The 72,089-nt window shown below is 35.6% G+C and overlaps 2 protein-coding genes and 2 pseudogenes across 2 annotated transcripts; 1 reads left to right on the forward strand and 3 right to left on the reverse strand.

Annotated features, from left to right (window-relative positions):
• Window positions 1–3,662: 3,662 nt before the first annotated feature.
• Window positions 3,663–8,848, reverse strand: LOC139895768 (NF-X1-type zinc finger protein NFXL2). The gene is made up of 13 exons (XM_071878305.1): window positions 7,714–8,848; window positions 7,504–7,617; window positions 7,357–7,412; window positions 7,124–7,190; window positions 6,795–6,887; window positions 6,596–6,681; window positions 6,348–6,513; window positions 6,123–6,260; window positions 5,852–6,042; window positions 5,416–5,497; window positions 5,086–5,292; window positions 4,909–4,998; window positions 3,663–3,898 (listed from the first exon to the last, which is right to left on the reverse strand). Exons 1-13 carry the CDS (start codon window positions 8,824–8,826, stop codon window positions 3,740–3,742), a joined length of 2,562 nt encoding a protein of 853 aa, XP_071734406.1. The 5' UTR covers window positions 8,827–8,848; the 3' UTR covers window positions 3,663–3,739.
• Window positions 8,849–10,050: 1,202 nt separating this feature from the next.
• LOC139895769 (phosphoinositide phospholipase C 6-like) lies at window positions 10,051–15,627 on the reverse strand. Its single transcript, XM_071878306.1, has 9 exons — window positions 15,210–15,627; window positions 11,979–12,172; window positions 11,764–11,899; window positions 11,499–11,684; window positions 11,091–11,371; window positions 10,886–11,003; window positions 10,649–10,801; window positions 10,496–10,582; window positions 10,051–10,404 (listed from the first exon to the last, which is right to left on the reverse strand). Exons 1-9 carry the CDS (start codon window positions 15,528–15,530, stop codon window positions 10,111–10,113), a joined length of 1,770 nt encoding a protein of 589 aa, XP_071734407.1. The 5' UTR covers window positions 15,531–15,627; the 3' UTR covers window positions 10,051–10,110.
• A 12,819-nt stretch (window positions 15,628–28,446) lies between these two features.
• LOC139896395 (small ribosomal subunit protein uS7m-like) lies at window positions 28,447–29,023 on the forward strand (annotated as a pseudogene).
• A 1,163-nt stretch (window positions 29,024–30,186) lies between these two features.
• LOC139899693 (receptor-like protein 41) lies at window positions 30,187–33,423 on the reverse strand (annotated as a pseudogene).
• Window positions 33,424–72,089: the final 38,666 nt, after the last annotated feature.

Here is a 72,089-nt window from a genome sequence, read left to right on the forward strand (position 1 = left end):
CATGGAGTAGTAACTCAATAGACAGGTAATGTCAAATACTCATTTTAATGTTTGACAAAGTTTGGACTGCTTTTTTAATTTTTAATTAACACTTATAAAATGTCAAAGTTTATGCATTTAATTAATACTTATAAAATGTCTATCTTTTTGTGGAAGACAACTCTCTAATATCGAATTAGTGCAAAGTAACATCTTTCTATAGGAACTATATCCACATATACTACTTTGTTTCCTAAACCATTTCAGAATTCAAACCTTGGTTAACTTTTAGTAGCATTCAATCATTTTGGTATGTTGAGGTGATTGGTGTATGTTTTGTATTGATTGTTAGTATTTGGGTCTGTTGTTTTTGATTTTGGGTTAGAATATACACTGCCCATGTATTGTAATTGGTGATGTTTTAATATATTCTTACCTTTGAAAAAAATAGATCATTTTAGTCCCATTTAGTTGTTACCTGATGTTGCGTAGAAAGCACATTAGTTGATGTGTACTGCATGAAGAACTTGGACTGTGCCATATTGAGCTGAAAAGTTTTAGCATATAAGCATGTTGCTTTATGCAATAAACTCACTCTTTCTAATGAGACAATATATGCATTAATGTTAATGTTAATGCTACTACAAACATTTCTAATAATGTATCAAGGAGGGTTATGGTTACTCATATGAATTTAATTTGTTTTCATTATATATAATTTATTTTCAGTATCGATTTCTTATATTTTAAAATGCATTATATTCAATTTGTTTAAATTGTCACCTACATACATATCTACTCTATATGTTATCAAATTTAAATTAAGGAAGTTGATCCGTACACCACTTGTTTTTTGCCATACACCACCAAACTACAATATTTGACTATTTTACCCTTTCTAACTCAAGGCCCTTTTCCCTAAATTAATTACGAGAAAGGGTAAAATGGTCCAAAATTAAATTTTGGTGGTGTATGGCAAAAAGTAAGTGGTGTACGTATCAGCTCCCTTAAATTAACCAAGTTTCATATGATATTGCATTTAGTGGATGTAATAATGTTATTTTATAAAACTTTCATATATTTAATTTAAACAAACCCGTGAATTCACAGATTTTATTAAAAGATAGTCACAAGCAAATAATTTTTCTTTTATGAGTGGATGAGTATATTGCATTACTAGGATCTATATACATTTGTGCTTGAAGGTTTGATGTACACATTTTTTAATTAAAATGAAAGATTGTTGTTAAAAGGAAGTGTTACATTAATTATGAGAATTGATATCATTCATCGAAACAAACGCAATCATATTATGTTATGATGTTATTCATAAAGTTTTAGTAACAATTACTTTATGAATTTTACTAACGACAGTACTTAGGGTTAACGTGTATAAAATAACTGTGCAATTTAAGAAGTGTCACTTTCAAATCAGTAAGTAAATGTTCAGCATAACCCTTTAAAGCACACTAACGATAACCATATGGGTTGTTGTTAGCAAGATGCTTATTTTATTAGTTTTTTTCTATGTTTTATTTTAACAAACCCGTGAAATATGGGTTCTCTTTAGAGAGATTAATTACGTTATATATGTATTTGAAATACATGTTTAAATAAAAGGTTGTAATGTAAGCTTTTATGACAAGTAAAATAGTAATTGTGATAAAAATTGAAAGAAAGTGGTGGGAGAATAAATGCAGTTCATTTATTCCGACTTTCATTTATTCCGACTAAGGTAAGTACATCAATATGTTTGTAAAAACAACGAAAAGTTTTTTAGTCAGAATCCGTGGTTCCACGATTCATTAAACTAAATGAATTTAACATTTACATTCACGTAATACCTAAAACATATCAATAAACTGTTTCGTTTAAACAAACCCGTGATTTCACGGGTCATTTCACTAGTATAAATATAAATATGAAATTAAGTAAGAAAAGACAAGATGAAAGTGACATATCAATGAGTAAAACAACTTTTACGTCTTTTATTTTTCAATTAAAAAAAGAAATATAAAAAGAAAGCTACACAATTCTCTTTCTTTCATCTTTCCATCTCCTACAATTCTTCTTCCCCTCATTTTCCCTGTACATCTTATTCAAAAATCAAAAAACGCATCTCAAACTATAAAATTCCTAAAAATCAGTATAAACAAACACTAGTTGATCAGGGGCGGGCACTCATCCCAGTCTCCACTAAGATCTGCCCCTCTGGCCAGTCATAAAAAGATGAAAGTAATTACAATTTAATTAATTAAATAAAAAATACTCCTATGATAATTAAAAAGAGGTGAGACCTACTTCATATCACACTGTATCACCCTCTATCATATTTACCTTTTCCCCGGGAGTACTTAGTATTATTTATCACACTAATGTAAAGCATTTGTAAAACATATGTTTTCGTATACATAGACTAGGTGAGGATACCTTTAAGCCAGTACTCAAACATTAGTATGATAAATAATAGAATTAAGTACTCCCCTAGTCCTCTAGTCGTGTTGACATAGTTCAGTGATTAATCAACTTTCATATTTATGATCGTGTGAAGATGTATTTTGTTGCAAATATAGTAGACATCATGTGGCCATGTGATCAACCTAGTTACAATATTAGTTAAGAGAAATATGTTCGCTAATTTGGGCTTATTACCGTGAAGTTTCATATCGATATAGTGCGATTAACAATTTTCAGACGCCATCTACTCCGAAATTACTGCCTATAAGACCAATCATTATCATAATTGTTACAGGATTAACTCGGAGTGCTCTAATGTCAAAATCCAGTGTCCTGACGCCTTAATGGCCATTATCATTTTCTATTTTTATATCAGATCAAAGCTCATATACAAAGGGTTTATATAACACGTGTTTATGATTAACTAGCCCGGACCGGCCCGCGCGTTGCGGCGGGGGCTTTCTGGCTGCGTATTCATATTTAACGTAGCGTTGTGTATTTACAGAGGGGAACACGGTCCATGTGTTAAGCGCCGTTTTATATGTCGTTGTGTTAAGCGTTTTTTAAAAAGTATCCGTTTCGAACGTAGTTAGTTTTGTTTTGTTCAATATATTTTTTCGAGTGTAACGGTGCTGTCGGAAAAATTTAACTCGCGGCGAGCAGAAAGATACGGGCTGTCGTTGTGTTAAGCGTTTTTTAAAAAGTGTCCGTTTCAAAATTGTTAGTTTCGTTTTGTTCATAAAATTATTTCGAGTCTGACGCTTACGTCGAAAAAATTTAACTCGTGGCGAGCAGGAAGATACCGGTTGTAGTTGTGTTTAGCGTTTTTTAAAAAATTTGTTCGTTTCGCGTATAGTTAGTCCCGTTGGGTTCGTAAGATTTTTTGTAATTGAACGGTAGTCTCGAAAAAATTTAACTCGCACCGAGCGAGAAGATAGGGCCCGTTATAAATTCGGGTGGAGGTAGTGTCTTTTATTTTAATAAAATTATATATTTACACTTTTAACCCCTGAGAAAGTGTAAACTCAAGGGGTCGTTGTGTAAATGTAGCCGAAATTGAGAGGCCGTTTGTAATGTAAACGCAAACTCAAAACTACACTCCGATATAACTAAAACTACAGACATGACCACCACCACATTTAGTATATAAATAATATAAGGGTTAATTAATATTTAAACAAATGAAACAAATTTCAGACATCCTTCAAGTAATGATTTCTATTTCTATTTCTATTTTAATTCTATAATAATAAAAAGTGAATAAACATACAGTAAAGTCTCGGAATAAATCAAGATTATAAGCTTAGATTCTTGTATATCTCCTCCTCTGTTTTTGTTTTTCCATTTCGTTCATCCAATCATTGAGCCACAACAGTCCCTTGTAACCAAAATATGCCATTGCTACCAAAGTCATCACAATGATCACAAACAGTACTATCTTCCGAAAAATGACCATGATTTTCTGTTGAATATCAGAAAAGATGATGGTGAGCGGAGTCCATGAATTGCCACATGCTGACATAGTTGGTAGGTCGTAACGGGTCAAAATGTCTCAGGTCAAAACATATACCAATTGTATGGGTCAAAACAGGTCTGATCGGCGGTGATTCTAAGATCAAAACTTATAGGGGTCCTGAGGTAGAATAATTATATTTAGTGGCTATTTACCTCAAAAAAAACCTAAAATCCTAATAATATATGGGGTCCAATAGTTAAATTTAGTGATGTCCTATACATACAAATACAATTTAAATGATACTTTGTAAAAAAAAATTGCGAAGTAGTGGTGTCACAAGAGAAAAAAAAAAAAAAAAAAGACACAACCACAATACACATAAAGTCGTCATTGGGTCTGATTCAAAACATTTTAAGTACAAAACTTGTACTTTTTTGAGGACTTATATGATAAAAAATATAATATAATCTAATATTAATATAAGAAAGCCTTTACTATCGAAATTTAGTGAAAAACTAAAGCTATTAACCAACCAAATCTTTTAATTTTATTAAACATTATATTAACCAAATAGTTGTGGAACTTGAACCCAGTATGAGAAGGGGCGAAACTAATGAACACTAAAAAAAAAACTTAGTGGTAGTGGTAGAAAGGTTTTCCCTATCCGGGTTACCCGGGAGGGCGAGTAATCCGACCCCATACTCTAATGACTTCACATGGGACAATGAGAAACGAACAAATGCAATTTTTGAGACACATAATCAACCTCTATAAGTAATTTGAGCTTTAAGCTTCTTATTTCTTATTTATCTGTTCTTATAACTTTATGTATGTACCATATTCAACAATAATCTTAACCTAATAACTTTTATATTATAATTTTAAATGTATCAAATATACACGGTGACCCATTTCCATATTAGTTAGGTACTTATCTTACACATTTGACTCGTTAGAGATGATAAAACAAATTGACCCATTTTCAACGTCTAGGTAGTTGAAAACTAGAAACTAACCTGGAATGCTGAAACTTCAAGATCTTGATGTACTTTATCTTTCCTTCTTTTACGCTTTCGTACATGATTTTCCACATCTGGCTCCTTTTTCTAAAACAAAATCACAAAGATTACAAAATTTAGTCTTAAATCGTCTCTTTACATTCTCATTTCAAATAAATCATAATAATGTCTGACCTCAGGAGCCTTAGGCTTGCGAAGGTGCAAGTCTGAATCATCAATTTTGATTTTACTCTTGCAATCTGAATTGCACTGAAGAAGTCCAACACCAAAATGATTTTTAGTTATATCTTTTGGATCACGACCACTATCATGATATGCAGCTTGTAGTTGTTGACACAACCATTCTTTTTTTAAGGTTTGGCACCCACATCTTACTACAACCTGTTGTATGGGAAATATAACATAATTCAATACAAGCAGGCAAAACTAAAAACTTGTGATGACAAAATAAAAAATGTATGGTGATGCAACCTATTGAAACATAATATACTGGATTGGTATTACCTTTTTGGAGCATTTTTCAGGCGATGGGCATGAACCAATATGACATGTTTCTGGACACAAATGTGTGCAGTTTGGCAGTTTTCTGCAAACAAATAATAAGTCAGACCAAAAAAATCAATACACAATTTATATTGAATGCATAGAAAAAACAAGATTGTAGGAGTCTCGAGTCACGAGTCGGGGTTGATCAATATTGACATTCAAACATAGATATACAGGGTACAAAACCTAATTTTTAAAAATATTAAAAATATTGACTAACTTTGACCGACTCAACCTGACTCGGTCAGACTTTGAACCGACTTTTTAGCCGTTTTTAGGCGGAACGGGACAGGCTAGTCCCCAAACCAACGCATCAGCCGACTCAACCGACTTTACAACAGTGGAAAAAAATGACACAAAAATATTCTAAGGAAGAGAAGAATTGGTTGATTACTTGTGGCAGGGTCCGCCACACGAACGTGCAGCTATCTGCTCCTTTTCAGATAAGGTGTTGAAATATAAGCACTCAAAAACGTGAACCATAGCACCACAATGGCATGCACGTTTTATTAGCACCTTGCAAGGTGGACATTCTTCAGTATGACATTTCAGTGGACATGAATGTGGACATAAAGGTTCCCTCTCCTGAAAACAATTCACAATTTTCAAAAAAGGAGGTCCTTTTTAAGACGAAAACATAAATTAAAAATAAAACAAGGTCTAACCCGTTGACAAGGTAGATTGCATTCTTCACATTGAGTCTTAAGGGTGTGGCAGGTTTTAGTACAAAAATGATTGCCACATGGCAAAAGGTTTCCACAGTAATTATCACAAGAAAATTTTGCCTTATTTGAGCAAACCATCTGCATAACATTATAAAGTTATCGTTTTTTTTTTTTTTCTTTCTTCTAAAACGCTTATATCGACGGTATTAAGTTGAAAAGTTATACCATTCTTTCGGCTCCAATATGTTCACCAACACATGATCTCCAAACAAGTTCTGGGCATGGTGGGCATGCAGAACCAGGTGTACTTTCGGGTGAATAATTATTATGTTTCTTTTTCTTTGGTTTTAAAGTAAACTCGGGATTAGGAGGAGGTATAGGCCCATGACACCTGTGTTTAACATATTAAATCATGATAAAGTAACCAACATTATACTAGATGATCGAACTGAAAACACAAGTAAAAGTCAAACCTTAGTTTGCAATTATGTCCACATGGGTATTCATCATTACAAACCAGACGACATGGTGGGCAGGCTCCATAATGGCATTTATGTGGCTGTATAAAGATTAAAAAAACATGCTTCGTAAAGTTGGCTGAATTGATAGAACTTTCTAATCAAATTCAAATATTTTAAACAATCAAACGAAATTTGGTACGCAGTTATTTACCTTTGTAATTGTTTTGTGTCTGCATAAAGGGGTTATATGACAGCGTTTAGAACATTTAGTTGGTTTTTGCTCCTTTTCAGTACCACAGGGAACCTGACAGATGTTCCCAAAAATATTATTTACATCGTGAACATAAAAGGTATATTAGAAAAGTCACGCAATAGCAATGCATACTAAATTTCTGTGTAAAACATAACTACTAACTAGCATAAAGTGATTGCTCTTTAAAAAAAAACGTAGCTTTTTTGTCTTTGAGTCATCAAAACTGAAAGCTATAACGATATTAAATACTTAATTACTTATTACAATTAATATACCTAATGACTCACCTCAAAGTGCGTCTCACCACAAAAACATGAAATGGTCACCATTATCGGACATGGAGCACAAGCACCTCTATAAGAACAAAACAAAGTCATTACCCTTTTAGAACCTAAATTTTCTGAGAATCATAATAGAAAACACATCTAGCCAAAAAATACTAAGCTAATTACTACGAAAGCTGAAATTTAGACATAAATTCTCATTAGCAAAAGTAAACTGTTATGTTAAAACAAGCTACCTGTGGCAAGGAGAAGGGCATTTGTGATTCTTGCATCTTAACTTCTTATCACATATCTAACAATATTGCCAAATTATTAAAAATTATACTTGATATAGAATATTATCAAGAAAACCACATATATGTAAATACTACCATAAGGTATACCTCTGAACAAGGAGGACAATCACCATCACAACATCGGCGTTTACAAGCATGGCGCCCACAATCTCTCACTCGTTGGCATTTTCGTTCACATACTACATCTTGATAACAAGGAACCTATTCTAATTCAATTCATATTCATATTCTCCACTAAATAAGCATATATCCAAATAAATATATAGCAAAACATCGAAAAAGCAATCAACTTCATACCTGTTTCTTCAAGCTCCCACATTTACAAGACTTTGTAACAACAATTCTACAACTTTCAACACACAAACCACGATGACATCGCTCAGGACACCTATGAATCCCACATTGCAATTTCTTATCACAGGTCCCACCACATGAAGGCAACACGACATCACACGCCATTCCTTCGTAAACCCGTTTGCCACATGGGCACGTTCGTTTCCCTTGCAACGGGCACTCACCGCATTCACCCACATGGCACCCTTTTTCACACACATGTTTCTTACAATCAAGCAACTTTTTACAAGGAACATCACATCTAAAATCCCTCTCACAGCACTCTTTTTCCTCTTTCGATTTCCCACAACGACATTTGTAAACTGATTTAGCCTTACATGGTGGACACTCGCCATCATGACAGATCTCAACACAACAATGCACTTTACAATCTAACAATTTTGAACAAATTTTATTACAAGAGTAGTCCTTAAACCCACATCTTTTAACATCTTCAACACCACCACAAAAGCACCGGGCTTTAACGAGTTTCGGGCAAGCCGGGCAAGGACCCGGGTGACATAACAGCAAACATTTATGCCCACAATCATATTTCAAATTCCTATCACAAATTTCACCGCAAGAATGAGGTAAAACCCATGGATCATGAGATGGGTTTTCAACTTTACCACAGAAACAAGTATAAGTTTTTGGGATTAGGGTTTTGGGGAACTCAATACGACATTTAGGGCAGTTCCAGGTGGACGTGTGATCCTCTGCACCGCGCGTGGCGGCACGTAGAGATGATAGATCGGAAGATTGGCGGGCCCATGATTGGATGCATAAAAGATGGAAGACGGCGAAGCAACGGGAAGAACAAGACCAAGTCGGGTCAGTTGGTCGAATGCGTTCGAGACATATGAGACAAGAAAGTGCACCGGAACGTGATGAGGTTAAGAAAGATTGGATCTTGGTGAGATCAGGGGATTCAAGACCGGAGATTTGGATGTATGATTGGAAGATTGTGTTGGAGAAATCGGTGTGGTGAAGGGGTTTGGGTGAGTCTGACTCGGATGTGTCGGAATCGGAAGGGTGAGTGGGTGGTGGATGGCGGTGGTTTACGGTGGCTGATTTCATTTTTGGGATTGCTGGGAAGTGACAGTGAGTTTTGTATTCTGTGATCGTGATGGGCTTATTATCAAAGTTTGGTTGATCCACGCAGGGTAATCAAGATGCAGTTTTTAATTACAATACAAAAAGCTAAATTAAAACAGAATTACTATTGCAAAACACGCCGTCTCGAGCCGTTGCGACGCCCGTGGCGACGGTTTGTTGATTAGACAGCACCGTCTTAAAGAAAATCGTTTATTATGACAGTTAACAGTCAAAATTCGGGTCAAAGTTGAAAAAAAAATAGGTCAAATCTCTCAAAATTCGAAAAATCTAGAAAGTCGGTAAAATCGGTCAAATTTGTAGTATTTTAGTTTGAATTTTATGTATTATATCATGGGTGACCGTCTCAACCCCGTCTCACGTGTTTTGCAACCTTGCTAACAACCATACAATCACGTCTACAATTTTGAACTTTCCATAAGCTCAAGAGTAACTTACTACTCTAAAATTGATATATGGAGGTTACCAAGTGTTTATATGCATACATAATTTTCATTCAACTTCCTATGTGGAACGCTAAACTGATTATCTCTAACCACGGTTGTCTGGTTAATTTCGGAGCCCTGTTCAAAACTTAAAAAGAGCCCCTATAAATATTAATTTTTTCAATACTTATAATATATAATATTATGATAGCGTAATCAATAGAATTAAAAATTTTCAAAACAACCGTTGCAAAGTGTTATTCTCAAATAATTGTCAACTCGTTATGGTTACACTATTGTTTATATATTTGCTGACGATCCTAACATATTTTGTAACGGAGTAATTGGTCAACTCTTTATAGTCAATACTCTCATTATATTGTTTTAATACCTATAAACGTCAATCTATTAAGAGGTGATTGTTGGAGATAGTTTAGTAATCCGTGTCCTACATTGGATATGAGGAGAAACATATGTATATTTTTCTAACGTTTTATAGTCGTTGAAAAAAAATCTTTGATCCAATCTTGATCTTATGATTTATGATTGAAAAGATTAAAGATCTCATGGATGATCTACATGGTGTTAGTTGATTACTGTAATATTGTATGACTGGGATCAAAGTTATAACAACTTTGATTTTAAGCACTCATACAAATAAATTCGGGAATCATAAGATTAAATATGCGTGTTTCATACATTGATCAAATTCACTATAGAAGTCCTAACACTAAGCGTTCTCATTTGACAGTCTATGTCTAGCTGCAATGAGAACCAAAAGGCTCAAATGACAACAACAAACAAGTTAGCTACTAGAGTTGGTTTATTCAAAGGTGAACCGCATAAGAAGCTTAACATGCTCAAATTTTTCTCCTTTTTTGTTATGTAGAGGAACAGTTCGAATCCCAGTTCTCAACTCGGACACAGGCAAACATGTCTGACCACCAAAATCATCCTTATCTGAAACATCATGTTCTCTTACAACAATCTTTAGTAACGCCAATTCTGGGACTGTCAACTTAAATGTAAACTCTTCATTCCATACAGGTATCCATTTATCATCAATTACTCTTGTTTTCTTCTTCTTAACATCTGCAGGTACTCCAACCATATACAGCTGTCGAAAAAATGTCATCATTGTAAATTTGAAGGTGATACATTTGACTTCAAAGTCAAAAAAAAATTTCTTCTGAAGTTGCTTAACTAACCTTTGTGTAGAAATCTGGAGGTGAAAATAGATCAAAATGAGTCTTGCTAAAATCTGTACGCCAACCATCACCCATATATACTTTCACCTAAAATCATACAATATGTGTCATAAAATCGAACTCCATATCATAAAAGGGACAAGCTTTACTGACCTTTAAAGTTTTCTTAACATCTAATGCGGTTTTTGGATCAAACACCTCGTTATTAGGACCTCTGCTCATAAGAAACTCGGGCTTCTTAACATAACCACACCCTCCGTTAGATCGAAACATTCCATGTGTCATCCATAATGATCTTCCATACCCCTATTCATAAAAAAGAACTTATGCTTTAAGATCATTTTACAACTACTAACAGTTATAATAAACGATTTCCACTTCAAAACTGACCTGCATGTTGGACGCAACCATCTGAGCACCATGCATCCACGCAGCGATTGGTTTAAAATTCGTGGACCTAACCCGCGTTCCCTTTGGGAAAACTCTAAGAATATTCTTTTGAGTAAACCTATTACAGGCATATACTTTGTTACTTAGACACTTTAAGATTATGTTTTTGTTAAACAAGAATATAGAAGGGGAGTTTAGCGATTACCTGACTAAATCGGTTCCATGAAGAGATACAGCCTTTTCAAGAGTTTGTTCACTCAAACTAAGACGTTTACCTTTCCCTGATGCAACCGTTAATGCCTTACTTAACCCTTTCTTCGCTTTAGCTGCATGAATTCCAATGAGTTCAATGTATTCAGGTGGTAATTTTTGTCCTGATTTCTCATCCTCAAAATCTTCATATTCATCTTCAAACTCATCCATGCGAAGCATCGATGACAAATCTTGATTTATGGTGGACACTTTGTTGCTGTGGTCATTATTGATCTGTTTTAAAGAACCAAAGTTAACACACACAAACACACACACACACACACACACACACACACACACAAAAGATTTTTAGAAATATCAAGCAGTATGGTTAGCTCACCTTTGCATTAGTTGGCTTTACATTTTTACCGTTGGGCGTTGTCGCATCTCCATTGAAAAATTCTTCTTCGAGTTTAGATTCAAGACATTCTTTTGGCGGTTTTGTTGAAAGAATGATCCGTTTCTTTAACGAATCAGGTGAAGGGAATTCATCTTGGTCTCCTGTTTTTGGGATGTACAGCATATCTCCAAATATTTCCGTTACCATCTAAAATCCATAGAAATCTGTAAATATTATATTATTTACTTTTACTGTTTTAAAAGAAGAAAGATGCTAAAAGACTAACCACTGCAACTTTAGCTTGAAGATTTGGTGTAAGATGATCCTCTAAAGTGATGATTACTGGATACGGGGATTTCGTAAAAGCATGTTCTTTAATGGACTTCAAACATTTGTCAAGCATTACTGGTGTTGTCATAGTCCTATTTGCATGAACATTATACAAAAAATAATAATACTTGTAAAAGGAACCAAAAGGGAAAAAAAAGTACATGAACATACCAGCCATGAAGAACATGTACGCCGTGTTTTCCACTTGGCCATAAATCTAGCTCGATTACTCTCACACCACTGTGAAGAGCTTTTATGATTGGTACTTCGCTACATTCACTATTTAGCTGATTTCCAGTAAGGTACGAGTTATGACCCGTATATATGAAATAATGTTGCAAAGGGGCAGTCATATCATGGTGCACCTGAAACAACACATGTTATAGGAGGTACTTGAGCGTACGTACATTCATTTTGAAAGTGATTAATTGATACCGGACAATCACAACCATATAATCTGTTAATCTGTTAATCTGTTATACTAAATCAGCTCTAGCAAAATGTGTTTGTTTCAATGCGGTGAGAATAGAATGTCAAGAGTGTTTGACATATATGTGGAGAAAATGTAGACTTGGTTTGTGCAATATAAATGAAAAACTCTCAAATTATGTTAAACTAACTATTTACTATTGATCAAGTATTCAGATAATTTAAAGCATAATCTATGATTATGTTCATTCAAACATTAAGCAAAGGTATCACTAGAGCATGGTCACGGAAAGAGTCAGAAACAGTCATAGAGTACCGGTTGCGTACAACTAAAGAAAAGTACTCCCCTCCTCGGATTAATTAAAACAAGAAAAACCATATCCGCTAACCCGTTTATCGATTATAACATAATTATCACAACAACAACAACAAAAAAAAAAAGAAAAAAAAATTGTTGGTTACCATCACAAGAGGTAAACCTAGCTAGTATCATATCTTGGGTAAAGGAGCGAACTCAATCACGGATAATCCGATCAGACCGCGTACATGTAAATAAAAATACTTATCCTCACTAGCAGGGGCGGACCTATGAAGGGTCAGGGTGGGTCGCCCGCCCCCAGTGGATTTGCAATTTTTAGTGTAAATTTTTTCGGTTTTTCGATTTTGACCCCGGTGGAAATTTTTTTTTTTGCTCCAAACCCTTCATATTGTGTCCCCAAACCTTCATATTTTGCCGCAAAATCTTAGTATTTTGCCCAAAAATCTCTAAATTTTGCTCAAAAACCACTATATTTTGCCCCAAACCTCCATATTTTGCCCCAAAAAAATCTCTACGTTTAGAAAAAAATTTCGCCCCCGGTGAAAAAAATTCCTGGATCCGCCACTACTCACTAGTAATCTGAACACGTAAAATCATCCATTTAGGCCACATACATCTGACTAATTACTTACTCCTCACGAGTAATCTAAACAGGTAAAATCTTATCCGTTTACATTTGCCAATAATCATAGAACAAAGGGCAATGGTTCATGTTGCAGGGGACATGAAATTGACCATTTTAGTAACCATCATATATGAACTATTTTCCTTTTTGACTTAACTACGTCAAAGGTCCCTAAAGTTTACCATTTTTTTCATCCTAGACCCTAAACTTTTTTATTGCCATGCCAACCCTTAAAGTTTTAACTTGGTTTCATTTTGGCCCCCACCTCTAACATCTGTAAACTCAGCTCCATTAGTTTGTAACATAGGAGGATAGTTTGGTCATTTTGACATTAAACAATTATATGCCCTATTACTGCCACAAACTGCGCAAACACGTATGGTAGTTCCCAGTGAAGTATTAACAGTCACAACGGCAACAAAGGTCAAGAATGTACAAACGATGGCGGGTATTCAATGCAACAACTCAGTATTGTGTTGGGTATTTAATACTAGCAGCCTAGGTCTTCATATTGACTTCTTATCGATTTTAACCGTACTTCAAGCTATCATACAATAAAGTATGCCTCCAAGATGATGAGAACCGTATGTAACCAATTGATTCTTGAAATATACCTCCAACAAAGTATTATTAAACCAAAACAAACCTAATCGACGAAAGTATTATTGAATTATCCTCCAAGAAGATGAGAGCCGAAAATAATTATCATCCAGTTAGTGGGTCGCCCCAAACCACTCATTTTGAACCGTTTTCAAATCTAACCAAATTGCCACCACTGGTTAGGACTCCGTATTTATTTTGCATAAGCTAATCATGGATGATATCTATTTTTTTATAAACTGGATAGCTTAAATAGCAATTAACCATATAAAAAATTATGCAAATAATCATATAGTGTCATTAATAAACAGAAAGAAAGATACTCCAAGCTTGATCCGCATTAATTCTTTTCCAAACATCCTTTATAGAATAACCTTTAAGTAAAATCTTTTGACTCGGGGGCTAATGTATGCCAAGGTACTTCATCAAACCTTAGATGATCTTTTGAAACAGCTTGGAAAAAAATCTAGAATCAGTTCGGACCTGAAAATTGCCATAAAAGAATACATGCTATAACACCAATACTCTATACTCTATAAATCAGTGTCATACAAATTTATACATATATGCAGTTTTTGATCTAAAAAATTAAATAGTTTAGGGTTTAACAACATTTTATGCAATTATAAATTATCATTAATGATTAATACGTCAATATTGGGCTCGTTCAGGCGCAAAAGGGACGTCTGCCACGTAAATGAATATATGCAATAACACCAATACCTTATTCGTCCGTCTCATACAGATTTAGATATATATTCAGTTTTGAAACTAACAATTTTACACTGTATAGGGTTTAACAACAATTTGGATACAAATTATCATAAATGATAAATACTTCAATATTTCTTTCCATAAAATCTTCTTCCAGGGTTTTTCGAAGTCTTTGATACGCGAAGAACGGATTCTCTACCACACCAACAATTAACCATTTTTGTAATTTTGGAACTAGGGTTTTAGAATTGACGATTGAAATTTGGGAACTAGGGTTTAGAAAGGGGACGAATGAAGTTACAGGTTTTTACGATTGAAACTAGGTGTATATAATTATAATATATATACGTATATAAATAAATAGACTATATAATTAATATAATTAAATATACACGCAAAAGTACTGAATTACCCTCAACTTGTTTAGCACGTGACAGGCCCTAAACGGCAGGAGTAAACGGCAGTTAATCTTGGGGTCGAAAATGAAACTATATTGTAACATTAAGGGTTAGGATAAGAAAATAAAACATTAGGGACAAGGATGAAATCTTCGTATGACCAAAACATCATTAGTAGAAATACCTAAATAGGTAAAAAGCAACCTCAAATGTTGACAAATTGTAGGTCAAACATAAATTTAACTAAGAATTATAAGTGTTAAAAATAAATATCTGAAATGATCGTATCAAAATCGTAAGTTAAATGATTGACAAACCTGAGTATTAATAGGGCCATTAAGATCATCAAGAAATATGTATTCAAAAAAATCATCAAGACTAAAACAACAAGAAGTAAACTTGGGTCTGATATGATGCAGCACTTGCTCCATTATTCGTTTAGCATCATCAATTGTAATCCCTTCTTCTCCCTGAAACTGAATCAAGAACCGGAGAAAATGATCCGGCGACATTTCCGATCCTCCGTCGGTGCACAAACTGAAGACATCAATAACGTCCGGAGGTGGTTTTCGTTCGGAACTTTTGAACTTCCTGTTGATCATAAAAGCTATCTTGTAGTTATGATAGTTCTTCTTCATTTTCTTCTCTTTTTTGTTGATGTTCTTGTTGTTGGTTTATGTACATGGTCAATGACGATGATGATATATGAGAGTTGACTTGTATTTGTCAAGAATGTGAAAGTGATTACTCGTAGTAAATTAATAAAATCAAAAAATAAATTAGAAAAGAAATGAGTTTGTTGTTCACGTTTAGAAGACGACAAGAAAGATAAATAAGTGAGAACGTGAGGTGGGTGACATAGTTAAGGTTTTTGAAGATCTAGAGAGCATATAAGGTGTGCGACTACATTTTTTATGAGATTCTGTTTGTTTTTTTTTTTTTTTTTTTTTTTTTTTTTTGTCTTGCTTAAATTTTTTATTATATATATTGAAAAGGATCCAGAGGGAACTCACGGAACCAAATGAAATACATTGTAGCATTCTAAATTACGAACTCAAAAATTCAATTCATCAATTCAAGGCGTTTTAGATGATGATTCTAACATGAAAGTTGTTTAAAATGTTGCATCTAATGCTCATCAATCGCCAATTTAAGCTGAAACATTATATAGATTATGAATTTGAATCATGAAGAAATTGTTGACTTTTTTCTCCAAATATTTGACTCACAAATTCGAGCTCGAATCTGATAGTTAGAATCTTAAACTTTGCAGATAGATTCATGAGATGAATACTAACATATCTGCGTTTTTAATTTTGGTCATGACTTAACTTTTGTGAGATGCATCTACTAAATGCACCTAATTTTGTACGTTGTTCTGCAACTTCAATCTGCAACAGATTGGGTTCAATCTGTACACAGATTGAGCTCAATATGTACACAGATTGAGCTCAATCTGTGTACAAATTGAGTTCAATCTGGTTGGGTTCAGTCTGCAGATCGAAGTTTAATATGTGTTGGTTCACTGGGTTCTCTCTCACCCTTGGTTCCCTCGTATATATATATATATATATATATATATATATATATATATATATATATATATATATATATATATATATATATATATATATATATATATATATATATATATAATCAAGAAGGAAGCACTTTTTGGGACTTTTTTGCTCAGTTGGTCCCTCTATTATACCCCAAATCGCTAGTTTGGTCCCTCGGTTTTTAATTTGGCAATCAGTGTCCCTGAATTATTTTAATTTTGCAATTGGAGTCCCTCCGTCAACTTTTTGTTAAAAATGTCCGTTAACCCTGTCATGTGCAATGCATGTGAGGGTAAAATCGTCTTTTTACTAAAAACAAGGGACCACCGGCGCAAAAATATCTTAACTAAAAATGAGGGACCACTGGCGCAAAAAAACTTATAATGTTTATATTTTTATTTTATAAATTTATATAAACAGGAATCTATAAATTATTATTATTATTATTATTATTATTATTATTATTATTATTATTATTATTATTATTATTATTATTATTATTATCGATTGAACTTTGACTTTAGAAAAAATAGTCGCTATCTTTATGATTTTAAATATGCGTAATTAGTTTATAACTTACTTTTTTTTTTTCTTTTAAAAAGCAAATTTATTAATTAAAACATAAAGGTACAAGATCAGGATAGCATACCATTTCCAAACAACTGGATCTAAAAAACAAACAGATGCCTATCACATTTAAACAATGTGCTACATCATTTGGAAACAAACTGGGAGCAGGACAAAAATTTTCCAGCCTTTGCAATCAGTCTCAATCAACAAACGATTTTGGGTTTACAAGCCATTGATTTCAATCTAGGTTGATTTTTCTTGAACGTTTCGAGATCCATTCAAATGATTTAATAACCAAATTTCCACCTTTTTAATACAACTATGTATAAATAATTTTCTTAAACATACTCCGTAAAACTATGATTAAAAACACTCAACGTTAGAATTTTTCTTTACACCACAAATCAATACCAAGACAAGATTTTGAAAAGGTTATATGCCTTTTATATTTAATTTTTTTACAGCATAGTAATATTTCATTAGTTTTAAATTAAGTATCAACCTTAAAATTTATGTATGTTTCAAAGTAAATGACTAATTGCTTAACTAAAAAAATACCAACAAGCTCCATAATCTACTCTTATTTATAATACTCACAATTATTTAATCAATAATAATAATAATAATAATAATAATAATAATAATAATAATAATAATAATAATAATAATAATAATAATAATAATAATATAATACACGCATAATAATAATAATAATAATAATAATAATAATAATAATAATAATAATAATAATAATAATAATAATAATAATAATTTATAGATTCCTGTTTATATAAATTTATAAAATAAAAATATAAACATTATAAGTTATTTTGCGCCAGTGGTTCCTCATTTTTAGTTAAGATATTTTTGCGCCGGTGGTCCCTTATTTTTAGTAAAAAGACGATTTTACCCTCACATGCATTGCACATGACATGGTTAACGAACATTTTTAACAGAAAGTTGACGGAGGGACTCCAATTGCAAAATTAAAATAATTCAGGGACACTGATTGCCAAATTAAAAACCGAGGAACCAAACTAGCGATTTGGGGTATAATAGAGGGACCAACTGAGCAAAAAAATCCTTTTTGGGGGGGAAGTAATTTTTTTTCGTTTATTTCGAATTTTTTTCAGTCATCAAGATCACATGAAAATATGAACATTTAAAAAAGACACTTTGTGGTGAATGTTATTATTTTGGCGGTAAAACGCTCGAAGAAAAAAATGAAAACATTCAATGCATTTGAATGTTTTGATTCTAAGTTTTTTAAGGGGTTAGAAACTAGGGTTTAAAAATTAGAGGGTTAAAAATTAGGGTTTAGCTATTAGGGTTTAGAAATTAGGGTTTTGGATTTAAAAATTAGGGTTTAGATTGAATATTTTAACACGAACGGTTTAGAGTTTAGAGTTTAGAGTTTAGGGTTTTGGGTTTAGGGACTAAACCCAAAACACTAAACCCTAAACTCTAAACTCTAAATCGGTCTAAATTTCGAAAAAAACACTTCACACAAGATGAAAACAAAACGACGCAAATAAACTCATAATCAAAACATTCAATGCGTTGAATGTTTTCATTTTTTTTCGAGCGTTTTACCGCCAAAATAATAATATTTGTCTTAAAGTGTCTTTTTTAAATGTTCATATTTTTACCTAGTTTTGATGTCTAAAAAAATCGAAAAAACCAAAATTAAAAAACAAAATTAATTCCTCCACTTCTCCCAAAAAAGTGTTTCCCTCTTGATTATGACTATATGTATATGTATATATATATATATATATATATATATATATATATATATATATATATATATATAGTAGAGGGATCAAATGAGAACTTTTTTGGTGTGAGAACCCTGAGAACTCAAAAATACACTGAAATTCGAGCAAAAAAGGGAAATTCGAGCAAAAATGAGACACGGCCGAACAAAAAAGGGAGAATTCGAGCAAAAAATGGGGTAGTCGAACAAAAAATGGGAAAGTCGAAAAAAAACACGGCCGAACAAAAAAAAAGAAATTCGAACAAAAATTTTTGAATTAGAACAAAAAATGTGTTCTACATTTTTGTATTCGATGTAGTGACCCGAAAATTTTTGACTAATTTTAAACCAAACTCACGATACGATTTCACAATTTTGACACGATAAACAAAGTCTATTAAACTGAGTCTCAAAAATTTGAACTGTTTCATATATTCAATTGACCTTCGACTAATTCTGATGATTCACGAATAAATAATTGTAAATAGATTTGTGTGTAATTAAATATATATGTATATATAAATATAATAATTTGAAAATATAACTTTAAATATTATATGTCATTGTTATTAAAATTAAATATGTAAATTAAAATAACATAATATATGATATTATTATTAAAACATATCTATATATATAAATAAGATATATTAATATATATATATATATATATATATATATATATATATATATATATATATACATATACATATATATATATATATATTAAATGATTGTAATAATCGTTTGACATCTCGATTAATAATAAACACGTTTAAATTTGAATTTACGTGAAGTTGAAAATAAACATTCGTCCATAATTAGATTATATCAATTTTAAGTATTTTATTTGTCTAAATGTTATTTGCTACAAAATACTTGTCAATCTAGCAAAATTTACAAGAATAAAATAGCCAATTAAGATGCACGTCCGTAATTAACTTCAAATAGCACATGTTACATCAAACACTGTATTACATCGACTTTCATGTACTACTAACATTAATATTAATAATTACTCTGTACTATATACTCCGTGACTTTTACCCATTGCTCGTTTGTTAGTGAATAGTGATGCTATGCACATCAATCCCAAATAACCAATTTGCTATACACAAATTCGATGGCTCCATTAATTAATTAAATATTTATTTAGCTACACGTTTCCTTTATTACTTTATAATAATCCAAGTGGTGAGTGATATCTATATGATATCTAATTCTGCTAGAATACCCGTGACACCAAACCCTACCCATGTTTGCCACTAAAAATGTGATTAATAATACAACATAGATAGATGATATGCAAGAGAGATATATCTGAATTTATATATATCTACACTATCTTGCATCTTAAAGAACAATAACCATCTTTCTCTTTCTTTCATTACTTCGCTAGTAAACACCACCTTCACCATCTCACCACCCATCGTGAGCAACCAAACTACCATCGTTTCGTCTGTTTTCCTGTTCATCATGGAGCAACAACGAGACCACTTTATATTATCTTTGATTCTCATCATAAACCCACAAATAAACCAACATCCATATTACCACCATATTGTTCTTCAAACCACCTTCCATCATTTTTGTGTTCGACCTATTTCACCACCGGACTCCGGACCACCATCAACCGCAGACCACCATGTGACCACCTTGAATCTTTCTATATCTCTCTTTCTCTCACTAACAACCCTAACCACCACCTACTACGTAGTTGTTGCTAAGGTTCCTTCACGATAACCAAAAACAAACTCATCACGACAACCCATCATCACTCATTTAACCATTGATAAAGTGCTCATCTATGTTGCTCACTGCTACAGCTTTCTGTTTTCTTCAAACACGACCCACAGAACTACCACTCTCTCTCTCATCTCTCTCCCTCTCCAATTACTGTTGAAACCCGTTGCTAATCCTCAACCACCGAACTGTTTTTGCTGCTATTCACTTCCTGTTTTCAGCTGCTACTGCATCAGCTTGTTGTTTCCTGTTATGTTCAAATCAAACACCACAAGACCACCAATACCGTTATCTCTTACTCAATGAACAAAGACCACCAAATCTTTATTGTATACTGGTATGCTCGAACCACTACTATCATTCTTTACTACTACAAGGTTGTTGCTATTTATTTCAAAAAACTATCAAACAAACCCATACATATATAAACACCACCACTCGCGACATAATTTTAATATGTTTCCTGTCCAACAACGATAACAACAACCCACTTCTACATATAAATATATATACATATGAGCATCATCAACCCATAATCATAATTACAACTGCCACTATTCGATCCATTTATATTTCTAATACAAACCTACCTCCGAAACATGATGTTGCTGCAAGCCACCTCCTGTTGCTCATCCTTATTTGTTTCAAATTTGTTAGTAATTAATCTCCTCACTAAACTGCCACTATTGAGCCGCAATTCCACCACACTAAACCAGCATCAAACGTTGTGCAGTCTAGGTTCAATAACTCGTGATCACTACCATCGTTTTCTGCTGCAACTTGATAAACCCTGTACGTTCCTTTAATTAAATGAAACTTATTGTTTGTGCTGCAATTTCCTGTCTAAATTATAGAAAAGTGAATGATTGATTTGTTGCCTTTCACGATTAAAAGAAGAATGGAGGATGGGTCAAGATGGTGACGTAATCTTGGATTCCCAATTCCACTCACTTAGTTTATCTATCCTAAATCTAGCGGTGCAAAACTTGAATTGGGACTGCCTAACTGAACTACTTTTGGACTTCCATGATCATATTTTAAAGTGGGCCTTAAATCACTTTGTGTCATTGGGCCGTAAACCACCATGTGACTTTGGGCTGAGAGCCTGTTTAGGCTTTACTGATTGGGCTGCTGCAATATTGCGTTCCTAGCTAATTCACAAAACAACCTATGATGATGACGGGTTATTGATAATGGTAATCATGATATGTAGATTATGATACGATTATGATTAGGGTGATCATATGTTAGTTTATGATGATGATGACATAAGAATATTGATGCCTTGATGATGATAAAGGATGACATGAGATGATACGGTATAAACATAAACTTTAAGAGTTAAAATATGCTAGTTATACTATAAATAAATGAAGTAAATTGTGGTTATAATAAATTTACAAACATAAACTCTTACATGATAATAACACTCTAAAAGATTGTGATTTTGATTATGATCTAAATATCGAGATTTTAAGATATGGATACTGATAAAATGAAAGTAAAATATGCTCATGAATATGTCATTAAAATCGTGATTATAATAATATAATAATATGGTTATAATTATGATTATGATATAGATATAATACAATTAGGAAAAGGGTGATCATAATCTCATTACTTTCATTATTATTTTTATTATTAATATTACCATTATTATTATGACTATATGCATCTTGTGAATGTCGGTTATCAGGTGTTCAATCCATATGAATGATTTTTGTCTCTATGTATGGGACGTATATTTATGAGCAACGAAAATGAAAATCTCGTGGTCTGTTAAAATTATGGAAATGATCGATTATGATAAACTAATGAACTCACCAACCTTTTGGTTGACACTTGAAAGCATGTTTATTCTCAGGTATGAAAGAAATCTTACGCTGTGCATTTGCTCATTTTAGAGATATTACTTGGAGTCATTCATGACATATTTTAAAAGACGGTGCATTCGAGTCGTTGAGTTCATCAAGAATATTATTAAGTCATTTATAGTTTGAATATATTATGAAATGGTATGCATGCCGTCAACTTTCGATGAAATGAAAGTTTGTCTTTTAAAAAACGAATGCAATGTTTGTAAAATGTATCATATAGAGGTCAAGTACCTCGCGATGTAATCAACTGTAATGTAATCGTCCATATGGATTTGGACGGGGCGTCACATTCGAACAAAAAAATGTAGAACATATAGGTAGTCGGGCAAAAAATTTGATATTCGAACAAAAAATGGTTCTACCAAAAAAAAAATAATTTTTTTTTTGCTCGACTATGAATTTTTTGTTCGTCCGCGTTTTGTATTTTTGCTCGAATTCCTCTTTTTTCTCGAATTTAAGTGTATTTAGGTGTTTTTTGGAGTTCCTAGAGATCTCACACTAAAAAAGTTCTCACTGGATCCTCTCCCTATATATATATATATATATATATATATATATATATATATATATATATATATATATACACATACACTAGGTTTTTGAGCCCGTGCGTTGCACAAGTGTGTAAAAATCGTGCAAGAAAATTAAAGTTGCAGTTCATATTGGTATGTAAATAGCGATACTAAAATAAATAGAAAAATTATAAGAATTACCAAATGAAATCACTCATAAATCACAAGACCGCATAGAGTTGGAAACTTACGAAAAAACTAAAGTATGCAACTCAAATAGTATGTCTGAAATTGAATATACATCTGCAAGAACTTCAAAAAGCACTTTAAAATTTGAGAGATGGTAAAAGGTGTTTAGGAGATTTGTAATACCCGTAATTTTAAGAGAAATATTCAAATGAAATCAACTTTTAAGTTGAGATCTAAGGGATCAATCAGGGTGCGACACGTGACTCGGTAATCATATGTGATTGAAAAAAATTAATTTGAAAAAAAATTTAATTATTTTTTGAAAAAAAAATTTCCGGAAAAAAAAATTTCGAATTTTTTTCCAATCATATGTGATTGGATTTGACATGCAGTAAATCACATGTACATTCCAATCACATGTGATTGTAAAACCCAATTACATGTAATTCTGCATGTCAAATCTAATCACATGTGATTGCAATTTTTTTTTTTTAGTAAAATGACGAATTTTAGTAAATTTGTGCTAAAACCTTTAAACACCAAGTTTTTGATCAAAACTTGATCAAAACACCGAATTAAAATCTAAAATTTTGAAGATATGATCACGAAACGCTAACAAATTTGATCAAATCAACCTAATTAAAGTCTGTTTTCGGTTGAAATATTTTTTTGAAAAAAAAAAAACTTGAATTTTTTTTCAATCTTATGTGATTGGATTTGACATGCATAATCACATGTGATTGTGTTTTACAATCACATATGATTGAGTTTTATAATCAAATGTGATTAGATGTGAAATGCTAAATTTTAAAAAAAAAAAAAATTTAAAAAAAGCAATTTTTTTTAAAAAAATTTAAAAAAAAAATTAAAAAATATTTTTTTTTGAATTTTTTTTTTCAATCACATGTGATTGTCGCGCCACATGTCACGCTCTGATTGGTCCGTTGGATTTCAAGCAAATTATTAGATTCAAGGGATTACAACTCGTAATTTTAAATATAAGATTTATATTTTATATATCAATAGTAATAATTAATTATACAATGATAAAGTTGATTACGCCGTCTTTCAAAATATAAGTAAAAAAGGTTTAAGGAATAAGCACTTTTTGATGATAAGAAAATAAGTAATTTGTTATTTTTATAATATTAAATTAGAGTTTAAAATTTAGATTATTATTTTTTTATTTATTTATGGGGTTAATATTTTACTTGAAAGTAAAAGTTATCTAGTTATACCTAACAACGGGTTCAGAGAGTGTAGAGTGCACACCGTAAGAGTTAACTGAACACTGTCGTGAAAATAGCGGGAGTCAAAGGGGCCGCGGCCCCTTGCGGGGTTCAAGGGGCAGCGCCCCTGATTGGGGCCCCAAAAATTTTAGGCAATGTATGTTTTATCAAAAATTTATCCGCCAAATGATGTTCCCACAAAAAGTCATACGGAGTATCTATTAAGGTTAGAAGGTTTTCTCGCCAAAACAAAGGGTTGTAACATTTGATTCCACCATTTCGTGTTTAATTGTTTTAACAGTTTTCATATTCAGAAAACAGTAATTACCAAAACACTCTTATATGGATTCGATTTTTTCTTGTTTGGAAATGAATTAAATTATTGTCTTATGTCATTTAGAATTTCATGTAACCCGAAGCTAGGGTGAAAATACTAGCAAACGTGTTTCACACTTTTAAAGTATTCTTATTAGAGCATTATCAACAATCATGTTAATGTAATGTCAATGTCTAGGCAATATTATGTCAATGTTATGCAACTGATGGGAACATTTTGTTAATATCTAGCCAAAATCATATTATCTATCATATTGTGAATCTTTAGCATTTTCATTCACGAGATTTATACAGTTAAAGGTATTTAATATTAATATCAATAGAAAAATTAAAACTATTAATGTTTACCAATAAAATTAATAAGGTGAATTCATGTGATCGATTGGTATGTTATAGTTCGGAGTGAAATTGTAATGAGTTAGTGATAGGAAGAAAATGATGATGTGACGGTGATGTAACAATATGTTAACATGAAGAACAATGTCATGAATGACTCTTATGCCCATTCACAATTTCACCTATTCACCAATACACGACTAGCTTGGCTTCTTCACCCGATTTCAACATTCATTTCATTCGCAGGTGTGATGACCCGGAAATTTCTGACCAAATTTAAACTTTATCTTTAAATGATTTAATGTTTTCGACATGATAAGCAAAGTCTGTAATGTTGAGTCACGAAAGTTTTGGAACTATATTCATGTAATCAATTATTCTTTGACTGTTCTCGAATATTCACGAACAATATATATATAATTTAATGTGCATATATATATATATATATATATATATATATATATATATATATATATATATATATATATATATATATATATGATTTCAAGTTATTTAGTAAACGATAGTAACATTCGATTATTGATTCGATTGATATTTAGATAAGTTAACTAAAACGTTTAAGATGAACTAGTAAAACACTAATTTGCTACAATATTTTCGAATTTCTACAGTACCCGAAAAGCTACAGTGTTTTCGAAAATCACTATTTGCTACAGTAAAAAAACTTTGCTACAGTAACTTTGCTACAGTAAACGCTATTTTAAAATGAATATATATATATATATATATATATATATATATATATATATATATATATATATATATATATATATATATATATATATATATATATATACATACTACGAGACGATGATTTATAGAAGCAAATGGAAACAATTAATTGATTAAAGCTACACTTCGAGTGACATAGTTTATCAATGATTAAGTTTAATTTTTAATAAAGGTACACGTCGCGTAACGAAAAGTACTAGTTTTCTAAGCGTACGAAAATGCATTCGAGAAACCAGAACAGGGACATAAGTCGAGTGACAACGTACGAGTCAAAGGACCAAAAATTACAAGCCCACTATACACGTGAATTTAATATAATATATAATTAATTATATAAATTAATTATATTATAATTATATTTAATTATGTCGACAAGCGTTAGGACAAAATCAGATGTGAGCTGGAAATGGGAGCCATGCGATCGCATGGCATCCCCTCACACAAACCATGCGATCACATGGCTGTGGTGGACAGGTCAGGTCTATAAAGCTCGAACGTTTTTCAGTTTGTGTATCACTCTATCTCTCGCACACATACACTTACATAATATTATTATTATTATTATTATTATTATTATTATTATTATTATTATTATTATTATTATTATTATTATTATTATTATTATTATTATTATTATTATTATTATTATTATTATTATTAATCTTATAATTAGGAGTATTATTATTAGTATATTACATAAAATACTACGACGAGGTTATAAGCGTGTCACTTTCAAAATGGGTTTTCAAGCGGAATAGAGCTAAGAAAATTATGGGTTATAACTATGGAGGTTATGGGTAATGTTCATGGGTATTATTGGCAAGTCAAACCTAGTGTTTATCATCTCTGTTACGTCTACGTACTTTCCTGCAATATTGAATCACAATATTGATACGTAAGCATTCATATCTTATCTTTTATATATTAATAAGTGTATACATGTCTAGTGCTCGAGTATATATCTATGCATGCTTATATGCTAATTCTTGTTGTTAAACAGTTTATGATAAATCACGAATTAAATACATATATTACTGATAAAAGGTATATGATATGCATGTTTTTGGAAAGCTGGCGAAAAATCAATGACTTTTCATTTAGAGACCGCGTAATTTCAATGAACGAATTAAAAGATATGGACAACTGAATTATGATTAATGATAATTGGAATTGCTTTTGAATCTGCAATTAAGATTTAAACAACCTGTTTATGAGATTGATAAATTGGATTTTTGAACACTACTAGCCGAGTAAATAAATTCTTATATAAGGCACGTCTCGTTTTGTTGAACAATTGTCAAAACTGATTGTTTTATCATATTTTAAAGCCTTATAAAAACTATAGTTTAATTTTACAAAAATTGGGAAACTATGTGAAATATTAAAATGGTTTGATTGCCATGATCATTCAAACTATTGTATGTCGATCTCGAGCATTAGGATTGTGATACACTATGACCAGACCTAGCTTGATAGACATTTATTGACCAACGTATGTTCTCTAGGTCGAGATCTACAGTTATTTGGTAATCCGAGTTTCAGTCACATTATGGTGAACGACTTTATATGCTGCTAAGGTGAGTTTCATTTGCTCCCTTTTTAATTGCTTTTGCAATATATATTTTTGGGCTGAGAATACATGCACTTTATTTTAAACGCAATGGATACAAGTACATACTAAATTCTACACCGAGTTTGAACCGAAAATCCCTTAGCTTTGGTAACTAGTAACTGCCGGTTATAAGAATTGGTGGGCGCGAGTAGCTATATATGGATCCATAGGGCTTGATATCCCCGTCCGAGCTAGAGCACTAGCCTTTTAACGGACGTATGCTATTTGAGAAGCGTACACGTTGGTTTGCGTGTATTATTAAGATGATTATACAAAGGGTATAAATTATATATACGTTAAGTTTAGTTATCAGGGTGCTCAATTTCGTAGAATATTTTGATAAACATTTCTGGATGAAACAACTGAAATCTTGTGATCCACCTTTATGTACAGATTATGCAAAACATTAAAACTATGAACTCACCAACCTTTGTGTTGACACTTGTTAGCATGTTTATTCTCAGGTTCCCTAGAAGTCTTCCGCTGTTTGCTTATATGTTAGACAAGCTATGTGCATGGAGTCTTACATGGCATATTTTTCAAGAAAACGTTGCATTCACCAAATCATCACCATGTATCTTATTTTGACTGCATTGTCAACGGAAGTACTATTGTAAACTATTATTTACGGTGATTGTCTATATGTAGAAATCATCAACTGTCGAAAACCTTTGATTTAAATATTCATTTATGGTGTGCCTTTTCAAAAGAATGCAATGTTTACAAAACGTATCATATAGAGGTCAAATACCTCGCAATGAAATCGATGAATGACGTGTTCGTCCATATGGATTTGGAGCGATCGTCTATCAATTTGTTAGGGTTTCATTTCATCGACTTATCTATCAATTTGTTAGGGTTTCGTCAATGTATGATGTATCTATGGATTTACTTAGCGGTATAATCTGTACATCTGTTATCTAATAACAAAGTAATAACTTATTACATACTAAATAGTAACAAAGTTTCAAGAATAATATGTACGGATCAGTTTTTTGAACTTTTGATGCTATAGTGTATTCTCAAATTGCCAATCAATAATGTAAATCTCCTTTTTTTTCTACAGAAGTGCAGGAAAGATGATTCGTGTTCTTGGTAATCAGTGAGACAGTGTTGTAAAACAACTCAATTTCGTGTTCTTGAGTGTTGCCACTTTCCCTACAGCATTATTCAAGTACTAGCAGCAGCTCGAATAAAGCTTACACTGGCTCTGAAATCCTTAACTATATGGAGGGATTAGATAGTGATAAAAAAACAATTGGTCCACAAATTTGTGAAGTAGCAGCAGCTCGGGCAATTTTTCATGAAACTCTTCATCGTCTAGCTCGTACTGATCGTGATGGGGTCCAGCTAATATCTGATGCTTTGGAGAATATGTGAAACCCATTTGTGAAGTAGCAAAAATTAAAAAAGTCTGGTAATACATATGATGTTCCTGGGGTTGTTGCTAAAGATCGTCAACAAACGTTAGTTGTTGGTTGGATTCTTGATGCAGCATTCAAGCGAAGGACTAATCACAGTTCAAGGTTGGAGGAATGTTTGTTTTCTGAGATAATGGATGCTTACAGAAAGAGGGGAACTGGTCGTAAGAAAAGGGAGGTTCTTCATGGACTTGCTTCCGCCAATCGGAGTTACGCCCATTTCAGATGGTGGTAGAAGAATTACATGCACCACAAAAGAGCTACTACTACTTTTCAGTCAGTAAGACATTGCTCTTTTTAGTTTTTGCTCATTACATTTGAAATTCGTAACTTAAACTTACAAATAGTGTTTTATCTTATTGTTAAATGTTTCCTTGTTTTGGAGCATTCGAATGTCTAATTAAAATGAGTTCTCGTCCTTCACGGATGCTTGTAGCTTGTGCTGTAAAATTAGCAAAGTGCATTTATATCTAGTTATATGATATTCGCCACCAATTGGTCGTTTAAATGCCCGTCATTATGTTTTCGGTATGTTATATGATATTCCTTTGTTTGTCAAAGAACTTATCGAAATCTGAAAGTTATCAGTGAAAAATTACACAAGTGCGTGCACGCACAAGTGTGGTTAATATATAAAACTACACGAACACTTATGTGATTAAACCCGGGTTAATTTGTATGATAAGCTTAATATAAAATAAAAAAATATGTTTATTGAAAAATGTAGGTGGTGGTGATGAAAGATGGAGAACATTACCCAAATGTGCATCATTTGCCAAGTATGTGATGGGAATTAACACCAAATCCAAACAAAAATTGATAGAAATAACAAACTGGGCCCTGCTTGTGTACATAAACTATTTTAAAGATATAGCGCAACTTGAAACAACAATTTAAGATGATGGAGTTAAAGTGTAACATCCAATGGAAGTGATCCAGTAACTATTTGAGTGTAGCATGTTAAGGCTAATTGAGAGTGTAAGTGTAACCCTAAAGTAATGTTGACCAAGCATGTTATATATATATCTATGTGACACTCTACAATAAGAGTATTGCAGTGTGCATGAGTGACTAATTCGTCGACAGAGCTTGTGGCAAAAATTTTGCTTGTGTATAGTAGTGACAAGTGGGGAATTGTGGGTACAGAAGTGTATCACTTTGACCCGTTTGCGCTTGAAGATGTGGGAATAAACTCTGAAGCTGTACGTGATAATAATTAGAAATTTGATTACTAGATTCGATCTGTAATGTAAATGAAATTCGGGAATTAAGTCATAGTATGTCCAAATTATGGTACTAGTCCAAAACTATTGTATTACTTCAGCAGTAATATGCAAACAGTAAGGATCTTTTCATTTGTTCCTTTGCCAACACCATGAACAGGGCGCTCGCTGCTTGACAAAAAAAGACATCAGATTGTGGTTCATGTTCTGAACAATACATGTACACGTGCAGAATGCTGAATCAATAAAACATTAAGAATGAACGTAATACACAAACAATTACAATAGTGAGGAATCAACTAGTGAATTGGAAGCACAAGAAACCACAACACGGGAACTCAGATCATATATCGTGTATCTTCCGATTTCGAAATGTTGAGAGTTTTGCATTCACAATGAATGCGTGTGTTGTCACCAACACGTCGTAATCCACCATGCATCTTTTCAGGTAAAATTACATATGTATATACTTTGTAAGGTCCAACTTCACTGCATTAAAAATGTTTGAGGAAACAACACAGTTGGATCACATGTTACCCTGCACATATTAGGAAATAATAATAAAAAAAATTTGAAAAACGTACCATTCATAATATAATACTCCGTATCATCTTCCTATTTATACGATGCGTCTTCTCCTTTTTTGACGTGTCAAAATCATACGCTCCCCTGCATCCGCAATTGCATTGAACCACTTTGGTATTCCAGACGATAACATCAAATATCCTATCACGAATCCAAATACGGTCCCACAACCATATCCCAACATCACCACTTTCCATGTAAACCCGTTCTCTTCCTCATCTTCTACTTCTTCCCACTCGGTATTTGTTCCATTTGGGTTCACATTGCACTTCTTGGGCAACGGAAGCCCACACAGGTTCGGGTTCCCTCTAAATGCTCCTTCAAATGTGTTAAACTGTGTACTTGATGGAATGCGCCCCTCGAGTTGGTTTTGTGAGAGATTTAAGAACTCAAGAAATGTCAACTCTTAAAGGCTTTGAGGGATCTCCCCAGTGAGTCGGTTACAATATAAGTCCAACGATTCAATTGATTTGAGCTTGCCAAGAGCACGTGGAATTCGACCAGTAAGATTATTGTGTGATAAGTCGAGCACTATCAACGAAGTAAGATTACCAATGATATTTGGAATCTCCCCTTCAAATCGGTTATCGGAAAGATCGATAATCATATAGTCAACTGAAAATTTTGGAAATGAGAGATCGTGACCTTTTACATCCATAACAACCGAGTAATAATACACATCCCCAAAATAATAATATTCAAAATTTGTGCTTCTTAGACCACTCATCATGGCCTTGAAGTTTTCAAAATACTTTTGAGGGAGTTGGCCTACAAACCCATTATGCGATAAGTCAAGTACTCGCAGACTTGCAAATGGTGATCCAACAACAATGGGACCATGAAAATGGTTTGATCTCAGAATAAGAGCCTCCAGGTTTTGAAGATTACCCAACCAGTGAGGTAATGTACCATTGAAGCTATTGTTTCCAAGATCAAGTATTTTTAAGGATTGACATTTGGTCAAGGAACTTGGCAACTCACCATGTAAGCGATTTCCCTTCAGAATAAGCCCTTTTAACGATTCACAACCTTCATACGTGTTTGGAATTGTACCGTGGAAATCATTATTTCCTAGATCCATCAATTCAAGATTGGTGATATTTCCAGAGCATCGTGGAATCTCTCCACCAAATCTATTGTCGGATAAATCCAGAAAACTTAATTTGCTCACGTTGCAAATTGATGAAGGGAATGGTCCCTCAATCTGATTATGTGAGAGATCCAGGAACAGCAACTTATTACCATCTCCGATCTCTCTTGCCTCGAAAGAAAAGTCTCCATGAATTTCATTGTTAGTTAGCTCTAAATGTGTAAGATTTGTCATGGATCGTAAGGACACCGGAAACTCCTTTAACTTGCATGAATTCAAATACAAGTACCGCATATTAGGGTTGAAAATATTTTCAGCATTACTAGTTGTAACTGATAAACCACTGTACGAGAGATCAAGACTCTCAATGTATGTAAGGCGTGATAGCAGTGTACTTAACTCCCAATCACCAGTAAAATTATTAGATGAAAGGTCCAAGTAAGAAAGGTTGGTGGACTTTATAATGAGGGATTGATCAATTTGGCCACTGAATTGGTTGCCAGCGAGGGATATTTCTTCTAACTGCGGAAGATCAAACGATACATCTCCACTGAACATATTATCAAACAGATAGAGATATTTCAAAGAGGGAAGAGTAAACAACCAAGATGGCTGTGCTCCGTTAAGTCTGTTACCTGATAAGGAAAGATGAGCGAGGTTTGACAGGTTAAGTGGAGATTTGGGAAGGGATCCCATCAAATTACAATAACCGAGATTTAAGTAATTCAAATAAGAAAGGCTATTATTAAGATGAGGTGCTAAAACCCCAGAGACATTAACATGACGTAGATTAAGGTATCTCAAGAGTGTAGAACTATTTAGGAGGTTGTTTAAAATATGAGATTCAAATCTCAAACCACCATTGTAAGAGAGATCAAGCGAAACCAAATTTGGAACAAGCGAGGTTTCTGAAGGGATTTGGCTTGTGAGTGTGAGACTGTTACTTGATAAGTCAAGGTATTCCAAAGATTGAATATTGAATATGTCACCTGGTAATTTTCCGTACAATCCAGTCACCGGAAGATTTAGCAATTCCAAAGAGGAATAAGAGATATTAAGATAACTAGGTAAAGATGAACTGATATTAACACGATCAAGCGATAGTTCTTTTAAAGAAGTAAAATTTTGTAGCAGGTCTACAAGAACATAAGGTTCAAGAATCATATCATTCGCAGAAAGATCAAGAGACACCAGATTATGAAAAAGTGTGACGTTTGTTGGAACTTTTCCAACAAAATCACAATAAGAGACGTTGAGATGTGTGAGAGTTTTTGATAACCTTCCAATTTCAGGTGGAATAATGGAACCACTAAAATCATTAAAAGCGAGGTTGAGTCTTTGGAGGTGAGGAAGGTTAAAAAGGGAGGAGTTAGGATGGATGGTACCTTGTAGCATACCACAACTTAGATCGAGACCAATAACGTCACCGGTGGAGTGATCACAAGTGACGCCATTCCAGTCACAACAATCTGTATTTGTCTTCCAGTTCATCATAATTGGATGGTAACCTGCATCACCAAGCCAATCCGAACATGGAGAATAATATGGAGGCAAATCAAATGACTCATTGATGGAAAGGAGGCTGTGTTTAAAGTGATGCAGAGCCCGGGATTGTTGAGGAGGACATTTATATTTAAGAGTAGTTGTTGAGCTACTATTCAAATAACATGACACTGTTGAACAAGCGAAACAGAAGAAAACAACCAATAGGTAGTAAACCAATTTTAAATTACTCATTTTCTCTTTTTTTAATAAGAATTTTTTTTTTTCTTTTTGTAATTGCAAGATCTATAACATTACATGATCCATCACTCTATATGCTACTCCACATTATATAAGCTAACAGTATTTGCTTTGTAGTTGCTTTCAAAAACCAGCCCATTGTGTACTCTAATAAGTCTATTGTTTGTGGTCTAGGTCTCTTTGTAAAAGTATGCTTTGGGTTAATTGGTAGGCCGCAATAAACTTTAACATTTTTGTCTGATTATGCAAATTTCCAACCTTGAATCGACGTAACTATAAAAGTTTTGGTCATACATGTCTTTCTCAAAATTTCCACATTCATATTATACCTAGTAATCAAGACCCATTCTCCAGAGATTGGGTCCATTGGGTCTCAAGAGAACAAAGAAAATTGGGTCTCGACCCACCCAACCCAACCTGTTTGGACCCATCTCGTTCGACCCATGACACGTTTGGTTCCCGACCCGACCCGACCCGTTTTCCAGGCATATGTCATCCTATATGTCAACATCCGAATAACCTAAAAAAAAAAAAAAAGACAAAGTGTATTCACCCGTTTTTAATGTAAAAGTATTCAAGTTATTTCATTGATTCCTTCCAAGTATATTAAAGCATATTCAATCTACTTACAGTTAAACATAAACCTTTGGACACTTATTTAATCATCCTAATCTAACCATTCAGTTCAATTAATTTTAAATGTTAGCTAACATTAACCTCTCTTTTATCTAAAACGCCAGGGGATGACATTCCAAATGTCGTTGTACTTTAATGCTAAACCTTATCAGTCTGCATCTTATTAAGTGTATTGTTTTGTGGTCCAGTGCCAGGTTCAATTATCTTGTTTAATTATGCAAGTGTTGACTGACCCGTATATAAGAATTTTGAGTCTTCTCAATCAGTTCCAACTCCAATCACGTAGGGTCAAGACCAAAATCATGGTGTCTACTTGTGTAGACTTTTCAAGTAAACTTCTCTTCGTCTTCAATACATTCGTTCATCTTTTGTGGCCCCTCTATAGTTTTGGACAGCCCATAGAGGGAATTGATGTGTGGTAATTTCTCTTTAATCAGTTTCTGCTGATGGTCTTTGTACATGAAGACTTTCTGTAATAAACATGGGTTTATTGGTATGATAAGCATAATGTAAATGACATGTTAATCAAGAAGAAATGTAGAAGATGGTGAATAAAGATGGAGAACCTTACCCAAATGTCCATCATGTGATATGACCTTAACACCAAATCCAAACAAAGATTGTTAAAGCATGACAAACTGCCCCTGCTAGTGTATGTAAACTATTTGGGAACACTATTGTGAAACTTGAACAATCATTTGTCTTCATCATTGAAAGGATGACACGAGGCAATTTATGCAAAAACTCCGTAAATTGGGGAAATTATAGGGAAACTCTGTACATTTGAACTTTCACTTCTTGTGATAGACAAATTAAACTTCCTAATTCTTTTTAAATTATGAACTTTAATTACCTTCTTTTTATTTCTAGAAATTGAATTTAATTTTGATTCATATGCGACTAGTGGTCGAAGTTCAATTGAAAATAAAAGAGATAATTATATTGAAATCACAAAAAATAACTTTTTAAAATACTAACTAAAAGGTAAATATGCAAGACATCTGAAAGTTAGCGAAAGCAATTGGGATAGCTGTGAGGGAAAAAGGGAAGTGACGAATGAAGAAGGTGGTTCAAATTTTGTGTGACGTGTCGGGATCGTCGTTATTAGCAATGGCACCGGCACCGGTGGCGGTAAATTGAAGGTTGTTATATATCTGTTGATGCATAATCCCGAGTTCTATCATGTAATAAGTTCTATTCGTATTGTGTTTGCTATTTTAGTCGTGTAAGGATATCGTCATTAATACATTGTGTTTGGATTGTTTAATATAATGACGTGAAATGGTTCGAGCTGTTTGGTTGGCAGCTCAGACCATCGACCGATGGTAGAGACCATCGGTCGAGGGACTATCACCATCGGCCATAGGTCAGAGACCATCGGCCGATGGTCGCTGTAACTTTATATAAATACGGGTGTTGGGTTACATTATTAGTTTACACACCCTACACCCTCTAGCCGTCGTATTTTGCTGTTACTATTGTCCCAGACCAAATCCCAACCGAATACAATCATCTAGGCGTCGATTATATCAACATATAGTTGGTTAGATTGATCCCAAAGTGAAACTCGTATTCGATTCATCCTAGTTTATTATTTTCCGCCCTTATTCTAGGTTTAGCGTTTGATCTAAGGTCCAAGTATGTAGCTGATATTCTGAAGAGGTTTCAAATGGAAGCAGAAAGACCAGCTAAGACTCCGTTATCTGTGAATCATGGGATATCACCTGATTGTGAGGGTGCTTCAGTGGACCAAATGTTATACAGGGCAATCATAGGTTCTCTAATGTATCTTACAGCTTCTCGACCAGATATCATGTTTGCGGTTTGTCTGTGTGCCCGTTATCAGGCGAATCCTAATGTTCATCATATGTTAGTGGTTAAGAAGATTCTGAGATATTTGAAAGATACACAGAGCTTAGGGTTATGGTATCCGTGTGAGGATGGTTTTGATCTCATAGCATATAGTGATTCTGACTATGGAGGTTGTAAGAAAGATTTTAAGTCAACATCAGGGGGTTGTCAATTTCTGGGAAGCAAACTAGTTACCTGGCAGTGTAAGAAGCAGACAGCAGTGGCTCAGTCCACTTGTGAAGCAGAATACATTCCCGCGGCCAGCTGTACATCACAGGTCATCTGGATTCAACAGCAACTACGTGACTACGGTTTGCAAATTTCTAACACTCCTATTTATGTTGACAATACTGCTGCCATAGCTGTCACTAAAAATCACGTAAATCATTCTAAAACGAAACATATAGGGATTAAATACCATTTCATTAGAGATTGCTATGAGAAAAAGTTGATAGATGTAGTGCAGATAGACACTACGGCCCAAAGGGCTGATCTCTTCACAAAAGCTTTTGATAAACCACGCTTTGATTTTCTGTTAAAGGAAATAGGTATTAAATTGCTTACTGACGTGGTTCCTGAAACTGAGGTTCTTAACACAGAGGAACCTAACCAAGAGACTGAGTTGTGAAGAACTTGAAACTTCTTGTATAATATATGTAGCTTTGCATGGTAGTTTGTAGGTCATTTGCATGTTCTCGTCTCATTTGCATGATAGGTTAGTATTTGATGATATTTCTGCATGTTTTCTTATGTTTTTAGATAGTTTTATGCTTTTGTACAGAGAAAATCAAAAAGTCATAAAACTCGAAAAACCAGAAAAACAAATAAAAATTGAAAAATGGAAAATCCATAAAAATTGAAAAAACCTGAAAATGAGTTGCTTCTTATGTTTGTGGGGAAGTGATTGCAATACTGAACTGACATGTAAGTTGTGAAAAACAAGTAATACAGGATGACTGATAATGTGTTAGTGGACTTTATTGGCCTAATTCTAGATAGAGATGATCACACTAACAAAGCGTAAATATCATGATGAGGAAATCTTGGAAAGATTTACAGTGGTTGAGGGTAGTCACCTACTTATCACTGAATATGTACTGAGAAATGATTGTTCAGAAACTCAACAGACGGTTGAGGTCTCCCCTACTACGATTTATACTCGGTAGCAAAGGATAATTTTGTGAGTCCCCAAGGTGAGCATACTTTGTCTAGGATGCATACTTGTTTCTATTTACCTTTATTACTTAGACTGAAATTTAACAACATACATATTGGGTACCCAAAGGGAGGTGTTTTCTCTAAAAGGGTTGCGAAGTGCAGTCTTGTATCACAGACACAGAATGATTTGTATCTTGCAACGTCATCGGATTCTAGGTTTCAACATCAGAAGATTGGTTTTCCGTGCAATTACTACTAAAGTCAAAGACAGTGATGCATCATCATCATGTATAGTTGTATTTATTTATTTATTTTGTTTGTTTTATTTATGGAGAAAAGGAAACATAAAAAAAAAAGTATGTTATGTCTCTGTTTATTTATTTAGAGTTGTAAATAATATGATGCACCACATAACTGCAAGAGAATCATGGATCTAGAATTGAACAAAGCTTCAGCGATTCCTATGTTATCTAAGTATGAGACAACAGATATTCTAATCGGAGAGTTATTTGAACGATTTCGTTATCTACATCCGAGGGGGAGAATTTATCAGATCATCAGATATAGAGAACTTAAATCATTCAGTTCACATCTCATTTAGTGAACTTTACATCTTTTGTCTGTGGTATGGGATTGTACCTATTGACCTGGATAGAGGGAATATCTTCTGGAGGATATCTTAGTGTTCCATCACTCAAATATATATATATATATATATATATATATATATATATATATATATATATATATATATATATATATATATATATATATATATATATATATTACTTCCATCCATCCAACATCATACATCATACTATTTCCGTTTAAGTATGGGGTTTATAGAGGCCGGTATGCGCCTTAACAAAGTATGCAATAAATTTGAGATTCACAAGGTTATCTGAAACGAAAAGTGTAAGTTTAAGGTAGAAGCTCATGGTTGACAGGGTTGCTAGAAACATCGTGAGATGGTTCTGTCCAATCAGATTGAAAGTACATTGATGTGATAAGAGGACAGCGTCAACATGTTGTGCTCAATTGTTCTACTTGAAACATCGTGCGATCTCAAATGAGGACTGACTTCGTGATCAAAATCTGACATTGAAAAATGTTAATGTAATTAATATAACGTGATCATCGAAATCTAGGGTAAAAGTTGGTAAAAGTTTACTGATATATTTGAAAATTGTTCTGTATATGCTTTATCAAGCAAGTTAATGACTGAACTGTGGAATAACATGTCAATATAGTTCAGTTCTGATCCCCAAATCAAAAAGATTTAATCAATTTGATATGTCAACTCACAAAAAGATGTGTTATGCTCCTTGTAGTATGATTCATGATAAGCAGTATTACCTGTTCCTGTGCTGATAACATCATATACTCTTCTTATGCTATTGTTTAATGAAACTGATGTTAGAAGTTGATTTATTGTAGATCTAAAAGGTTAACTATTATTGAATATGTCTGTTATAATATTGCTAATCATGACACACTGGATCTTTTACAGTAATTTGCTTTGTGTATTTGCATGTGCATGCATATCTGAGAATGTTTACATTCATAAGTTAGTTACATGTGCATTTCTGTTTCATATTGTAAGCTTAACAACTCAGTTCTCTGAAAGGTTTACTGTGAAGGGAATTCTATGTCTTTCGTATAATTTGAAAACAAGTTGTTTAGAGTTTAACGGTACAAAGTGTGTTTGTGTTTATACTGTGGAGATCAGTCCCAGGGGGAGTGAATGTGGAAAAGAAGGTAAAGCTTGAAGTATGATAAGTGTTAAGATTTTAAATTTTTCTAAGCCAAGACCACCGGCCGACAGTATTTACCCTCGACCGAAGGACTATGACACTCGTCCGAGTGTCTGGACCATCGGGCCGAAGGATTAGACCATCGGCCGATGGTCACTGACAGAGTATAAAAGGACCCTGAGTCGATTGGGTCAGTCACTTTGTGTAAATTGGTGAGATTTTATCTTTGATTTTCAAGTGTGTGCGATAGGAGTTTTCGTCCGATAGTTTTGTGCATCTTTCTCTTGTGATTCCAGCGCCACTAACGAGATAACCTAACTCGCTTTCATTTGTCTTAAATCGTTAATTTTATGTTCAATGTGTAAAACTTTAATCGAGTGTCTTTTGGCCGTTATCTGTTAAAATTGATGATGTATTAGTGTTAAGCGGCCTCTTTAGACACTATTGTGACCAGGAATCGAACCAAAAACAACAGATTGATCGATTTGATAACTTGGGAAAAACAGATCTGATGAACTACCCTCGGCCAAAGGTCTTTGACCCTCGACCGATGGTGTCTTACACTCCGCCGTAGGACTCTACACTCAGCCGTAGGTCCCCATGTTGATCAGATAGTAAAATTTTTGGTGGTATTTAGTCCAACTGCCGTAGGTCTAGACCATCGGACCGATGGTCTAGTCCATCGACCGGTGGTCACTTAATTGGACAGATGGTGCAGTTTTGTGTTGAATTTGACTGACTTCTTAGGTTTCTGGAAATTTCTGTTATGCCTATCTAATACTAGTGCTTGTAGTTTTTATTAGAATGTCAGGTGGTTCCTTTGTTGGGCAATGGATGTTTAACATCGACCGTAGGAGAATTCTAGCTAGTGGACGACCCATCTTAGTGGAACAAAAGGTCATTGCAACTCGATAGACCTATAGCCTTTGGGAACAAAATGGATGTCAAGCTTTCTTAGACATTGGGGATTACTTTTGTCCTGATTTGTTGTGGGAATTTTATGCCAATGTTGCCTTAGAAGATAGCAAGAAGAAATTTGTCCACTTAGGCTTATTTGACCAACAGTATAAGTGGACCATGGAGGAATTCTCAAACCTGTTAAATGTTCCTTACACTGGGGTTAAAATATTATATCCTAGCAAAGATCTACGAAAGATTCCCAACAGATTCAAACTGTCTGACATAATTGCAAGGTTATGCAAGCCAGGGAAAGTAGTTAATGCTGGTAGGGTTGAGATTAGTGATGACGAGGTGTCACAACAACATGAGATACACTTGAGAATAATCAAAAGTAATGTGACCTTTAGGAGAGAAGGAGATAATCTGTTGTCTGGAACTGAAGCTCTGTTTTTGTATTGCCTACTAGAGGGTATTCAAGTGAATATGGGCCACTTTCTCATTCATGTGATGAAAGATTTTCTTGAGATGGAAAAACCATTTCCGTATGCAGCCTTATTGCATAATGTGTTTGAGAAACTTGGTGTGGTTCAATATGAGGAAAAGCTAGTGCCAGAGAATCTCATTGTGGGATAAGTGTTTCTGAGTTTATGTTTCCGTGTTTGTCTTTGTTATTATGTATTTTCAGCTTGGTATGTAAGTTGTTGATGCTAGTCTGTTAGCATTGATACACTATTCTATGTCTGTAATAATCATACTTCGGACATGTAATTGTGATCTTGATCTCATAGACTGAATGATGTAATATATTCTGTTATGACCACCATGTGTTGTCTAATAAGTCATGAATACTCTGTGATGAATTGAATTGTGTTTGCAGTTATTTTCATAATGTCCGGTGTTCAAGCTGATCCAGAAAGCGTTGCACATGAATCCGATACTGAGTCATCAGGGGGTCTGCTATCTATTGATCTTCCGGGGTTGAAAGCTAACAGTGGTTCCAATCTCACTGCGTGTCTAAATGAGAAAGCTCCTAATGCTGGTAAATACAAGGGCGTAATCGAGTTTCTGAAATGTTCAAGAATATTTGCAGCTATCTCAATGCCCTGTACAACATATTACTCACATCAGATAGAGTTCTGGGAACATGCAAGGGTTGAGACCGTAGATGACAGGAAGGTTATTGTAAGTACTGTTTGTGGTCAGGAGATTAAGATATCTGAAGATACGATTCGAAACACTTTCTTGTTCGAGGATGATGAGAACATGCCGAAGAAGCTGTTAAAGACAAAGATTACTGGATATGTGTTAAGGTGCAAATATACTGGTGATATCACGAGAGCAACGATTAAAAGAAGTGGATTCACTCCACCGTATAGATATTTGTCGCTTGTTGTGCTGAGGTGTTTAAGTCCGTTACAAGGAGGGTTTGATGAGTTGAGTGAGATCTATCAGGGAATGTTTGCTGCTTTAGTTTTGAAAGCTGATTTCAATTTCTCAGGAGTTATCTTTGATCTACTGGTGGAGAATGTGACGAGCAAGTTATATCTGATTTATCCGAGGTTCTTAGAAATTATGATCAACCGTCAAACTGTTGATTTGCCAAGATTGAAGAAAGATGTCATTGATTTGAAGCATATGACAGATCTTACTTTCAATCGACTGAATAAGAAGAAGAGTGCTAATGATGGCAAGCTTGTGTGTCATCTTGCGAAAGAAACTTATCAGTGTCCTCCAGGGAAGAAGTGGAGAAATGAAAATAGCTTATCTGATCGAGAGCCTGATTTTGAGGTAGCAAATAGTGATGAAGAAGTGGAACAACCAGTGAATACTCAAGCTACTGGTGGGTTAGGTGCTGGTGGATTAGTTGATGAGACTGGTGATGTTAATCCTAATGTTGGTGTTGAGGAAGCTTTAAGGGGATCAAAAAGGAGAATGGTTGAAGATGAGAGTTCTCAGGTCTCAACAAAGCTGAAGTTGAAAAGGAGGTTCAAGTTGGTTTATAAAGATGCTGGTGGATCATCAGCTGGAACTCAACCAGTGACACCGACACCGTAGACTCAAGGACAACAAACTTCACAACAGCAATGTCCATCAACACAACAGTCACCACCTGTGGTTCAACAAGTCTCCTAAGAGACTGTTTCTACTCCTACTCTGGGAGCTCCGACTCATGCTGGAACAGAAGGAGGTGTTAGTTCCTCGACTCTCTGCAATTTGAATGATTTATATGTTCAAGCTATGGCTGATAACTTGAGAATGAGGAAGTAAATGGATGAGAAGATTGAGCAGCTGAAGGAAGAGAATCGTGTTAAGTCTGAGGATGTTACACGGCTATCGTTGCAAGTTGACCTATTGCAAAGAAAAGTTGGTGATCAATCATTATTATTAACTGATGCGAAAAGAGAAGCTTCTCAAGCTTAGGAGTTGGCTGCATCAGCTCTTGCTAAGGTGACTGCATGGGAAGAGAAGTTTGATCTGGTTGAGATGCCTGAGGATGAGACTGATAACAGAATGGTGGAGGCTCCCGGTTCCTCCAAAGCTACAGCACTGTCAGTAATTCCTCTTAAAATTAATTATAGTTTTAGTGATTACTTTTCTAAACAGGATGAGCTCAAGCATTCTGTTGTTTATGATGAACTAGAAGAGGGAGAGATCCCTCACAACCTCTCTAGAGAAGAGTTGGACGAACTGGTGCTTCTAGAGCAAGAGGAAGCTAAAGCTGCTGACGCACAGTCCGACGATTCTCCATCTGAGGATGATTCTTTTGGCCCTGAGGTTACAGAGGGTTTTAGCGATAGAGATGTAGATGATTTAGTTGAGGATGTTACTCATGAAGATTTTCCTACATATCAAAATGATAAGAATGAAGATCTTCCTGGTTTTGATGAATTGTTTAAGACTGATGATGAGATTTTGAACAGAAGATGTAAAGAGAAAGAAAGAACTGAAGTTTTACCTGAAGGTTTCTTGCCTGTTAAATATAATGATAAATCAGTTGAGAAGTTGGAAGCTGATTGGAGAGATATCTTGAGGATTAGAAAGTATTGTGAGAAACCGAAGCTTGAGCCGAAGTATTTGAAAATGATTAATCTGAGAAAGAGTGCGAAAGGGAGAATTCTAGCCTGGGCTTACATTGAAGAATTCAACATGTTTGCGGTTAAGAGTGAGTTTGGCGTTGATTATTTCAAACATGGTCACGAATTCAAGTCACTACCGTATTTTGAGCTAATGTAGATTGCCAGGTTAAGGATGTTGTATTGTGGAATGAACGATCGATCTTTGTTACTGGTGAAGAAGATTCAAATTGCATTTAATTCAAAGAATTAGGAAGGTTTTAGGCCACAATTTCGTAGGATCAGTTACAAAGTTAATCATAGAACTGGTGAATCTCGAAGATTTGTAAAGTACAAGCGGGCAAAGACTATGAAGAAGGTACCATTGAGGAAATTGCCGTAAAATTGGAGTCAGAGGTTCAGATGGTGGTTTTATGATGATCGTTCAGAAGAAGCTGTGATCGTGCTTGATAAGGTGAATGAGAATGATATTGAATGCATTCATGTGTTGGATCCGATTTGGTTAAGAAACTGTACCGAGGCTGATATTTTCACGTTGTACTATAACCGTATGCTTTATCGACGAGAGAACAAGGTGCAGGCTGAACAGTATGTGAAAGTAGCTAAGCTGTGCTACTTGAATAACATGGTAATCAATCCGTACGAATGAATTGGATGACGACTGAAGACTTTTGATATAGAACTAGGTCTTAGGGGGAGTTTGTTGGTGCATAATCCCGAGTTCTATCATGTAATAAGTTCTATTCGTATTCTGTTTGCTATTTTAGTCGTGTAAGGATATCGTCATTAATACATTGTGTTTGGATTGTTTAATATAATGACGTGAAATGGTTCGAGCTGTTTGGTTGGCAGCTCAGACTATCGACCGATGGTAGAGACCATCGGTCGAGGGACTATCACCATCGGCCGTAGGTCAGAGACCACCGGCCGATGATCGCTGTAACTTTATATAAATACGGGTGTTGGGTTACATTGTTAGTTTACACACCCTACACCCTCTAGCCGTCATATTTCGCTGTTACTATTGTCCCAGACCAAATCCCAACCGAATACAATCATCTAGGCGTCGATTATATCAACATATAGTTGGTTAGATTGATCCCAAAGTGAAACTCGTATTCGATTCATCCTAGTTTATTGTTTTCCGCCCTTATTCTAGGTTTAGCGTTTGATCTAAGGTCCAAGATCGTCTACAATATCTATGTGAACCAGTAACTTTTAGGATGTTAGGCTTATTGAAAGTGTAAGTGTGTAACGCTAACGTAATGCCGACCAATCATATTATATATCTATGTGACACTCTACAATAAGAGTAGTAGTGCACAGTACACGAGTTACTAATTCATCAACAGAGTTTGTGGCACAACTTTTGCTTGTGTATAGTAGGTGAGTAATTGTGGTTGTGGGTGAGTAATTATCGGTTACATGTCTTGTAAGGTCCAGCCTATTGTCTTGCTATTTGTTTTGTAATTTTTTTGTAGAACCAGCCTATTCATTGTATACTCTAATAAGTCTATTATTTGTGGTCTGGGTCCTTCTATTGGTTTGTGGTCTAGGTCTATTTGTAACCGTATGATTTGGGTTATACAAGATTAGTAGGCCGCCCTAAACGTTAAAGTTTTTGTCTAACTATGCAAATTTCCAACCTTAAATTGACCTATAGATTAATGAAGCTCTTTCAATCAATCAACGGTGAATAAATGTCTTCCAGTCGATTAAATCTGTGTGGTGCATAGTTTTTGTCTACTTGTGTAGACTTTTCAAGAAACTATTCATTGTCTTCAACAGATTCGTTCATCTATGGTTTTGGTGATATACGTTAAGATCATCATGTAACGCGAGCCATTTATTCAGAAACATACACACACAACTGACAACTCAAAAATCTGACCATTGTGTTGGCCAATTTATCGAACAGGTTGAGAAAAATCAGTCAGCTACGATATCCTGAAATAGTTCAAAAAGTCGTTTGATGTGAATATAAACAAATTTAAACCCAAGTAAAATAAGAATATAGTTGCTTAAATATACTGTGTGTTATATGATAAGTCTAGATCAGTGAGTTTTTTCTCAAAGTGAAAAATCTTATTATATAACAAAGCTGATTAGAAAAATGCTAACCACCATACAGGCCTCAACAATACAATATCCAGAATACAAAAAACCAACCTAAACAAAGCTAACACTTAAGGCTACAAAGCATACACCAAATTAGACATTTACTATCTGCATAAATACAAACTTTAGATTAGTGACTTTTGTTACGTTAAGTGTGTTAATGTATGTAGGCTTCGACAGAGGCTTACTTGGTGGTTAAGTTAGGGTTTGGCCAACCCTAATTTAAATGGGCCGGGCTTAGGTTAATTAGACTAGGGTTTGTCTTAATCCTTGTTTATAAATACTCTCTCATATGTACATGCTTTGTATCACCTCCAAATTAATAATAATACTCTCTAGTTCCAAAGTGGATGTAGGTTTCACATTGAAACTGAACCACTATAATTCTCGTGTCGTTTCTTTTAATTACTGTGTTTATATCTCGGCTATTATTGTGTGTGTTTGTGATTGCTTGATCGATTAGGGTTACTACTATGATAAAAGGCAGTTCTAGCCTTAACAACTGGTATTTAGAGCTCAGGTTCTAACCCTAGCCGTCAATCATAGCTGTTGCTATTACAGATCCAGACGCTACTGCTATTGTTACTGTTTTTACAGATCAGATTGCAGGTTATTGCAGGTTATTGCTACTGTTTTTACAGATCAGAGATCAGATTGCAGGTGCTAAACCCTAGCCGCCACCAGACTCTGCTGATCAATCCTAGCCGCTACCAGACTCTGCAGATCAACCCTAGCCGCCACCAGACTCTGCTGTTACAGATCTATTGCAACTGTTACAGATCAGATTGCTGTTGTCCTCAGATCCAATAATTTTTTTTAATGGCAGAAGAAGGAAGGATCAAAATCGACAAGTTTGATGGGCAAGATTTTGGGTGGTGGAAGATGCAGGTTGAAGATTTGTTATGTCAGAAGGATCTGATCGATGCCTTGAATGAGAATAAACCAGAAGGAATGAAAGACGACGAGTGGAAAACACTTGACAGGAAAGCCCTAGCAGTTGTCAGACTCACGTTGACAAAAAGTGTTGCCTTTAACATTGTGAACGAAACCACGACACATGGTTTGATGAAGACCTTAGCAAATTTTATGAGAAGCCGTCTGCTTCTAACAAGGTGTTTTTGATCAGACAGTTGGTAAACACCAGGTTGAAAGAAGGTGCTTCAGTAATAAATCATGTTAATAACTTCAACAATATTATCTCTCGGTTACTGTCAGTTGATATCAAGTTCGATGACGAAGTCAAAGCTCTTCTATTATTATCTTCGTTACCTAAAAGCTGGTCAGGTTCAGTCACAGCTATCAGTGGATCCACAGAGTCCTCAAAGCTAAAGTTTGAGAGCATTCATGATTTTATTCTTGGGGAAGATATAAGAAGAAAGAGCTCAGGAGAACCATCAGGAAACTTGCTGAGCACAGAAGAGAGGGGTAGGAGAAAAGGCAGAAGTAACACCACAAGGGGCAGGTCAAAGTCAAGAAGGAGGAGTGTGTCGAGAATGAGGAATGATATTAAATGTTAGAATTGTCAGGAGACTGGGCACTTCAAAAACCAGTGCACTAAGCCAATAACATCATCAAAGCCAAAGGAAGTTAATGTTGCAGTTGCAACAGATGATTATGATAACGTCCTTGTTTGCTGCATTGAAAATACAATTAATGCGTGGGTTATGGACTCAGGAGCATCGTTTCATGCTACTCCAAGTCCACATTTGATGAAGAATCTATGGACAGGTAATCTTGGTAAAGTTCGTTTGGCTAATGATCATTGTCTTGACATTACAGGGATTGGAGACTTAGAGCTGAAGACCTCTTTGGGCACTAATTGGACCTTGGAAAATGTCCGAGTTATTCCTGGCCTAAAGAAGAAACTAATCTCTGTTGGACAGCTTGATGATCAAGGATATAGTGTGCTATTTGGTGAAGGTTAGTGGAAAGTAATAAAGGGGAACTTAGTAATAGCCAAGGGTAAGAAGAGAGGCACTCTTTATATGGTAGAAGTTCCAGCTAATGAAGTAAATACAGTTTCCAATGATCATAGCTTAACCAGTCAGTGGCACCAATGTTTAGGTCACATGAGTGACAAAGGAATGAAAATTCTAGTGTCTAATGGTAAAATTCCTGGCCTAAAGAGAGTTGAATCGGACTTTTGCAAGTCATATGTTCTAGGAAAGAAGAAGAAGGTCACCTTTGCAAAAGCAGGCATAACATTAAAGGCTCAGAAGTTGGAGCTAGTACACACGGATGTGTTCGGGCCTACTCCTGTTTCTTCATTGGGAGGAGCACGCTATTATGTTACTTTCATCGATGATTCAACACGCAAGGTATCGGTTTACTTTCTTAAAAATAAATCTGATGTATTTGAAGCTTTTAAGAAATGGAAATCTGCTGTTGAATTATCTTGTGATTTGAAGGTAAAATGCTTGAAGTTGGATAATGAAGGAGAATACATCAGCACCGAATTCGTTAACTATTGTGCTGATCATGGCATTCGGATGATCAAGACGGTTCCAGGTACTCCACAACAAAACGGAGTTGCAGAAAGAATGAATCGTACTTTAAATGAGAGAGCACGTAACATGAGACTTAATTGTGGGCTACCAAAGACTCTATGGACTGATGCAGTAAGCACTGCCGCTTATTTGATCAACCGTTCTCCATCAGCTCCGCTTGATTTCAAAATACCCGAAGAAGAATGGAGAGGTAAAGCAATCAGTTATGAGCATCTAAAAATCTTTGGGTTCAGTGCATATGATATTAATAAATATAGTGACAAACTAGATGCAAAAGCAAAGAAGTCCGTGTTCATTGGTTATGGGGGAGATGACATGGGTTACAGGTTATGGGATAACAAGGAAAAACATGTTATCAGAAGTAAACATGCCACCTTCAATGAAGCAGAATTGTACAAGGATTTCAACTCAACACCAAAAGAAAAAGAATCAGTTGAATTTGAGGTTGACACAGAGACAACAAGAGAGGATGAAAGGGAAACTCTAGAGTATGAAACTGAAGTTCCAGTGGGAGTTCCTGACAATGAAATCTCAGAATCTGATCACGAGCAGACTTCTGAAAGTGGGAGCTCAGATTCTGATGATGAGCAGCCCCCACAGCCCCCACCACAACCTGACCAGTCCAATTGGGTCAGGAGATCTACACGAGTTACAAGACAGCCAGAGAGGTTTAGTCTAACAGTTAACTATCTTCTTTTGACAGAAAATGGGGAACCAGAAAGTTATTCTGAGGCAATGAAGGTGAAAGATTCGTTCCAGTGGGAGCAGGCTATGAAAAGCGAGATGGAATCTTTATTGAAAAATCAAACTTGGAAGTTGACCAAGTTAGCACCAAGAAAAAGGGTCTTACACAATAAATGGGTTTTCAGAGTCAAAGATGAAGCGGATGGTTCTAAACGATACAAAGCAAGATTAGTTGTCAAAGGATTTCAACAAAAGAAAGGAGTCGACTATGCTAAAATCTTTTCTCCATTAGTGAAGATGACGACTATCAGATTGGTTCTAAGTATGGTGGCAACCGAGAAGTTACACTTAGAACAGTTGGATGTTAAAACAGCCTTTCTGCATGGCGACATTGAAGAAGACATTTACATGTCTCAACCAGAGGGGTTTTATGTCAAAGGAAAGGAGAATCTTGTGTGTAATCTAAAGAGAAGCTTGTATGGTTTGAAATAAGCTCCCAGACAGTGGTACTTGAAATTTGATAATTTCATGGAGAAGACAGGATTCGTGAGAAGTTCTACAGATCATTGCTGTTATTTGAAGAAGTTCAAGAGCTCCTATATTATATTGCTTCTTTATGTCGATGATATGTTAATTGCAGGTTCTGATATGGTTGAAATACCCAATTTGAAGAAGCAATTATCTAGAGAATTTGAAATGAAGGATCTCGGGCCAGCTAAGCAGATTCTCGGTATGAGTATATGCAGGAATAAAGATGGGTCAGTTTCTTTATCTCAAGAAAAGTATATTCGCAAGGTTCTTGAAAAGTTCAGAATGAATGGTGAGTCTACAAAGCCAAGAAACACACCCTTGGGAAGTCATCTAAAGCTCTCTAAACATCAGTCTCCTAAAACTGAAGTAGAAAAAGCAGAAATGGCTAAGGTTCCTTATGCATCCGTAGTGGGTAGTCTAATGTACGCTATGGTGTGTACAAGACCTGATATAGCACATGCAGTTGGGATGGTTAGTCGCTTTATGTCAGCTCTGGGGAAAGAACATTGGGAAGCAGTTAAGTGGATACTGTGGTATTTAAAGGGTACTCCCAAAGTTGGGTTATGTTTCAAGGGCAGGGATACTACTCTCAGGGGTTATTCTGATGCAGATTTGGGTAGATGCAATAATACCTTCAAGAGCACCACCGGGTATGTATTCACTATAAGAGGAACAGCAGTGAGTTGGATGTCTAGGCTTCAAAAGAGCGTGGCTCTATCTACTACTGAAGCAGAATACATGGCCTTGACTGAAGCCAGTAAAGAACTAGTGTGGTTGAAGACATTTATGAAAGAACTGGACAGCAAACAGACAAAATTTGTCTTATATTGTGATAATGAGAGCGCAATCAAGTTAGCAAAGAATCCAGTCTATCATGCTAAGACGAAACACATTGGCATGAAGTATCACTTTATCATAGAACGGATAAGCAATGGAACATTTAGTCTGGAGAGCATTCCAGGTTCCAAGAATCCAGCAGATATGTTCACCAAACCAGTAACGCTGGATAAGTTGAAGCTGTGCATAGCTTCAACTGGCCTTCAGGAACATTGAAGAGAAGGCAGGAACTAGAGAGAGAAGAGATGAGCTGAGTCTTGCAAAGCAGAAGTACAAGAGTGCAGATCGATGTTGTTCGAAGCCTCCAAGTGGGAGATTGTTAATGTATGTAGGCTTCAGCAGAGGCTTACTTGGTGGTTAAGTTAGGGTTTGGCCAACCCTAATTTAAATGGGCCGGGCTTAGGTTAATTAGACTAGGGTTTGTCTTAATCCTTGTCTATAAATACTCTCTCATATGTACATGCTTTGTATCACCTCCAAATTAATAATAATACTCTCTAGTTCCAAAGTGGATGTAGGTTTCATATCGAAACTAAACCCCTATAATTCTCGTGTCGTTTCTTTTAATTCCTGTGTTTATATCTCGGCTATTATTGTGTGTGTTTGTGATTGCTTGATCGATTAGGGTTACTACTCTGATAAAAGGAAGTTCTAGCCTTAACAAAGTGAAGATTATTTGTGTAGGGACCCATCAAATTACAATAAGAATGATCCATGTAATTAAAAGATGAATAGACATTTACATTTGCAAATGGGAGTTATATATCTAAGATTAGATAATGGAAGACATTAAGCAGATAGCAGAAACAAGATGAGCATTTGGGTGATTAAAATGTTATCAGTGATCTCCTTTGTTTGTCAAAAACTCACCTAAATCTGGATTTTCTTGTTGAGTAAATGTGTGGGCACGCACACACTTGTTGTTAATAGAAAACTACATGAAAGCTAATGTGATAACTCATCAGTGGTGCTTGTTGCACAAAATTTGCTTGTGTTTAAGAGTGAGATGTGGGTAACTGTTGGTGTGGGTGGAAGTGTATCAGTTGCATGCAGCACAACAAATGTAAACATAGACATATAAAAAGATGTACCAATGCGTTATTTACAACACACAAGCAATCATTTGTCTTCAACATGTTCTCTACTTCTTATTGGAAAAGAACAAATCAAGTGACTAACTAATCCATTTCTTAAATTTCATGTGCTGCTATGTATGTAAGATCTTTAGGCATCGAGTAACTATTATCTTTTAATGATTTTTCTATTAATTAGTTACACATACATGACTATCAGGATACAGCGGTAGATATTTAAATCATTGTCATAAAAATGTTGAGATGATGAGTATAACAATGATTGTCAAAAAATATATATATTCACAATCTCAACTGAAACCAATCCACAACACGATGTCGTTGACTGGGATCAAAATTACATACTAGCATCATCTACTCCAGTATGGTATGATGAATGAAATGAAATTGGACTATTGTCAGATATGATACCTCAAAGAGAGCTATGTAAAGCCAGATTGATTAATGACCCGAAATTACGAATTTAATCCAAAACAGTCAATCGCAATGGCTAAGTGACTGGAATTCAATATCTCAATTGTTGCGGATGATTAATGTAGCTGATCTAGTTGATCATAGAAAGGTTGAGTTGATGTGGGTTACTAACAATGGCAGGAAAGTTGATTTCAGCACAAGGCAGGCATGCGGAAATTTAAGAGAGAATGGGCTTAAAGTTAAATGGTTTCATATAATTTAGAGATCATTAATACACTAGCAGATTACCCTATTAAAAATATTCATTTGTAGTATTATCAATAGATTAATTAATGATAGCAGCGGACCAGCAGTGGTGAACTATGTTGGCAAGAAAAGAAATTCACAATGTTCAAGGTGGCGGCAACGGTGGCGGTAAACGCGAGGTTGGATTTAGCAATGGTAGGTTGAAGTTTAGGACGCTCCTACAGTCCTACCCATTTAGAATCACGATGATATAGGCCCAACTACATTAATACCCATTTAAAATCATGATTAATTTAAGCCCATCCACATACAAATTTAGAAGGGAAATTGCCTAAAATACACTTTTTAAATTTTTTTTTATCACGAAATACACTTTTTAAAAAAAAATTGTCAATATGCACCATGAGGGCGACCAAGCCTTTGGTCGACCACCATTATAACATGGTTGACTGCATAGTCGACCAACCCTAATAAGGTAGTCGACCGACCATTACAAGGTGGTTGACCACTCTTATTCGAACAAAAATTGGGTCGACTACCATTATATCATGGTTGACTACATAGTCGACTAACACTAACAAGGTGGTCGACCAACTATTACAAGGTGGTCGACCATAAAAAAAAAATGTTGAACACGAACATGAACTCAAAAGTTGAATTTGAGATTCGATGCGTTTTAGGCTATGATTCCTTCATCAAAGTTACATCTAAGCATGCTAGGAACACTCGTGAATCATCAATCAAACCAAAAACATTAAATGACTTCGAATTTGAACAATGAAAATTCAGTTGACTTTTTCATCTAAACTTTGACTTCGAAATTCTAGCTCGATTCTTCAAGTTAGATCTTCAAAATTTGCAGATAGCTTCACGAAGTGATTTAGAACACAACTACATTAATGGATTTGAACAACTCATTACCTGCAAATATGCAACTGTGATGATTTGGTTAAGTATCTGCATATAATTTATTTACAAAATTGTTTAATGGATTTGTATACATGGATAATGGATTTGAACAACTCATTACCTGCAAATATGCAACTGTGACGATTTGGTTAAGTATCTGCATATTTATCTATTTACAAAATTGTTTAATGGATTTGTATACATGGCCAGCTGTTTTGGTACAACTTTCCGCCCTCACCAGTTCACCACGATTTTTTTTCCAGCAAAGTAATATCATGGTCGACCACCTTGTAATGGTTGGTCGACTACCTTATTAGTGTTGGTCAACTATGTAGTCAACCATGATATAATGGTAGTCGATCCAATTTTTGTTCGAATAAGAGTGGTCGACCACCTTGTAATGGTCGGTCGACTATCTTGTTAGGGTTGGTCGACTACGCAGTCAACCATGTTATAATGGTGGTCGACCAAAGTCTTGATCGCCTTAATGGTGTATATTGACAATTTTTTTTAAAAAAGTGTAATTTGTGATAAAAGTTTAAAAAAAAGTGTATTTCAGGCAATATCCCCATTTAGAATCATAATGATTTTGGCCAAGCTACCAGCCCATTTGGCTGAAAGCTACAAAGACCGTCACATATGAGAAAACAAGAAATAAACTACGTATCAAATTTAACTTAATGCGAAGTAAATCGGGATTATCACCAAAAAGCCCATTTTTCTGAACTTGTTTGCGTGAGAGCTCATAAAAAAAAGTTTGACAATTCACTCTCGCAAGGAGCAAGATGCCTCTTGCTCCCTTGCGCCTTGCATCCTTGCGTCTTTGCGACCTTGGTCTCACTTGAGAGCAAGGAGCAAGGTGCCTCTTTCTCCCTTGCTCCCAGGTGGAAGCAAGGACGCAAGGTGCCTCTTGCTCCCTTGCTCCCAGGTGGAAGTAAGGACACAAGGTGCATCTTGATCCCTTTGTAACACCCTGTTTTTTTTATATATCACAGCGGAAGACTTCATTTACATAAATACCCTTATTTAATAACAAACATGATCACCACAATTCATTAGTTAATTACTCTATTACAAACCCTGGATGTTACGTTAAACAACTGGTTACATATTTACAAAACTTAAGACATCAGAGTTCATCTTGTCAAACATATCTTCAGCCCGACTCTCGTCCCTACTAGCACTAAAATCCAAAACCTGCAAGGGAGGAGGTGAGGGGTTAGCACGAGGCTAAGTGAATGGAACTATCAAAAGGTCTAATATACAGTACCAACTTATACTCCTATAGCAACAACTTTATACAACTGCATACATCATACAACAACTGGCAACTATGCTCCAACTAGAGGATCGGCGGCTTGTACGGGCACACGATCACTAGCTGATCAGTCTAGCGTCTACCGATAGTCATTACTACTGAATCCCCAGCATAGTCATCCACACGTAGGTGATGCGTCGTTCAGCACTATACTCAACAAACAGTAGCCAACTAGACCCAACCACAACTAGGTTGATCTCTCTGAGCTGAACCTAACAACAATAGGTTCCAACAACAACAACAACAACAACTTGTGCACATACAATTAGTCAACTACTACTACTACAGGCAACTAATACTACTAAAAGCATGGCAACCTTAACTGCGATCAACTATACAACATAACTACTAATAATGGCAACTACTAACAATATAAACATAGGAGCGCAACTTGCTACTCTATACTACACCCATAGATAATCCCACTCATCGATTACCAGCAACTAGCTCAGATAAACTATCACTGAGCTTCTTCCTTATCCTTATCACCTAAACATAAGGCAAATCAAGTTATTTTCTATCCGTTAACACAAAACAACACAATACAGCAATCAGTATCAAAAGCGCCACAAAAAGGTCTACTTAACACTTATGCATTTTCAGAATTTGCATCCTGAAAATCATAAAAACACACGGACAGCATAACAGCTATAACTCAACACTTAGTAAAATTTTCACTGTCTAAGACCATCGGTCGATGGTCCCATCCATCGGCCGATCGTCAACACACCATCGGTCAATGGTCTCTCCCAATCGGTCGATGGTCTCCCCCAATCGGTCGATCGTCAAAATTACATCCGCTGGTCAAAAGTCATACAATATCGGTCGATGGTCCTGTCAATCGGCCGATCGTCCTTCACCATCGGTCGATGGTCAACGACCATCGGCCGAAGGTAGTTCATCAGCTGCAGCAACAGCATAGTGACGGGTTTCACACCCAAATCACCAAATCTCGACTTTGGACACGTTTTTGACCTCAAAACTGAACACAACTCGTGCACTAAACTTTTTGGAACATAAACCCACAACATTCAAACACAAACAACATCAATTTCTACCAATTTGACACAAAACCCCATTTTAACAAAAACTAACTTAAAAACCCATTTAATCACAGATTTGATCATAAAATCTTACAAACCTTACCTTGTTAGAATCACAATGACACAAGGAGCGTTTTGACACCAAAATCAAGCTTCAATTCGAGATCAAATGATTTAGGGTTGAGATGAAGATGGTGAAGTTAGGTATAGGGAGATAGAGTGAGTGGGAGGAAGGTTCAGGAAACTAAATGAGGGGAATTAGCTGTTTCTACACTTATTTTGGGGTTAAAACCCCATACCCCACAACACACGGGTATTTACCAGTTATCTGATATCTTTTGTACTTAATTTGACTACCCTAACGGAGTTCAAATTAAACAAACGAACCTGTTCTGTGACCCATGTCACAAACTGGTCTCAACTAAACAACTAAATAATTATAAACATATAATTTTTATAATAACATACAAACACACCCAAGGTCAAAAGGGTCATTTCAGCTAGGCCCGGTAACAGGATGTTACAAATCTACCCCCTTAAAGAGATTCCGTCCTCGGAATCAAGTCAACTACGGTCAACAAACCGTAAATTCAACTAAGTCTTTCACAATAATCAACCCAAAATAGAAAATCTTCCTTCCAATACCCACCGTCTTTCTTCAAACAAGTGCACGCATATGGAATTTCCTACTTTTACTCACGTCCGATACAATGCAAATTACCACCAAATCCACTGGTCAACAACTTGAATCCATCAATCTCTATTGTCAATCCAATAATCAAAGTCAGATTTCACGTTTCTAAGTCATTTCTTATCGAAGATTTCATAATCTGTCATCAAATTCGACTCTTTACATAGTCAACATTTCACAATTATTCCAAGCTCGGGCAATAGAATCAGTCATCATTTTAAATTATGTGTCTATATCCACAAAATTGTCCTTATGTCAACATAACTTCAGAGGTAATTCGTCTCATGTCCAATCACATCACAATCCAGTATAGCATAGGACACCTACTTTTCCTTCAGCTTCTCAGAAATTCTATACGACTCACCATAATACACTTCTGTTGGCCATACACAAGTATATTATCCTGAATCACACCTTCATTCTGAGTTGCTCGAAACGAAAAAATACTACTTGTTCGATCCACTAATCTTAAGTCCAACGAATCTCCTCAAACGCTTCAGCAATAACTAAGCTACTTTATAATTAATCAGTTACACCATCTGTCCAATCATAGTTATTTAAACATTGTCCATCAAATGTTCAAATATAATCTAGCAACATTATTACACATTCAACAAGCATAGGAAATCGCAACATATGTTCCACAATGTCAAAATACGCTCAACTAGCAGTATCATACATCTGGTTAAGCAAAAGAATTGTCCAATCAACACAACCCTCATTCTATCACATCAGTAACAACAATATCATTATCTAATAGTCTCGTGCCGTCTAAGAATCCACTACCTAAATCACAACTCATCTCTATCCAAGTCACGGTTTTCAATCCCAAAAAGTCAACCTATGGGTCACCCTTTCCCCACAAGGCACACAAGGGTCGTAACCAAAACATATAACAACATGACCCAACAAAGTAAATCTTACAATACAATCAAGATCTACCAATTTACACACAAACATATATATACACAATTATATATACATATATATACCACTAAACAGTACGAGGATCTTGAAACATACCTGTATTCACATCATATTCAACATTTGCATCTGCAACCATCTGATAAGCTTTTGCTGTTGCCGTAGGTGGATTCTTTCTTTTCTGCCCTACTGGATAACCAGAAGATCCACCTAGCGATCCCGACTGCGCTCCTGGCCCCGCCTCAGAACCTGATCCTCTTATATACGAATACTGAGCTGATCTATGCCCCACTTGATGACATCTCCAACATACATCCTCTTGGAATGAACACATCCGAATCTTGTGTCCCACTATACCACATCTTAAACATCTTTTGGTTGCATCTGAACAAGGACCACTTTGAGATGATCTACAACTATAACACCAAGAATTCTGACTTGTTACTGACCCACTCTGTTTCGACCCACTTTTCTATTTCAACTTAACAGACTTCTTTGACTTAGAGTCCGAATGACTCATCACCTGATCTTGTTGTGGCATCTCATAACCTACTATTCTATTCCTTACTGCTCTAACTTCATCCTCTACCATCTTGGCCATAACAAACGCTTGCGATAACGTCGTCGCCATCCTAGCCATTGTTCTGTACTCTGGTAAAATTACATTAACAAAATTCTGAACTCTGGACTGTTCATCTGGAACCCACTGTTGCACAAACCTTAATTTATCCATATACTACTCAATTACCTCATCTATCGTCATCTGAGGTGTCATTTTCATTGCCATAAATTCTGTCTTAATTCTATTGAGGTCATAAGACGAACAATAATGCTCACAAACTTTACTATAAAATTGTTCTCAAGTAATCATGTTCACTTGCTCTTTTGGTATACTAGAAATAACCGTATCCCACCAAACCATTGCCCTATTCTTCAGCATACGACTAGCATAAATAACCTGTAATTTCGGTTCGCACTGACAAGCCTCAAAAACTCTTTCTATCTCTCTTAACCAGTTAAGAGTCATTGTTGGGTTAGAACTTCCTGAATACTCGAGTGGATTACAATTCAGAAACTGTTTGAACGTACATTTCTTTGGTTGTTGAAAAGTCGGCATCTAATACGGACCCCACATCTGATTTGGGAACTGTTGATTAAACTGAGGAGGTATCTGATACTGTTGAGAAAATTGATTCTGAGGTGGTAACCATTGTTGTTGTTGGTAGGCACTTCCAGTTTGCTGTTAATTATTTGACTCCAACGGATACCCACTAATCATCTGATTCGGTACACTACCACTTGGATTCACAGTTACCTGACGTTGTTCTAATTTCCTTATTCGATCACGTGCTTCCTTTAACTTACTTTGCAAATCTATTATTTGTTCTTGTGGATCCTCTTCTGACACGTACCCGTCTTCATCTGGGGCTCTGAATGTTCCGAGGGCTGACGGATCAGTTGCGTTTCCTGTATTATCTGTCATATCTGCACTACCACAACATCTTACATAAACTCTTAGTGGAAAACAGGTTAGTACCTATCAACTAACACATGTAATCCCTACATTCACTTAACCCGTTCCCTCAGATATGTTTGACACAACACTAGGTTTGGGAACATGACATTCAACACAATGTACATGCGGCCAAACCTATGCTCTGATACCAAAATTGTAACACCTTTTTTTTTTATATCACAGCGGAAGACTTCATTTACATAAATACCCTTATTTAATAACAAACATGATCACCACAATTCATTAGTTAATTACTCTATTACAAACCCTGGATGTTACGTTAAACGACTGGTTACATATTTACAAAACTTAAGACATCAGAGTTCGTCTTGTCAAACATATCTTCAGCCCGACTCCCGTCCCTACTAGCACTAAAATCCAAAACCTGCAAGGGAGGAGGTGAGGGGTAAGCACGAGGCTAAGTGAATGGAACTATCAAAAGGTCTAATATACAGTACCAACTTGTACTCCTATAGCAACAACTTTATACAAATGTATACAGCATACAACAACTGGCAACTATGCTCCAACTAGAGGATCGACGGCTTGTACGGGCACATGACCACTAGCTGATCAGTCTAGCGTCTACCGATAGTCTTTACTACTGAATCCCCAGTATAGTCATCCACATGCAGGTGATGCGTCGTTCAGCACTATACTCAACAAACAGTAGCCAAGTAGACCCAACCACAACTAGGTTGACCTCTCTGAGCTGAACCTAACAACAATAGGTTCCAACAACAACAACAACAACAACAACTTGTGCACATACAACTAGTCAACTACTACTACTACTACTACTACTACAGGCAACTAATACTACTAAAAGCATGGCAACCTTAACTACGATCAACTATACAACATAACTACTAATCATGGCAACTATCAACAATATAAACATAGTAGCGCAACTTGCTACTCTATACTACACCCATAGATAATCCCACTCACCGATTACCAGCAACTAGCTCAGATAAACTATCACTGAGCTTCTTCCTTATCCTTATCACCTGAACATAAGGCAAATCAAGTTATTTTCCATCCGTTAACACAAAACAACACAATACTGCAATCAGTATCAAAAGCGCCACAAAAAGGTCTACTTAACACTTATGCATTTTCAGAATTTGCATCCTGAAAATCATAAAAACACACGGATAGCATAACAGCTATAATTCAACACTTAGTAAAATTTTCACTGTCTAAGACCATCGGTTGATGGTCCCATCCATCGACCGATCGTCAACACACCATCGGTCGATGGTCTCCCCCAATCGGTCGATCGTCAAAATTACATCCGTTGGTCAAAAGTCATACACTATCGGTCGATGGTCCTGTCAATCGGCCGATCGTCCTTCACCATCGGTCGATGGTCAACGACCATCGGCCGAAGGTAGTTCATCAGCTGCAGCAGCAGCAAAGTGACAGGTTTCACACCCAAATCACCAAATCTCGACTTTGGACACGTTTTTGACCTCAAAACTGAAACAACTCGTACATTAAACTTTTTGGAACATAAACCCACAACATTCAAACACAAACAACATCAATTTCTACCAATTTGACACAAAACCCCATTTTAACAAAAACTAACTGAAAAACCCATTTAATCACAGATTTGATCATAAAATCTTACAAACCTTACCTTGTTAGAATCACAATGACACAAGAAACGTTTTGACACCAAAATCAAGCTTCAATTCGAGATCAAATGATTAGGGTTGAGATGAAGATGGTGAAGTTAGGTATAGAGAGATAGAGTGAGTGGGAGGAAGGTTCCGGAAACTAAATGAGGGGAATTAGCTGTTTCTACACTTATTTTGAGGTTAAAACCCCATACCCCACAACACACGGGTATTTACCAGTTATCTGATATCTTTTGTACTTAATTTGACTACCCTAACGGAGTCCAAATTAAACAAACGAACCTGTTCTGTGACCCATGTCACAAACTGGTCTCAACTAAACAACTAAATAATTATAAACATATAATTATTATAATAACATACAAACACACTCAAGGTCAAAAGGGTCATTTCAGCTAGGCCCAGTAACAGGATGTTACACCCTTGCTCCCAGGTGGAAGCAAGGACGCAAGGTGCATCTTGCTCCCTTTTTTCCACAAGAGAGCAAGGGAGCGAGGAGCAAGACACCTTGCTCTCAGGTGGAAGCAAGAGAGTAAGAGGCACATTGCTCCTTGCTCTCAAGTGAAACCAAGGTGGCAAGGACGTAAGGCGCAAGGGAGCAAGAGGCATCTTGCTCCTTGCGAGGGTAAATTGTCAAACTTTATTTTTTATGGGCTCTCACGCAAACAAGTTCAAAAAATAGGCTTTTTGGTGATAATCTCAAGTAAATCAGATAACACAGCATGTATATATTACATTACTGCACTACAACAACAACAACAATACCCAATTCCGCATATGCGAGGTATGGGGAGGTGAGATGTAAACAATCCTTCCTCTACCCTAAAATAGAAGAGAAGTTGTTTCTCTAACCACGAGTCAAGAAATAATTCTCCACCCACATGAAAAGAAAGTCATCCCCCTCCCTATCTCAGGGTAGAGAGATTGCTTCCGTGAGGACCTTCGGCCAAAAAATATATATAAAAAATTAAAAAAATTAATTTTTTTACATATATGTATATATATAGAAGCAAAAATAGAAACATACTCTTGTATATAAAAATAATAATAAAACAAAAGATAGGCAAATATAAAGAAAAATACAAATAAAAAGAAGTAAAAATAAAATAAGAGTAAAGAGGACACGCCATGAAAATGGTGAAATTCCATGGGTTTTAAAGCCAACCTGCAATTCAATTTAGGCTCTAAGCGGCCATCAAGTCGTCAATAAATCGGCCCTTACTGTTGCCTCTAATGATAGAGCCAAAGGGCAATGAAAACAGAACCACGAAAGGTGTGCCGGGTGGAAGTTATTGCGCAAGCAAAGATCCAATCACCCGTAACAAGCCAAACACCACTCATGCACCTTTACGGAGACATCCCCGCAACCACTCAACTAGAAGAAAGCCAACCAAAACCGGGGGCAAGGAAGGTCATCTTCAGCCATAGTGGCTCCAAGATGCACCGAATGATGCGAGGTACCTAATCATACATACATACATACATACATGCATGCATACATACTGTGACGACCCAGAAATTTCCGACCAAATTTAAACTTAATCTTTGTATAATTAATGTTTCCGACACGATAAGCGAAGTCTATAAAGCTGAATCCCAAATTTATTTATTTTTGAACTACTTTTATATATTAAATATTGTAATAACCCGGACTTTTCTATGATTATATGTTATATGAGATTAATATTTACATGATTAAATGCTTGTTAAGACTTGATTAATTGAAATGGATTTTATGTAAAAGTTTGACCACCCAGTTTGTCCGATGATTCACGAACGTTAAAACTTGTAAAAACGACATGATATATATATATATATATATATATATATATATATATATATATATATATATATATATATATATATATATATATATATATATATATATATATATATAATGATATAATGATAAGTAAGTATCTCATTAAGTATATTAACAAAGTATTATATATATATTTTCATACTACTAATTTAAAGAGTTTTCGAACAATATATATGTTACTATTTAAACGACGTAATTAACTTATGTTAAAATATATTTACATACAATGTATTACAAGTGTAAATACATTCTTACAAGTATTGAATACACTTTATAATTTACAAATACATATAAAGGATAGCTATACTCGTATTTTCGTTCAATTTCCTCAAGAATTCTACTCATATTCATACGTTATTTTTACCCGTATTGTACACAGCTTCTAGAAGTATTTACTATTGGTATATACCAATAGAAATCTGCAATTATTTGTGTAATATGTCATCCATGACCTAATTAATTTAATATGTCATCCATGACTTAATACATTTTAACTTATACAAGATATTTTCACTAAAAACCAAATTTATAAGCTAATAAATAAGGATCATTTTAACTCATTTTTACTCCACATTTTCTTAAACTAAAAACACACACTTGAATGTTCTCATATCATACTTCAATCTCAGCAACTTTCCTCTTTGTAACGACTCAACCCGTTATCCAATCGAATACACAGCAAAAGATTTTTTTTATTTCAGAAGGGTGCGTGGCGCGCAACCAATTAGGTGCGCGGCGCGCACAAGGCCTGACAGCTTCTGTCCGGATTTTCTAAATTTTGATTAAAGATCTCTCACTTCCCGATACTTTTAGACGAAACGCTTTTCACAACACATTATAATAAACAAGACTAACACGTTCCAATAATAAAACGAGTTTACGACACCGGGCCCACGTCGGTCGTTTTATGACTTTCGTACAAAATACAAGTTTCAATCTCAATTTACACTTAGACGAGTTAGGACTCTATAACCCAACCCGATACCAAGAACATAATCCCGGGGACTACCAAATCCCCATCCGCGTCCACATATCCAAAAGCTACCCCATCGAGCCCAAGCGCTCCTACGCAACTAGTCTAACAACTAGCTAGCTTCATAACACAATACCTGTAAAAAGGTAAACAATGAGAGGGGTAAGCATAAAGCTTAGTGAATGCAACAATTATACACATACATATATAATATACCTACTTGAAAACACTTACACACATACCGCATACAAGCTAGCAATATAGTTAGCATACCATCTCAAGTATGAAGCTAATAATCTCCAAAACCGCAACTAGCATAAACAATAGCATATAATCGACATAATACAATATGCTACAATACAATACACAACCATGGTTAACCATTCTCGCATCATGGTGCTACCGGCTCTTTGGTTCACACCATACGTATCGGTTATGATGCTACCGGCTCTTTGGTTCACATCACAACCAGAGTCATACTCGCATTAAAGTGCTACCGGCTCTTTGGTTCACACTCTAACAACTCGTGCCGTAGTGCAACCGGCTCTTTGGTTCACACTACAACACACGTACTATGATGCTACCGGCTCTTTGGTTCACATCATAGCACAATCGTACATACTATGGCACTACCGGCTCTTTGGTTCATACCATAGCATACAAATAAATACATTATATACATACGTATATAATCATTCCACTCACCTTGGAATGCCCGCACAAGTCATGTGTAACATGATCTCCGTCCTCAAATCCGAGCAAGTAACCACCTATATCACACATAGGTACAATATACACATAAATAGTCATTCTCTAAAAGAGAACCCGACAAACATCCCTTAGCCGAGGGATCACACCTTGCTCGCCAAAACCCCGCCCATTTAACACCTAATGGACACAAACCAATTACCACTTCGGGTGGTAATTCAAGCCCACTCAACAAAGTACAATTTAACCCAAATGGTACTCGACACCAATTAGACCAAACCAAGGTCTTAATACTAAATTACTACTTAGGTAGTAATCATTTCAACGTCATTTAACACTTAACAAAAGTGTTTAACATCCATTTAACCAAAACTAGTGTCGTTACCAAATTCAACCCAATCAAAGTCAACCCATTTTGACCTAAGTCCCAAAACGCCCAAATCACTAACGACTAGTGATTATATTTCCAAAACATCAATTAACACCTAAATCAAGTATTTACATACTTGATTTACCAAAACTTGACTCAAAACTTATTTTGACACCAAATCAAGGTTAATACCCATTTAACCAACAAACATGTTCTTACGAACATCTAAAACACCAACACACTTACAATCTAGTGAATTAACACCCAAACCATGACGAATACTTCCAATTTCGTCATCAAACCCTAAATCCACAATAATCGGGTTTACTTACACTAGCAATACAACAAAACCCCCAATTTCATGAGAAATGGGGTTTAGAACCCTAGCAAGCTCAAACCCTAACATGAACAAGAATCATAACAATTAAATTCGGAGTTAGAGCTTACCAACACTACCAAAACGTAGCCAAGAACGAGATGAACAACTTTAACACCCAAGCTTTTAATCGATTCAAGCTTCTTCTTCTCCAAAACCCTAAATCTCTCTCTAGAACTCTCTCCCTCTCTCTAAGATTGATGAGAGTGTTTGTGGATGTGAAAGTGATCCAAAATTGGATCTAAAACTGCTAATATGGCCACAGATCCGTTCTTAAGTGAAAAGACCAAAAAGCCCCTCATTTATCTCAAAATAAAAAAAGGCAGAAAACTGTCGCTGGCAGTGTGCGCGGCGCGCACAACTGTCTGAGCAGTTTCTAAAGTTCAGGGACCGATTCTGACTAATCCTGATTCTGATGTAAATTCTGAAAATGCATAAGTGTTAGGTAGACTTTTAGTGACGCTTTCTGATGCACACATTTACTGACACTTTTAGGAACATTTTCTGATGCACAAAATTCAGGATCTTACAACTCTCCCCCACTTAAAGTGGATCACGTCCCCGTGATCTCCGTCATTTAACCCACCAGAAGCTCACACTATGGTCCTCCGACACACATCCAAACTCGATGTCCATATAATTTCCATTAACCCGAATATCTCACCACAGGCTAACAATTACTAGCATGCATTACCGCAACCAGCGGTATCTCATACACTCAACGTCCAAAATGCCCAATTAGGAATTACGGAAAACACCATAAATTCCTTTAAGTTCTCTCGGCTACAACTCGCAACAAGCTACATCCATAACTATATCACCTAACGTGATCTACTAGGTCTACTACGCCGTGAACCAAGTCTTGCATTAATCTAAATCGAGAAGGATTCATTCCGCGTCAAAACTCAGTACTTCATCGGTTCATAAACTCACCACTCGACCGGTTATTCATGTATGTTCTGTATTTCAAGAACCAACTTCCCCCGTCTCCACAACCGGGTTATTCCTTCAACGAATAAATCTAGGTACCCCAAAATAATCCGTTTAGGAACACCCCTTTCCCATCAATCGATCCGCACACGACCATTCATCGCTGGATTAATCCAGGATGACAATAATACACCACGTGCTAAATAATACATCAACACTCGACACATGGTTTCTCCTCCAAACCCTACTACACAATCACACAAGACGGCCCCCCTAGTACTAGCATGAAAACTATTCGTGTACTAGAATCCCGTCAACAAAAAATTATTTTCACAACAAATTTGCAATTCGCCACACGACCCACAAAATATTCACCAACGCCGGGTGAATCCTCCTACCTAAACCGTCCATTAAGGATGGCCTCGACATTCTAATGCAACCTACGGGTCACATCACTGGGGTACACACTCTCGCAACCAAACGACATCCGTGTGTCTCTACGTGAGACAATCGGAATCGACACTTTCCGCCTCACAATCGTCCATAAACTGGAATAGTCCACTGACGATCTCCACGATTACGTTTCCTGACTGGGAAAATACAGTATCCTTCGCGATAATGAACTCGTACCGACCCAATAATACTATCCGAGTTCACGCCAACCCAGATCTCCACTATGAGAGCACTCGCAATGACAGCTTCACTCTGTCACTCCGAAATCTCAAACTTCACATTTGGTCTCGTACCGCACATTGGTACTACACGACCACCCTACATAAGAGTCTTACACTTCCTTTCACCTCATCACCAGAATCTTCACGGAAAACATTCCGGAATTGTAACTCACAATCGTAATGCACGATCTCGAGTTGACATCAACAACCCGTCACTCTTCCTCATTAGGAACTCCGAATACCTATCGAGGCTTAGCATGGTACACTCTGACACTTCACTATACATAATACCACCGGAGCTTCCTCGGGCGGCAACAATAACTCCCCCACTTAGGATTCAGCTCCACATTCTTACCGCCAAGATGGTAACATCCCGCGGAATTGTAACTCCAACTCACACATGACCATTCTCACCGTTGGTCATAAACACCAAATCACCGCAAGTTCACTTTAGGCTCTCAGAGCCGACATACACAATCACTTGAGATGTCATACACGCGACAACATCGCACCTTCATACCACAATTACAAATAACAGTCATTCACTGAACTCCACCAAAGTCTCACATACACCTCTACGACTAGGCATATGCCACTCCGCTTAATCAGTCACTCATCTCAGTAGAGATCACTCGACCTTCCTCGCAACGAACCTTTAATAACAATTGCTCACTCTCATAGAGAAGAGTGACCAATCCGGCGCAATAATTATATCGACCGCAATATCAACACTTCATCAAAACCTTTGGCTTAACCGACCATTAAGTTCATCACCGGCTCACCGGTCATCTTTACCCTTCTATCACTTAAGAGCAACAAGATTCGCTCGTCCGTCACTTCATAAGAAGTATTTACCGCAATGCTCTTAAACTTCAACTTTCGCAACTGTCGAATTACTATCACCCGTCGATCACTATTACAATCTTCGCTGCTCCCAGGGGTATCTCAAGGACACCCTAAGAACAAAGTGATCACACCATCACCGGAGTTGAACATCACACTAGCAGGTATAAGGAGGCACCTGACGAAGTGTCATGCAGACTCCCACCGCAACCTATCGAGATTTAGAAACTCGAACTTTGGGTTCCATACACCTGATGTCACCCATCTCTCCACAATAATGACCCGAAGTCATACCTACCGAAAAACCTTAAGGTTTATTGTCTTTTCAAAAGTTCCTAGCGATCACACGCTACCTGCAATTTCTGCAAGGCCAAACGATATAGCCTAGTGAAATCTTCCGTCTAATACTAAGAGGTGCTTGGAAACACCAAGTCTTACACCCTTCCACACATCGACACAATCACTACTACTAGGGATATTCTGTTAGGAATGTTACCCTATAATCCACAACACACTAACACAATCATCTTCATACAGGTCCCACTCACATGAGTTTTAACAACCCGAAGACTCCTCGACTCGCCAATTCCAAGGCGAATCACAACTAGAACCCTAACACGATTATCTAACCACACACTCTACCGAGTGTAACTCAAAACTACAATCATTAGACTTGTCGCATTCCATTACGGAATTCAAGTCTTTGTCTCACACACACACACACCACTATGGGTTATCCTAGTTACGATGGGTAACCACAACCAATGACAATCTCAATAGTGCACCCACTACTTAGGGTGACTACACACGCTCCGAACTCGTGAGTTTGCTCACTCAACTTAACTAACCGAATCCATCGTAACAATTTCCAACTCAAAACAAATCCGATGTGACAACAATCACATCACTCGAGACCACTATATCCTAGGAACCAATAAAAGATTCCTACTCGTCCCGATTCTACCCCAACCATGCCACGTTTTCTCCGCTCGGTACTTGTCATGTCGTGCTTGGTGCCAAGATACACGGTTGTAATAATGGTGATCGGTCACTATTACAATTGCGTACCTTACCATTTTCGCATGGTCACGTAAAGTACTTTACCTGGACTAACGCGACATTCACACAAGATAACACGCGATAACTCCTAGTACCCGAATGACCAAAGTCCTTACCACGAACTTGATCACTCAAACCGCCGAACATGCGAATCTCTCCAATAGATTCGTCCCTAGGACATCGCACCAATAGGTACCTGTATATATACACCAATATATAATATAGTAATAAACGTACACAAGTACACCACAACAACCGGTCAACCTACAACCTAGGTGACTATCACTGAAACAACGCACAAGTTCGCCAACTTACATTAGGCACTAGCTATCTAAGGCACTAATTTACACACGAAATAAGGCCCCCACATAATCATACTTTGGACAAGCACTAGTCCTAGTTAGTCACCTACTCTATGGCACTAACAAAACTCAATCTGACCCGTATACCAACAAGTCCCGTAAATAGTGCATAACCGTCAATAAGTCTAAGACTAGGCACCTATTTCAAGGTCACCTAATTCCCTTAGACTATGCTCTGATACCACTTGTAACGACTCAACCCGTTATCCAATCGAATACGCAGCAAAAGATTTTTTTTTATTTCAGAAGGGTGCGTGGCGCGCAACCCTTTAGGTGCGTGGCGCGTACAAGGCCTGATAGCCTCTGTTCGGATTTTCCAAATCTTGATTAAAGATCTCCCACTTCCCGAAACTTTTAGACGAAACGCTTTTCATAACACATTATAATAAACAAGACTAACACGTTCCAATAATAAAACGAGTTTTACGACACCGTGCCCACGTCGACCGTTTTACGACTTTCGTACAAAATACAAGTTTCAATCCCAATTTACACTTAGACGAGTTAGGACTCTATAACCCAACCCGATACCAAGAGCATAATCCCGGGGACTACCAAATCCCCATCCGCGTTCACATATCCAAAAGCTACCCCATCGAGCCCAAGCGCTCCTACGCAACTAGTCTAACAACTAGCTAGCTTCATAACACAATACCTGTAAAAAGGTAAACAACGAGAGGGGTAAGTATAAAGCTTAGTGAATGCAACAATTATACACATGCATATATAATATACCTACTTGCAAACACTTACACACATACCGCATACAAGCTAGCAATATAGTTAGCATACCATCTCAAGTATGAAGCTAATAATCTCCAAAACCGCAACTAACATAAACAATAGCATATAATCGACATAATACAATATGCTACAATACAATACACAACCATGGTTAACATTCTCGCGTCATGGTGCTACCGGCTTCAAACCATACGCATCGGTTATGATGCTACCGACTCTTTGGTTCACATCACAACCCGAGTCATACTCGCGTTAAAGTGCTACCGGATCTTTGGTTCACACTCTAACAACTCGTGCCGTAGTGCTACCGGCTCTTTGGTTCACACTACAACACACGTACTATGACGCTACTGGCTCTTTGGTTCACATCATAGCACAATCGCACATACTATGGCACTACTGGTTCTTTGGTTCATACCATAGCATACAAATAAATATATTATATACATACGCATATAATCATTCCACTCACCTTGGAATGCCCGCACAAGTCATGTGTAACATGATCTCCGTCCTTAAATCCGAGCAAGTAACCACCTATATCACACATAGGTACAATATACACATAAATAGCCATTCTCTAAAAGAGAACCCGACAAACATCCCTTAGCCGAGGGATCACACCTTGCTCGCCAAAAACCCACCCATTTAACACCTAATGGACACAAACCAATTACCACTTTGGGTGGTAATTCAAGCCCACTCAACAAAGTACAATTTAACCCAAATGGTACTCAACACCAATTAGACCAAACCTAGGTCTTAACACTAAATTACTACTTAGGTAGTAATCATTTCAACGTAACATCCATTTAACCAAAACTAGTGTGGTTACCAAATTCAACCCAATCAAAGTCAGCCCATTCTGACCTAAGTCCCAAAACGCCCAAAATCACTAACGACTAGTGATTATATTTCCAAAACATCAATTAACACCTAAATCAAGTATTTACATACTTGATTTACCAAAACTTGACTCAAAACTTATTTTGACACCAAATCAAGGTTAACACCCATTTAACCAACAAACATGTTCTTACGAACATCTAAAACACCAACACACTTACAATCTAGTGAATTAACACCCAAACCATGACGAATACTTCCAATTTCATCATCCAACCCTAAACCCACAATAATCGAGTTTACTTACACTAGCAATACAACAAAACCCCCAATTTCATGAGAAATGGGGTTTAACACCCAAGCTTTTAATTGATTCAAGCTTCTTCTTCTCCAAAACCCTAAATCTCTCTCTAGAACTCTCTCCCTCTCTCTAAGATTGATGAGAGTGTTTATGGATGTGAAAGTGATCCAAAATTGGATCTAAAACTGCTAATACGACCACAGATCTGTTCTTAAGTGAAAAGACCAAAAAGCCCCTCATTTATCTCAAAACAGAAAAAGGCAGAAAACTATCACTGGCAGTGTGCGCGGCGCGCTCACCTAATGGTTCGCGGGGTGCACAACTATCTGAGCAGTTTTTGAAGTTCAGGGATGTAACGACCCGGAAATTTCCGACCAAATTTAAACCTTAATCTTTATATGTTTCCGACACGATAAGCAAAATCTCTAATGTTGAGTCTAGAAAGTTTGAAATGTACATTCGGATAATCAGTTACCCTTTGACCATGTCTGACGATTCACGAACACTTAATTGTTTGTAAATACGTGTGTATGTAAATATATGTATATATATGTGTGTGTGTATATAATAATAACTTGATTTATGTAAATAATATATTATATGCATTTGTTGTTATAAATAATTATGTATAATGAATATATTGATTTTATTTTAAAGGATTCTGTGTAGACTTTTAATCACCACTGTTTAACAACGGTGCACGAAGTACCAGTCCGTGATAAATGAAAATAATTATGTCGACAAATAAATTCTAAAGAGAAATGATTGACTGTTTTTTTTTTACATTTAACATGTAGTGTTTATTTAAATTTCTTTCAGTATTTTTGTTATCATCTTATTTTATCACATGCATCTATCTATCTAGATATATACATATTTTGCGTTTGTTTTGTTGTCCACACACTAGACTACCTTTATCATCCACTGCTACTAATTGCTTACTGTTTTCGTTGCTAACTCAATACCAAACTTCACACAATTATTGTTGTTTGCTACCACATATATAATATATATATACATATGTTTGAAAATGGATTACTCAATATAACAAACACGTTTCTTATTTATATTATTATTATTTTATTATAATAATGCTTTTACCAAAGGCAACTATATTTGTATGTATATAGATGTTAAATGAATTGGAATCCAAGAGAGTAGAGTATTATTACTCCTGTGATATTTTGTTGTGTCCATTCGCACCTCTCATTCTTTATATATGATATGTATATGAATATATGCATGATACATCATGAAATTTCACACAATACACCATCTTCTTTTCCTATTTCTACTCTATTTCGTTGATCACAAGATCAAACAAACCACCATAATCGCCACCTTAGCTCCACGAACCACCACCATATCCATAGCCATCACCATCATCCATTCCTGCAAGTCGAGCTTAAACCATCTGCTTTCTGTTTCATTCAACAATCACACCAACCCGTCACCATAATTGCAACCTGTTGCATATCCCTGTTCCTGTTTCCAACAAATTAAAAGCAAAACAAATCAACAATCTTAAGAACATCATGAACCATCAAATTAGAACCCATAAATATTCACTGTTACTTATGTACCTGCAATTACGTTTCCTGTTCAGTCAACAAAACCACTTGCACTCCTTCTCTTCTATTTCAAATTCGAACACAATAGCCACCAAGAACACCACGAGCCTCTGTGATCGAACAAATGCTGCTGCAAGCCTACTGTTTCCTGTGTTGTTATCATAAAACCGACACTACATCATCCTCAAACTATCAACTTAACATCACTTGTTACTTATCACTTGCTATCGAACAAACCCAGCCAAACCTATTAACCAACTGCGTATTACCTGCCAAATAAACCCAAAATCATCGAACCTGTTACAACTGCATCCCTTCCCTGCCCCTTTTCTTTTTCTGACCGAATACCATCAAATAACCATCACTATCATCACCCTTGCTAGTTATCAAATACGTACCTGCATCTGTTTATCTCTAATTGCCACTCGATAGTTACAACCCAAGAACACAATTTATTACCCTTCATATAAATCCAATTAAAAAGTACTGACTATATATATATATAGAGTGAGATGAAGAACTTAAGAAAAATATCATTAAACCAATTACCTAATTGATCATTAATGAACCAACCACATAGTTGAGTGTGAGGGATGAACGATGATGATTCTGATCGATGACCTGCTGTTCGGGTTGATTAAAGCTCGAACAATGATGATGATGAATCAACGATCTAATAAACATTGGTGATTTTGCTTAGTCGATTGATTGATGATATGATGAACCCTTGAATTCACGATTTCCCTTTCCCCTGCATATGCTATATTCGATCTGTTTTGGCCGACCCGTTCCCCTTGTAATTGGATTCGATGAAGATTGCGAACCCATAATATACTGGGTTGTTTGATCAGTTGATGAATTCAAGAACCCTAAAATCGTGATTTATGTTCTGCATTTTTTTTTCTGTATCTTCGATCTGTTTTGGGAAATCACCAACCACACCCCGGTTCCTTTATATTAAGGTATATATTATTAGTATTATTATTATTATTATTAATATTATTATTATTATTATTATTATTATTATTATTATTATTATTATTATTATTATTATTAGAATTATGGTTATTTTATTATTTTTAACATTTTAAATACTATTTTTTTTTAAAATTTTATTATTAATAGTATGATTATAATTACAATTATTAGAAGTATATTTCCTATTTTTATAGAATAATATAAATTATCTTAGCAAATAACTATTAAGTTATATAAAATTATATTTAACAT

This window comes from Rutidosis leptorrhynchoides, chromosome 3 (genome assembly GCF_046630445.1).
Source record: "Rutidosis leptorrhynchoides isolate AG116_Rl617_1_P2 chromosome 3, CSIRO_AGI_Rlap_v1, whole genome shotgun sequence".
In the NCBI taxonomy this organism is placed as follows: domain Eukaryota; kingdom Viridiplantae; phylum Streptophyta; class Magnoliopsida; order Asterales; family Asteraceae; genus Rutidosis; species Rutidosis leptorrhynchoides.

Bases quoted from the DNA above. Each gene is read 5' to 3' on its own strand.
- LOC139895768 (XM_071878305.1), bottom strand. From the start codon at position 8,826: ATGAAATCAGCCACCGTAAACCACCGCCATCCACCACCCACTCACCCT. The intron at 7,413-7,503 runs GTATACCTTATG...CAATATTGTTAG, and splicing joins ATTGTCCTCCTTGTTCAGAG to ATATGTGATAAGAAGTTAAG. The intron at 6,888-7,123 runs GTGAGTCATTAG...AACATCTGTCAG, and splicing joins GTGGTGAGACGCACTTTGAG to GTTCCCTGTGGTACTGAAAA.
- LOC139895769 (XM_071878306.1), bottom strand. From the start codon at position 15,530: ATGAAGAAGAACTATCATAACTACAAGATAGCTTTTATGATCAACAGG. The intron at 12,173-15,209 runs GTTTGTCAATCA...GTGTTGTTTCAG, and splicing joins ATGGCCCTATTAATACTCAG to GTGCACCATGATATGACTGC. The intron at 10,405-10,495 runs GTTAGTTAAGCA...TTTTTTCGACAG, and splicing joins CTCCAGATTTCTACACAAAG to CTGTATATGGTTGGAGTACC.